The sequence below is a fragment of the Pseudophryne corroboree genome, chromosome 3, assembly GCF_028390025.1.
Source record: "Pseudophryne corroboree isolate aPseCor3 chromosome 3, aPseCor3.hap2, whole genome shotgun sequence".
In the NCBI taxonomy this organism is placed as follows: Eukaryota; Metazoa; Chordata; class Amphibia; order Anura; family Myobatrachidae; genus Pseudophryne; species Pseudophryne corroboree.
The window spans coordinates 459,794,124-459,866,212 of NC_086446.1; the positions used below are offsets into that span (position 1 = coordinate 459,794,124).

Below are 72,089 nucleotides of genomic sequence, written 5' to 3' on the forward strand. Positions count from 1 at the left end.
ATGACTCTCATTGACTAACGTTCTTCAAATTAATCCACAATGTTGTTATTTCATAGTACTAGATTACAGACTATGTTTTGCTCTGCATATTCAGGTATTTACTGTATGTGGTATTTTTTTTTATGTATGTGGAAGCTTTTATTGGTTCACCTATTATGTAAAGATGATCCCTATGCTAAAAGTGATTTAGCTTTTATGAAGGCTACATGCAGCCTGAAACCTGTATGATGCTATGACAGTCATTCTTTAAATATGTAATTGAAAAAAGAAGATACATTTTAATGTTGTCAACTAAGAACTTGAAATGCTGGATTTTTCTTATCCTTATGCAGTTGTATTTAGGGTGGCCAATCCCGGGATCAGGATTGGCGGGCTCCCAGGATTTAGGCCAAAAATTGTCCGGGATTCAATCCTGGGATTGGAAACTCTAATCTCGGGGATTTCGGGATCAGGTGGTAATTTGTGTGTTTTAATGCCGGGCAGCATTGAGTGTCCTCAGGAGGCTCAGACACTGCACGGCTCCCTCCTCCTGGGTCGCCCTGCGCAGCGTTGGGTGAAGTCAGAGGTCTTGCTGTGCAGCCAGCCGTCAGACAGTGGTCCACCACCCGCCGTACGGACCTCACAGAACTGGAGGAAGTGACCTACTCACCCTCCCAGGTACTGTGGTGGTCAGTTATGTGTGCGGGGTAGGGCAGGGACACAGGAAACAAATTAATCCCGGGAATCCCGGGATTGACCATTTTTCAATCGGGATTGAAAAAATGGCCCGGGATTGGCCTCCCTAGTTATATTTCTAAGCAGGGCTTTAATGTGTACAGGGGCAAATAAATGCTGGCAAGGGTTGATTGGGAGTGGGAAAAACTGGAACAAAAGTAGACCAACACAATAGTAGCTCTAGTTACCACACCATTGGCCCTAGACACAATGGTGATAGTTGAGTCTAATGCAAAATGCAAAGCAAGGCAGTATCCTAATGTGGGTACTCAGACCCTGAAACCTCACCAGATGCTGCTGATTTATTGACTGGCATGTCTTGGCTGCCCAGTCATCTCAGGAAGCTCCTATTGTTAAGGATAGTGTTCCTGCAGTCTGGCACTACATGGCTGCCCCATCTTGCCTGAGCTCAGTTGACTCTGTTGCAGCCATTCACAGAGGCTTTACTTTTCCATGATTCCAGTATCCAATCTTGGTCCAGAGCACATTATTTAAACCATTCACATGCACCTGCTCATTGCCAGTACACCGTGTCTTGAAAGAGCTCTTGGTTCTTCTGTTAGTAATTTGCTCTCTGAGTCACGTGTCTCCAAGGTGTGCATTTCGTTGTACACTATCCTGCCTGTACTCCCCGACTCAGCAGTGTGTTCGAGTTCTAGTTACTCACTGCTGTCTGCCGTGTACACAATCCATTGTGCACGTTTAGTGCAACCGACTCCTCTGGCTTCCAGCTTCGTGCATTCCTCACTGTGCTCAGAGCTTCCCTGCTACACCAGGTGCACAGCATTACAAACCTGTAGTATCATCTACAGCAGTCATTCCCAACCACGGTCCTCAAGGCACACCAACAGTGCAGGTTTTAGTGATATCCAGGCTTCAGCACAGATGGTTAAATCAAAATAAGTGAGCTACTAATTAAGTCACCTGTGCTGAAGCCTGGATAACACTAAAACCTGCACTGTTAGTGTGCCTTGAGGACCGTGGTTGGGAATGCCTGATCTACAGCCTACCCAGTGTACATTATTACCAGCCTGCAGTACTTGTTACTCCATTACAAGCAGTGTGCCCCTTCACTAAGTTATATACAAAAAACTATTATGATTCCCTGCGCAGCTGCACTTGAAAAAAAAGGGTGCTGCTTAATTCTCAGTGATTATCACCAATCGCTTAAATAGAAAACACAGATGCAGATTTTAGAATAAACGCTTCCAATTGGGATATAACAGACCCAAAAATCCATCTCAATGATTTTAAGAGAAAATACCAGGCGCTATGATTTAAACAAGTGCGTAAGCAGCTCTCTCAGGGGCAATTGGTATTTCGCCCCTAATAAGGAAACAGAAAAAACGAAAAAATGAGAAAGCGCTATTCACATTTGATGTGGATTTTATTTTTCCTTAATAATCAATTTATGCTAAAAGCACATTCAAATGCCGGCCGGCAATGCACAAACAATAATGATAAAAAATATATATATATTACAATCAACTAAGTAATAATCACACTGATTATGGATAAAATCTTTCACCTATATATTATAAGCACAATGATTCTAAATTCTAATCTGTTTTATATTAAGACAGAAATTTACATGCATACAATTAATCCACCTGTTTGTCTTCTCATGTAAATATCTTATTGCTGTTTGGTCTGACACTTTATAGACATGTGTCTCTATAGCAAAATTAGACCACACTTATGTCCATAGATCCCGGGTTAATAAAGTGCATATATTCCCAATGGATACGACCAATCCTATGGTGGACTGATTCGGAGATATTAAGTGTGGTTCATGGATAAAGTTAATGCATGTATGATGAATATGTCACTGTGTATATGATAATTGAAAATACCGTGAAATAGCCTCTGTTTAGGCACAAAGATGGTAATGCTCCTCCTGGCTGATGCTCCACAAAAGCCTTTTCGTTAGGGTTGAGCGGCTTTTATCCGCAGTGTGCTCCGTTCTCCTCCCGGCCGGTGAGCACTAACCTCGGCCTTATCCGGAGTCCATGAACGGGTGATGTTGAAGGATTTTTTCCCCCTTTCCAAAGGAACTGTGCTCCGTTTTCCTCCCGGCCGGTACGCACTCCCCTCGGCCTTGTCAGGAGTCCGTGAGCAGGTAAAGGTGAAAGGTTTCTCCTCTCCACAGAGACTGTGCTGAGCTGGCTGGCTGGTGGGCTCGGTCTACAATACAATGTGACCGGAGATGCTGACATACGCGTTTCTCCGCCTACTTGCAGGTATCGGCTGCTTCCTCAGTGTCATCTACTCACTGCTGTCTGCCGTGTACACAATCCATTGTGCACGTTTAGTGCAACCGACTCCTCTGGCTTCCAGCTTCGTGCATCCCTCACTGTGCTCAGAGCTTCCCTGCTACACCAGGTGCACAGCATTACAAACCTGTAGTATCATCTACAGCAGTCATTCCCAACCACGGTCCTCAAGGCACACCAACAGTGCAGGTTTTAGTGATATCCAGGCTTCAGCACAGATGGTTAAATCAAAATAAGTGAGCTACTAATTAAGTCACCTGTGCTGAAGCCTGGATAACACTAAAACCTGCACTGTTAGTGTGCCTTGAGGACCGTGGTTGGGAATGCCTGATCTACAGCCTACCCAGTGTACATTATTACCAGCCTGCAGTACTTGTTACTCCATTACAAGCAGTGTGCCCCTTCACTAAGTTATATACAAAAAACTATTATGATTCCCTGCGCAGCTGCACTTGAAAAAAAAGGGTGCTGCTTAATTCTCAGTGATTATCACCAATCGCTTAAATAGAAAACACAGATGCAGATTTTAGAATAAACGCTTCCAATTGGGATATAACAGACCCAAAAATCCATCTCAATGATTTTAAAATGTGTATATGAATGAGAAAGTCCAAGGAAATATTTTGTACTTCTTTTCTTAAGAGTTCTTCCCGCATAAATATTCAATATCTTAATTACCTCAAAAACAGAAAAAAACACTTCTCTTGGTGCAAATAAATAAATACAAAAACCCACAACAACAGGTGACTTTCCAATGGTAGAATATACTGCGTACTTTTTTATGGCCTAGTTCAGGCCAAATTCATTGCATAGGTGATGGAAATATATACGTTTCTTGTTACCTCCTTTCAGTCTATGGCCAGCATTTACTAAAAATCCGAGTTTGGCCGATTTGTGTTTTTTTTTCTAAGTCCCAATCCGGGAATTCACTAAGCACCAATCTCGGCAGTGTCTGGTCTATTCGTAATGGTTTGAATGACAACGTTCCGAAATACGAATGAATAGACCATCGGTCAAACGTGGCTGTTATTTCATAGAATACGGGAATTCACTATTCATTCGTATTTGGGTGTTAGTTTCTGAGTGCTCAAGTGCGGGTCTGTTTTTTTTCGATTCGTTAAAAAAAGCAGCAAAAAAATAGACTTGCTTTTTCCAGTCGAGTTTGGATAACCATGCACGGATCAGTGAGATCTGTGCATGGTTATCTATGGGAAAGGGTCTGTTTAGTGTAAAATCTAAAAAAAAAATTGCGTGGGGTCCCCCCTCCTAAGCATAACCAGCCTCGGGCTCTTTGAGCCGGTCCTGGTTGAAAAAATATGGGGGGGGAAATGACAGGGGTTCCCCCATATTTAATCAACCAGCACCGGGCTCTGCGCCTGGTCCTGGTTCCAAAAATACGGGGGACAAAAAGCGTAGGGGTCCCCCCTATTTTTGAAACCAGCACCGGGCTCCACTAGCTGGGGAGATAATGCCACAGCCGGGGGACACTTTGATATCGGTCCCTGTGGCCGTGCCATTAAAACCCCAACTAGTCACCCCTGGCCGGGGTACCCTGGAGGAGTGGGGACCCCTTCAATCAAGGGGTCCCCCCCTCCAGCCACCCAAGGGCCAGGGGTGAAGCCCGAGGCTGTCCCCCCCATCCGAGGGCGGCGGATGGGGGGCTGATAGCCTTGTTTACAAAATGTGAATATTGTTTTTAGTAGCAGTACTACAAGTCCCAGCAAGCCTCCCCCGCAAGCTGGTACTTGGAGAACCACAAGTACCAGCATGCGGTGGAAAACCGGGCCCGCTGGTACCTGTAGTACTACTACTAAAAAAATACCCCAATAAAAACAGGACACACACACCGTGAAAGTACAACTTTATTACATACATGCACACCAACATACACACATACTTACCTATGTTCCCAGGAGGCTCGGTCCTCTTCTCCATGTAGAATCCTAGGGGTACCTGTGTAAAAAATTATACTCACATAATCCAGGGTACCTTCTGTTCTTTGTATAATCCACGTACTTGCCAAAATAATAAAACGGAAACCCGACCATGCACTGAACGGGGCCCCATGTTTACACATGGGACCCCTTTCCCCGACTGCCAGGACCCCCACTGACTCGTGTCAAAGGGGGTCCCTTCAGCCAATCAGGGAGCGCCACGTCATGGCACTCTCCTGATTGGCTGTGTGCTCCTGTAGTGTCTGTCAGGCAGCACACGGCACAGATACAATGTAGCGCCTATGCGCTCCATTGTAGCCAATGGTGGGAACTTTGCGGTCAGCGGTGAGGTTACTTTCGGTCAACCGCTGACCGCAAAGTTCCCACCATTGGCTACAATGGAGCGCATAGGCACTACATTGTATCTGTGCCGTGTGCTGCCTGACAGACACTACAGGAGCACACAGCCAATCAGGAGAGTGCCACGACGTGGCGCTCCCTGATTGGCTGAAGGGCCCCCCTTTGACACGAGTCAGGGGGGGTCCTGGCAGTCGGGGAAAGGGGTCCAATGTGTAAACATGGGGCCCCTTTCAGTGCGTGGTCGGGTTTCCATTTTATTATTTTGGCAAGTACGTGGATTATACAAAGAAAAGAAGGTACCCTGGATTATGTGAGTTTAATTTTTTATACAGGTACCCCTAGGATTCTACATGGAGTAGAGGACCGAGCCTCATGGGAACATAGGTAAGTATGTGTGTATGTTGGTGTGCATGTATGTAATAAAGTTGTACTTTCACGGTGTGTGTGTCCTGTTTTTATTGGGGTATTTTTTTAGTAGTAGTACTACAGGTACCAGCGGGCCCGGTTTTCCACCGCATGCTGGTACTTGTGGTTCTCCAAGTACCAGCTTGCGGGGGAGGCTTGCTGGGACTTGTAGTACTGCTACTAAAAACAATATTCACATTTTGTAAACAAGGCTATCAGCCCCCCATCCGCTGCCCTTGGATGGGGGGGACAGCCTCGGGCTTCACCCCTGGCCCTTGGGTGGCTGGAGGGGGGGGACCCCTTGATTGAAGGGGTCCCCACTCCTCCAGGGTACCCCGGCCAGTGGTGACTAGTTGGGGTTTTAATGGCACGGCCGCAGGGACCGATATCAAAGTGTCCCCCGGCTGTGGCATTATCTCCCCAGCTAGTGGAGCCCGGTGCTGGTTTCAAAAATAGGGGGGACCCCTACGCTTTTTGTCCCCCGTATTTTTGGAACCAGGACCAGGCGCAGAGCCCGGTGCTGGTTGATTAAATATGGGGGAACCCCTGTCATTTTTCCCCCCATATTTTTTCAACCAGGACCGGCTCAAAGAGCCCGAGGCTGGTTATGCTTAGGAGGGGGGACCCCACGCAATTTTTTCTAACTTTTTTAAGACTTTAATGAACTTTTTAAGGTACACATTGAAGCCCTGCACGGATCTCACAGATCCGGCCGGATTCCTTGTGTTTTGTCAGGCAGTGTTTTACTCATCACTCCCGTAAAACACTGCCTGATATTACGAATCACATCGACATCAGAAAAAATTAATGTGCAAAACTCGGCAGCTTAGTGAATGACCGTATCAGGATTCAAAAAGTTGCAGTAGAATGCACCCAATACCATTCGAGATCAAACACCCTTCAAAACGGCAAAAACACGAATATTAGTAAATAAACCCCCATGTCAGAATTGGAGGTTCCCTCCAACACGTTTCAGCTACAGAGTCTTCCCCAGGGTGACACCCTGATGAAAACTCTTTAGTTGAAATGCGTTGGTCCCTTTTCATGTGTTCCCAACTGCTTCATGTCCCAGACATGAGCCATGTCCCACTTGCAGCTATCTGGATGGTTGCTAACGTCAGTTGTAGCATGCAGCTTATTTATCTCATCCCTTACTATGATACACATTTACTATGTGACAATCCTTTATTTATGCTCCCATAAATGCAGAGATGTAGCTAGGTGCCATCATGGTGCCTGGAGCAAGGGTATGTTTCATCGCCCCTACTTTACTGTACTGAATTGGGGGCCTGGCCAACAAGTAGAGGAATGTTAAATTTGAAAAGAAAATATTTAAAAATCCTGAAGTGATGACAGGGCCAGATCTAGACCTTGTGGAGCTCAGGGTGAAAGTTTCCTTTGGTTGCGGAGGATACAGGGGCGTGGCTTCATGTGGAAGGGGTGTGGCCTTAGTGTTAATACACATTATACTGCACAGTAGTGTCCGTTATTTACATTAAACCAAACAGTAGTACTCCTTATACATGTTACGCCACACAGTAGGGCCACTTAATCATGTTAACCACAGCAGAGCAAGTTATACGTTATGCCACAGTAAAGCAGCTTATATATGTTACGCCACGGTAGAGCCTTTTATACACGTTACACCATGGTAGAGCCCCTGACACACAAGAAGAAGAACTGCTATTGAAGTAGCTGTATTTAATTATTTACTTGTTCAATTAAAATAAATTAAAAACACTATATATGCCCCGACTGACCTGACCTCACAACCCCCCAATTCCGCACTGAAAATAATATCCCAAATGTGACCCCCCAAAGACCTTACAAACAGTGACACCTCACCCCTACAGACCTGAAAATCCCCCCAATCTCTCAATGAAAATAATGCACCAAAACTGACCTCCCCAGACTATAATATCACTTTGTCTCAATGAAAATAATGTCCCAGAATTGCCGTCAGACCTGATAGATAGATAGATAGATAGATAGATAGATAGATAGATAGATAGATAGATAGATAGATATAGATATATACACACATATATATGTGTGTGTGTGTGTGTGTGTGTGTGTGTGTGTGTATATATATATATATATATATATATACAGCAGCAGCTTAATAAAAGACTTGCCTCCCCAAGCAGCACACGGCGGACCTCCTGCCCTGCACTCCCGTCCCCACTGCAGCAACGGCCACAGCCGCCACACAGACAGGACTGCTGAGCTGAGCGACGGCTCAGCTGTCCAATAATGTATGCAGCCTGCCGCTCAGTCATTGGCTGGGCACGCAGGCTGCTTCATTCATATATTATTCGACAGCTGAGCCGTCGCTCAGCTCAGATGTCCTGTCTGTGCAGCCGCCGCTGCAGTGAGGACGGGAACCAGGGAGCACAGCACCGCAGATCGGATCAGAGGAGAGATCCGATCTGTGGTGTAACAGGGGGCCCTTTTGGAAAAGGGGGGCCCGGGGTACGTACCCCCCCCCCACACACACACACACACACCTTAATCCGGCTCTGTCCTGCGGCGCAGCAAATGGGGCCAGAGAGGGTGACGGTCATGTGCCCTTTAGCCCACTCGGCGCCTGGAGCTTGTTTTCCACTGGAGACCCGCCTTCCCTAAGTCCCTGCATATATAGGAGTCTGGGGCTAATTTATCAATGGGTGATGAAGCTTGTTGTAAATGATAAAACTTGTTATGTATGATAAATGGTGCTCCAACCAATCAACTTCTAACTGTCATGTGTTCAGCTCCTAAGTGTCATGTGTGTCAAGTTTTATCATTTCCCAACGAGTTTTATCACTCGTTGATAAATGTCTTTTAGGTAAATAGATAAATGCAGCAAATTAGTTTCTGGCATGCAGACTATGTTCTGACCGTAAGGCGGGGAAACGCGAACCACCCGTATAAGACCAGCCGGCTTTTATTGATTCCCCCACACTAAGGAGCAGAACGGGACGATTATACCTTGCACCTGTTATGGTGCTTGAAGTGGTAGCAGTGTTTGTGGCACAGACCGTGTGCAGCGTGCAACCTGATATGGAGAGCAGGAGAGTGCTCACCGTTCTACTCGTTCTACACCTGTGATGGTGTTTAAAGCAGGAGCAACACTTTTTCACACAGACCGCCAGTGAATAGCCCGAGACTGTGGAGAGGAGAGTGTCCTTTACTCTATATGCCTGCTGTGATGTGCTGAATAGTAGCGAAATGCTAATGAAAATCATCGGTGAGTCACTGCAATTTTAATACCAATTATAGCAAGGCATCCTTATTATTCCTCTGGATATGTCCGCATTCAAAGGATTAGCTACCAGCGGCCGGGAGGACTTTTTATATTTATAAGACTGTGCTCGGGCATTAAGGATTCCATCTAGGTGACACCAACCTTCTGCTTTTTGACACTCCAAGCTCTAAAAGTAACACCTATATTTTAGATTCATTGTGAATTCCCTAAATGTGCTTTTATAAGTGGGGTTAATTTTATTTACCGGCCAGTAATCTATTTTATTGCACTATAAAAATATTGATTGTTTTTAAATTCATGTATTATGCATTGTAATTATTAAAACCAATAGTATTTAAATACCAGCGCTCCTTTTTTCTTCACTTGTGGAGAATTTCTGTTTCTAGTTTTACGTTAAGTGGGAAGAGTATACCCACTAAAGAAGCAGCAGGTATTTAAATCATCAGCTGGCGCTGGGTAATTTATATATACATATATACAACTTCTAACTGTCATGTGTTCAGCTCCTAAGTGTCATGTGTGTCAAGTTTTATCATACCCAACGAGATAAATGTCTTTTAGGTAAATAGATATGTGATGCCTCACAGTAAATTACCCCAGGATGTTCAATAAATAGTGTTTATTTAATGTTCATTTATTATAATGGTACCCCCAGTGTTATAGATCCTGAACTGTATACTGCCGTGGTATAAGGGCAAGGTACAGCGGGCTGGCACGTGTGGGGGCTACTGCAGCAGCACCTTCCGCGTGCCCACTCTGAGTGGCTCGTGTCCCCGGCGGGAAAGATCCGGGGAACCAGGGGAGAGGAGTTAAAAGCAGGAGGCACGGGAGACGGCGGTTAGAACCGCTGAGGAGAAGGAAGCCGGAGCTAAAGTGCGCCAGAGAAGGGAGGATCAAGTACCTGGATTCCGCGATCGTCAACGGGTGATCTCCAACTCCCTTCTTCTACCCCTCGGAGGACGCTACGCCCGGCTGCTGTAGACAGGAAACAGCGGGGAAGCTGAGGCGGCGGTGCGCAAGATGGAGACACAGAAGTCCGGTGACGCGAGAGAGGCGGATACCGGGAGGCGGCCACAGGCGGAGTCTGGGAGGCGGCTGTCCTCAGGATCAACGCCCCGATACAGAGCCAGGTTAGAAGGGAGGAGAGGTGGCCTCTAAATGACTTCCAGATAAGCGGAGCAAATGAAAGAAGGAGATCAGTGAGACTGCAGGAGAGGTAGGAGTGCATTGTCACAGCACACACTGAGTCAGTCAGCAGCTTAACACCTTGCACTTAGTAAGAGACAGCACTTTGAATCGAATAACTTCTCAATCTCGCTCAGTTACTTAAATATAGTACACTGACTCAGCCACTCCCCCAACACCTCTCCATTATTAAGAGACAGTATATGTAGTCAAATAGCGTATTACTATCTCTCAGCTGTTCGAGTGTAACGTACTGATTAAACTAATTTAATAACCCCCTCAGCTATTAAGGGGGACACCCAACCGTGCTTGGTTGAAGAGAGAGAGAGACCCAGAACGTGGCGTCAGTTTAGTGAAGTGACCCTGATATTGAAAACCGCTAATTAGAATCAACTGACCTTGGCTGGTACTCGTTCCTGCCAGGCGTATCCCATCACGTAACTAAGTGAACCGGTTAACCATCGTCACACGAACCCTAAACGGAAAAGATAAAACAAATCGATTAGTGCATATAGTAGTGAACCCTGTCCGGACACGCAGGATAGACAGTCCTGACTGATAGTGATACTATCATATAGATCTAGCCTGAATAGTGGATTGTATGAGGAAGATAGTACACAGGTTAGCCTGAATTCTTCACTAAACCCGGAATACTACATGCATGTCTGTATAGTCAACTCCTGTTGGGATTTCCCATATTAATAACTTCCACCAAAACCACTAGAGTCTACGGTTATTTATATGACTTCCACCTAAGGTACCCAACGTGCACCAACGTTCATTTAATCAGCTGAACTTTGGGAAAGACAAATGGACCGGGGTGGTTGCGCTGGCGAAAAGGAAAAGTTATCTATTGCTGAGCAGTGGAGGGTATTTGAATGAGAGCAGAAGTAAAACAGCGCTTTGTTATAGTAATAAATTAATGAGTAGTATTAGTATGTATAGAGTATAATTAATGCTATAATTCCACAATTGTGAAAGAATTATTCATCTTGCCTGAGTAAAGGGAATAGTAAGACAGCAAGTTGTATTGTACTTATGCATTGTTATCAGTAAAGACACCCGACCGGCAACAACGATTCCAGTTTAATAAAACGAATCTTACGAGTAAACCAGGTGTCAATTCTTGACTTTAAAAAGCTATATTGGTCAATTGAGGAGTAGTGCCTTGAATACGGGAAGATTGTCAGACAGGACATTGGATCCCCTTCCGTCTGTGGATCCCTGCAGGAAGCGGTAAACGAAAGAAAGTAACGAAATTATCCTCCACAGATAAATGCAGCAAATTAGTTTCTGGCATGCAGACTAGTAATACAGAATATGCTCAAATAAGGTACTGACAGAGTAGCAATAGAATCCTTTCCTTAGCAACTGAGGGATAGCAACAGTAATATCTCTGGGGCCCGCTCATATTTTTATATATATATATATATATATATATATATATATATATATACACACACTGCTCAAAAAAATAAAGGGAACACTTAACACAATGTAACTCCAAGACAATCACACTTCTGTGAAATCAAACTGTCCACTTAGGAAGCAACACTGATTGACAATCAATTTCACATGCTGTTGTGCAAATGGAATAGACAACAGGTGGGAATTATAGGCAATTAGCAAGACACCCCCAATAAAGGAGTTGTTCTGCAGGTGGTGACCACAGATCACTTCTCAGCTCCTATGCTTTCTGGCTGATGTTTTGGTCACGTTTGAAAGCTGGCGGTGCTTTCACTCTAGTGGTAGCATGAGACGGAGTCTACAGCCCACACAAGTGGCTCAGGTAGTGCAGCTCATCCAGGATGGCACATCAATGCGAGATGTGGCAAGAAGGTTTGCTGTGTCTGTCAGCGTAGTGTCCAGAGTATGGAGGCGCTACCAGGAGACAGGCCAGTACATCAGGAGACGTGGAGGAGGCCGTAGGAGGGCAACAACCCAGCTGCAGAACCGCTACCTCCGCCTTTGTGCAAGGAGGAACAGGAGGAGCACTGCCAGAGCCCTGCAAAATGACCTCCAGCAAGCCACAAATGTGCATGTGTCTACTCAAACGATCAGAAACAGACTCCATAAGGGTGGTATGAGGGCCCGACGTCCACAGGTGGGGGTTGTGCTTACAGCCCAACGCCGTGCAGGACGTTTGGCATTTGCCAGAGAACACCAAGATTGGCAAATTCGCCACTGGCGCCCTGTTCTCTTCACAGATGAAAGCAGGTTCTCATTGAGCACATGTGACAGACGTGAGAGAGTCTGGAGATGCTAAGGAGAACGTTCTGCTGCCTGCAACATCCTCCAGCATGACCGGTTTACAAGTGGGTCAGTAATGGTGTGGGGTGGCATTTCTTTAGGGGGCCGCACAGCCCTCCATGTGCTCGCTAGAGGTAGTCTGACTGCCATTAGGTACCGAGATGAGATCCTCAGACCCCTTGTGAGACCATATGCTGGTGCGGTTGGCCCTGGGTTCCTCCTAATGCAAGACAATGCTAGACCTCATGTGGCTGGAGTGTGTCAGCAGTTCCTGCAAGACGAAGGCATTGATGCTATGGACTGGCCCGCCCGTTCCCCAGACCTGAATCCAATTGAGCACATCTGGGACATCATGTCTCGCTCCATACACCAACGCCACGTTGCACCACAGACTGTCCAGGAGTTGGCGGATGCTTTAGTCCAGGTCTGGGAGGAGATCCCTCAGGAGGCCATCCGCCACCTCATCAGAAGCATGCCCAGGCGTTGTAGGGAGGTCATACAGGCATGTGGAGGCCACACACACTACTGAGCCTCATTTTGACTTGTTTTAAGGACATTACATCAAAGTTGGATCAGCCTGTAGTGTGTTTTTCCACTTTAATTTTGAGTGTGACTCCAAATCCAGACCTCCATGGGTTATTAAATTTGATTTCCATTGATAATTTTTGTGTGATTTTGTTGTCAGCACATTCAACTATGTAAAGAACAAAGTATTTAATAAGAATATTTCATTCATTCAGATCTAGGATGTGTTACTTTAGTGTTTCCTTTATTTTTTTTGAGCAGTATATGTATATATATATATATATATATATATACATTTTTTTATATAAATATGAGTTCCAAAGGTGCGGCACTCGAGCTGAATAAAGAAACAGACTACGATCCCAAGGATTTCAACGTTTCAATTTTTTCATTTAAATTGTCATCAGGAAATAACAATAACGTACAACCACATACCTTCATATACACACAGCATAAGGAAGTCTGCAAGAAACCGGAGGGGAAAGATGCCCACGTCGCTAACATGTAACTCATGCTGACATCATTACCAATCGACCAAAGTTGATTAGAATGACGCAGCATGTGTACCATTACCATAGAAACTATAAACAATAATTAATGTGTTCGAACAACACCAATTGTATAACCATAAAAACATCACATACCCACATCTTAAAACATTACAAATGAAATACCCTCACGGTCCGGTCTGCATACATAAATTACAGAAAATACATATACTATTATCTATTCATAAATACATATTACCAAAGATGACAACTAAAGATCATCATAATAAAACAGCAGAGATAATAATATATATGCATCAACAAATACATTAAACCGAAGAATGTTACAATGTTGCAGCATATTAAATAATTCAGTAACTGGTTACAATATTGACTAACTGGCAGTTGTTCAACGCAAGCTGGAATAGGAATATTTTCATTTAACCCCTTAGGTGCAATTACATTTAACTGGTAAATCCAAGCTGCCTCACAATGTAATAATTGGAGTGATCTTTTACCACCATGTATATTGGGCAATACAGTATCAATCATACGATACCATAAACCACTAAGGGAATGGCGATGTACAAAGAAGTTACACGCTACGGGTTAGTCACTGACCCCGGTGTTAATAGCAGAGCGGGATAGCGCCCGATGATTACCCATGCGTTCCATGAATTTGGACTCAGTCTTGCCAATATAACTCCCACAAGGGCATACAATCTGATAAATTAGAAATTTGAATTACAAGTGAAGTGGTGATTAATTTAAAACGGTTTGCCATTATGGGGATGATGGAAGACGTCACCTGTCGAGAGAAATTGGCAAGTCACACAGGTACATTTAAAGCAACCATTTTTAATATGACCAAATATTTCAGGCCTAACTCCAGTACACGGTGTGCCTGTCTTGACAAGTATGTCCCTGAAACTGCGCCCACGCTTATAACATGGCATTAATCTATGGTCCTGCATACAAAGTGCAGGATCACTCTGTATAATTTGCCAGTGCTTATTGGCTATCCGTTTAATATTATTCGAAGAGGTAGTATATTTATTAACCCATGGTAAGCGTGCCACAGTTTTCTTACCAGCAGAGGAACCTTTTAATAAAGATGCTCTATCAATAGATAGTACTTTCTGTTTGTCCCTCAAGAGAGACATTTTGTTATAACCTCGGGCTACAAACCTATTAATTAGAAGATCAATCTTATGTTCAGGCAGCCACACTAGAAACATTATTAATTCGATGAATCCTAATCATTTGTGAATAAGGCAAGCTATTGATCATGGCACGAGGGTGACAACTCTGTGCTTTTAAAAATGTATTTCTATCTGTAGGTTTCACAAAAAGACTAGTGTATAGACACTGATCTCTTAAAGTTATCCTTACGTCCAAAAAATTCACAGATGACTGTGAGACATCATGTGTGAATTTTAGGACTGGAGGACAAATTATGTTTGTCAATGAGTGCCAAAAGAACAGAAATGTCACCATGCCATAGAAGAAATAAATCGCCTATAAATCGGGTAAATAAAGCAATATGAGAATAAATATTTTTATCAGAAAAAAACAACTAATTTTCAATGAAAAACATAACAATATTGGCGTACGCCGGCGCCATGGAACTGCCCATGGCGCAGCCTTTGATCTGTAAATAGAATTTGTTGTTATATAAAAAGAAATTGTTATGTAACATTGTTATGTGACTCTGAGGGTATTTCATGTGTAATGTTTTAAGATGTGGGTATGTGATGTTTTTATGGTTATACAATTGGTGTTGTTCAAACACATTATTGTTTATGGTTTCTATGGTAATGGTACACGTGCTGCGTCGTTCTAATCGACTTTGGTCGATTGGTAATGATGTCAGCATGAGTTACACGTTACTGGTGTGGGCGTCTTTGCCGTCCGGCTTCTTGCAGACTTCCTTATGTTGTGTGTACTGTATATAAAGGTGTGTGGTTGAACATTATTGTTATTTCCTGATGACAATTTGAATGAAAAAATTTAAATGTTGAAATCCATGGGATCGCAGTCTGTTTCTTTATTCAGCTTGAGTGCCGCACCTTTGGAACTTTTATTTGATTATTAATTGTGGGGGCACCAGCGCAGATTCTACAAGGCTTATTGGGACCTTGGTCGACAAATATATAAATATGTATATCTCTCCTTCCTCCCCCACAAACACCACAGTCTGTGGGGGTAATTCAGACCTGATCGCTAGGCTGCATTTTGTCACAGCCTGTGATCAGATCCAAACTGCGCATACGTATGCACCACAATGCGCCAGATGCATCAGACTTCGGTGCATAGCGAAGGGATGGTGCGAAAAAAGTGACCGCATGGGTGATCGCAAGGAGATTGACAGGAAGATGCCGCTTGTGGGTGGCAACTGACCGTTTTGTAGGAGTGTGCAGGAAAACGCAGGAGGGACCAGGCATTTGGAAGGAGGGTGTCTGATGTCAGCTCCAGCCCCAATCACCAGGAAACCATTGCAGCATGTGAGTAAGTCCTGGGCTCAGCAGAAACTGCACAAACTGATGTTTGTGTATTTCTGCTACAAAAATGCGATGGCACACTTTCACACAGCTAATACCCTCCCCCTGTAGGTGGTGACTACCTGATCGCAGGGATGCAAAAAACGCACCCTAGCAACCAGGTCGGAATTACCCCCAGTGTCTCCCACTCTCCTTCCTCCCACACACCCCACAGTCTGTCTCTATGGAATGATTCCATGCTGCGTTCCTAGCTTCCCAACCCCATCCCAAAGCCCTATATTCCCTTACCCTGGGTAGAGACTCACCTGAGCTGCACTCCCCAGTATCCAGACAAATACACCGCAGAGCAGGTACCATGCGATCCTCACACCCTATCAGAAGAGGCTGGTGCAGGGCATAGGAATCCTGGCCAGTGGAGCTGCTGCCATGTCCCATGACTGCCTGCAACAGAGTTGGACCCAAAAGAGCGGGCACACACTTGGGCCGCACAGTCACTGTGTGTGAGAGGTCCCTGTCACTCTGAGGCTGCTGCCACACAGCCTACAGCTCACTGCCCAATTTGGAAAAGATGACTCACATCCCTAACGGTCACTAAGTGGCATATACTTGGGGCCCCACTGATCCATGGGGACCGGTACAGGTGTCCCCTTTAACCCCCACTGTCACCAGTCTTGACTGTATGCTAGTACTGACCCTACTTTTAGCTAGGGATAAATAGAATCTCCTATTATTGTATTAAGGTATTTCTTACTGTTACATCATGTTTTAGACATGAAGCCCTGTTTCATGTATATGTATGTTCACGGCATCTTTAGTGCAAATAAATTAGTGGTTCCCAAACATACGTACAGGTGACATACAATCTGCCCCATAAGCCGCCGTTAGCATACAGCAAGATTCGATGAGCGCTTTGTAAAATTATCAAGTTAACATGTTGCTCTTCTTTTGAACTAAGCATTTTTATTAAGCATGGGAAAACAACTTCTTCAAACGCTGTGTGAAAGCAAACTAGCTGTGCGAGAGGGGTGAAACTTGCAAAACCATTTTGGGATAGTCCATGGTCAAGGTTCCCTCACCTCCTTTTTAGCTCACACAGTATGGTTTATATTTTACAAGTAATATCCCTACAGGAATCATCATCGTGCAGTTCCATTTTCAACCTGACAGTACTCCTGTGTACAGTTCAAGCAACAGTCTGCTAATATCATCGTGCAGTACCTATATCAGCCTGCAGGCTTCCAGTGTTCTATATCAAACATCATCTGCAGTGTGTGTATATCCCTAGCATACCTCCCAACATTTCAGATTATTAAATCAGGACTCCTGCGAAGCCACGTGCACCTGAAAAGGGGGCATAGCCTCTGCAAAAGAGGGCGTGGCTTCACGGGAATGCTGCTATCATGAGCCACACCTCCCATTTCATCACTGTGGAGGCATTGTCAGTGCTTTGTGAGCTGTTAGCATGCTCCTAGTCCCTCTGTCGACAATGCATAGATGCTGTGCGTATACCTCCCAACAGTGCCAACTGCCCCCACTACCACCACCACCGCAGGTGAAAATCTGGACAGTTGGGAGGTTTGCCCTAGTGTGTAGTGACTGTATTCCTCCACTATTGTGTTGCTGACACTTCATCATTTCAAGATATTTCAATCTTTGCATGATTTACCATCCACGTAAACTACAATTGGTAATAGTAACCTTATTGAGTGCAGCAGACCGAGGCACCTTGTCTGAAGCATGGCAGGAGAAAAGAGCTCATGAGGGTATACGTTTGCAATAATTTTAGTCATGTATGATGAAACATAGAATGATGTAGCACTGCGCTGACCATTCCCCAGTATTGATTACAAAACAAGGAGGTAGGACACCTGCAGGTAGAGCGGCACCAAAATCCCCCTCCTCCAATGAGTGAGCGCAGCCCTCCCCTCTACATTACAAAAAAAGTTGACCTTTTTTGCATCGACCATTTCAATGTCGACCTTTTGACCCTGTTTACCTCTTGGGCCTGTTGACCTTTTCTATTGTCTACCTTTTCAATGTTGACCTTTTGACCCTGTCGACCTAATGCATGTCGACCATATGGGGTCGACATGACTCTTTATTTAATTACTATAGATCTTCTATACCACGCCCAGTGTAACACAGGTGCAGGCTGGAGAGTGCCCAGCATGGTAACTGGCACTGAGACTCACATAGCAGTAACTGGAGCTCACTGGAACTGTGGAGTCAAACTCTGGAAAAACAACACTCTGTGGTAGCTAGAGAGCAGACTACAGTAAAACTTGTTCTGGCAAGGAGCAATGGTTCGGGAGAGGCTTAAATAGGGCACCCTGGCTGTTGATAGGCCACTGGAGTCATGTGCATGAATCGGCTTCAGGATTGATTGAGAAAGGATCAGCTTAATGAAGGCTGGCATCCATGTCCCTGTGGCGGCAGACTCCACGTGTGGAAACATAGCGTGGTCTTTACCATCACCTGACTTACCCTGTATGCCCCTCCCCTTAAAGTAATGATAGGAATAAGTAATAAAAGGTCATGACTATACACTCTCCACTGTTTGTTGTGGTGTCAGTTATGAGTGCCTGTTTTAGGTCATGTATGCTTTTTTAGGCGTAGCACTGGTTTCTTGTCTATGATATGATTCATTACAAAATCTTGGTTCTTCGTGGTCCTCAGCTTTTTTTATATTTTATTTTAATTACACTCTTGTCTTGTTCCTATTATGTCATATCTAAATGTCTCAGTTACAACAAAGATATAGCTACTGTATTGTATTCCCATATTAGGTCATATAAATTATACAAAATTTTAAGCATATTATGTAATAGTAATATCATGTAATATTACAAATATAGGGATCAGAATATTTTAAGAATAAAAACAAATTGCTGTTATGCAAATATGAACTGTAAGACGTAAGTTCCAGAATGTGGAAGATTGGTTTCTCAGAATCTATAGAGTCAATTGCCATTTTGAGTATCTACTACAAGAAAACCACTTACATTTCAGACTTGAATGATATCACTTAACAGGCAGGTTTCATTTTCAGGTTTTACACATTGAAGGAGGCAGAGATGAATGAAGAGCTTCAGTTTTAATACATAAAAGTACAGATGTCATTTTTGTATTAGAAAGCTTTATTGCAAAATGTCAGCCTCTGATAAGAGGATGCCATAGAAAATTAATTACTATGAACACATATAATTATACATGTTTCTCTACATACAAACAGTATGCAATTACACTACTACAATGTAGAAACTAACTATCATTCACATACATAAACGTATATTCAATTATGTATAACACACCTATCTACAGTACATACAGTCAGAAAACCACATGCCACACATACAGTACATGATAAATGGACCTTTTAGCAACAAACCAGGTAATGTCCAGGGGATGTAGTTATGTGACCGGTGGTCAGGAGACCGCCGGTCACATTACCTCCCCCTACATCCCGCCCCCTCATAATCCCAACGGTCAGCATGCCGACCAACAGGGACTATTATTCCCACTCGTGGGTGTCCACGACACCCATAGAGTGGGAATAGAGCCCTGCGGTAGCCACCGAGCCCGCAGCGTGGTGAGTGCAGCGAGCCCACAAGGGACTTGTTGTGCTCGTCACTCCCCACCCCCCTTCTCCCCCAACGCCAGAATTCCATTGCCGGGATGCCGCCGGTCACGCAATACATCCAATGTCCAGCAGGAGGCTGTCATGTAGGTAAGCACTTCATTGCACCTTCACAGCAGTGACATGCGGTGAGGTGAGGCAGAGCCTTTCCTGTCATACTAACGTTTGTGCCTGAGTTTTGACTGTATAAAGTATATGAAAAATACAAAAATATGTTTGAAATGTCTTCTTTGTATTATTCTATTCATTTTTATAGCCAAAACTCTGAAGTAAAAAGTCTATGGCAGGTGAGGCAGTGCCTCACCTGGCTAACTTTTCCGCACATCTTAGATCAAAACTCACCAAATTTCCAGGAGTTAATCCTGCTGCACCTGTGTATAATGCCCAGATACATGCTTTGGCTCATATATTGCATGTAAATCTGGCTCTCGTGCTAGCCAGTGCCTCCTGAGCTATTTAGCTCACTGCATGTCCGTGCTTCACAGTATATAGTCAATGCTGTACCAGATACATTCATAGATTAGAGTGCAATATGGACATACAGTATGGGCCCTAAAATAGAAGGTTGGATGCAAAAATTCTATGTACAGTGTGGAACAAAATAATTTTTTCAAGGCCCATACACACTAGGCGATTTTGTAAGTGATATTGCTAATTTTTACCTTCCTGAGCTATATCATTTATAATATAGTCCAGTGTGTACACTGATGATGACGGGCGGTGCACACTCCCGGAAGTCGTTAACGACCCCCTCTGTTGTCTGTACATCCAGCTTAATCTGATGATATCATCAGATGCTGCATGTTCGGGACGGCCGTGGCATGATGTCATTGTGGGATATTGCTAGTGATATCTCACAGTGTGTATGCACACTGCAGGAGGCCCAGGAGAAGAAACACTAAGCGATATTGGTGGTCATTACGTGTTGATCGCAGCCAGCAACTTTTTGCTGCTGATGCGATCAACTAGTCCACGCCTATGGGGGAGTGTATTTTAGCTTAGCAGGGCTGCGATCGCTTTTGCAGTCCTGCTAAGCTAAAAAAAAATGAAAGTAAAACTAGCCCTGTACCTACTTACCCTGTGCGACGATCTCAGCGATGCTGGGGCCGGCTTTGACATCAGACATCCGCCCTCCGTTCTTCTGGACACGCTTGCGTTTTCAAATCCACTCCCCAAACACGGCTGGAAAACGCTTCGGTGCCGCCCAGGACCGCCTTCTTCCTGTCAATCTTCTTGCGATCGGCTCTGCGACCGCTTTCTTCGTTCTTCTTGACGTAACCCGGCGACACCCGGCGCCGGGCAACATCGCGCATGTGCAGTGCGACCGATGCGCATGTGTATTCCGGACCCGTTCGCACCGCAGCGACAAACCGCTGCGTGCGAACGGGTCGGGATGACCCCCATTGATCCTGGAGCGAATCGTCTAGTGTGTACTGGCCTTTAGTTTTACTTTATTGTATATGTTGAAAACATGTACATAAGTTATTTCTATATAGCTATTTATCTGTACATCTCCATTTCTCTTTGATTGTACTTTGTCAAGTATGATTCATAAGCATCAAGAGAGCAATAGCACATCATAGCCAAACTATAAGAATATGTTATTATGTAGCAATCACTTTGAAATAAACATGTCTGACATGTATTTTTTTCTGAACTCATGGAGTCTCTAGAAAAACAAATCTTTTTTTAGGCCCTGTAATTATAGGTTTGTTCTAGCACTTGTCTGTCAGTGAGTTTTTTGGACTGGCACACCCATTTATTAGATGTAGACAAGAACTACCCTGCTGCCATGCAAATCACAATGGGAGTTGTTTACTAAATTCAAACGTGCAATAACTCATAGGGATGAATTAGCAATTAGCTCAAAGGCAAGTAGACAGTGAAAGTCAATGACTGGTTGGGTACTCTGATCTAAACAATGAAAGCCAAAGTCTGATTGGGTACTCTCGGTTACTGCGAATCTGAACTATTCAATAAATATCCACTGAAATCTGTAGAAATGTAGTGTTGGCACAATATAAAGATCACGTTCAGAGGACACAAATCAGGAGATTTCAGACACAAGCTAAAGGTGTTCTGATCTTGCAGCAAAACCACAACATACTAAATACATTCATGTTTCTATAAACAGTTTTAAGTGAAATTGTGTCTTTTTTTAACCCATCTGAATGGGGTACAGTGAGGTTCTGTCTTTCCCAGTCCCCCCAACAAGATTTCTATGATCTCCTCCATGTGTCATCTCCATTGTCCCAGTTCTGTATCTCACACATATCAACCTGTGTGTTCTCAGATCCAAACATCCTAGGACATTCTGAATACTTCAAGAACACTGGCAGCTCCATGCATGCGGTAGAAGATGCCAAAAGGAAGACAGATGTTGGTAATTATGGTCCATACAGTGGGTCCATAGAATTTCATCTCTAAATTATTCTTTAACTGTGGGCGAGCACCAAATGCCGGCATGAGCCAAAGCTGTGAATAGAGAAGTAAAAGAACTAAGAAAACCGCAATGGTCACAAACAGGGGATAAAAATAAAATATATCTATATGTTTATCTTTGTGTGATATATATATATATATATATATATATATATATACATATATCACACAAAGACTCTGTACTCACCATAATAAGTCACCATAATAAGCATTGGGGTTTACATATATTGATCCCCCGTCAAGGGACCCCATTTTTCTGCAAGTCCTACTGTATCAATCAGAATTATAAACATGGAAATTGCTAACACATTAGTGTTAAAGTTTGTGTATGCTAAAGAAGAGGGGTCCCTTAACGGTAGCTGCAAGCTTAAATGCATTGAACAATATATGAACTAAACACCATTATATATTATGGTGAATGCAGAGCCTTTGTGATTTTCATTCAAATAATGTGGTCACATACCATACTGCACCCCAAATCCGGGTATGGTGAGAGCATTACACTAATGCAATACATACATATACATATATAGATAGATAGATAGATAGATAGATAGATAGATAGATTAAGCAACTCAAAATATATTGGAGCATGGAGGGTAGTAGTGGCATGCAGTTCGGGCTTGTAATAAGAGTCATCAAACTCTATATGTTTGTAAACATGTGAAGCGCCTCTACTATCCTCCATGCATTTATATATATATATATATATATAATAGAACAAATGACCTGCGGCACTCAGAGACTTGATATATATATATATACATGAGTGCTGGCTTGTCTACTTTTTCTGCATCGCTGGAGAAGTGAGTGTTTTTATATATATATATATATATATATAATATGCACAAAGTCCGGCACTCACTGTTACTTGAAGTGCTGTCCCCGTTGCCTTCCGCAAATACAGCTGACACTGTTATATAGAGAGAGATTGAACGGCGGCACTCAGGAAATAAGACACAAACACAGCCACTTGTATAGGCCTATACAAGTGGCGGTGTTTGTGTCTTATTTCCTGAGTGCCGCCGTTCAATCTCTCTCTCTCTATATATATATATATATATATATATATATATATATATATATTGCAGCATTTTTCCCTGACGACGACGGGTTGCCCCATCCTCTTGGAGGGCTCCAGGGCAGGTTATCCCAATTATTCATGGGAGAGTGATGGATATTTGCTTCCATATTATATATACTATATGCTGAAGAGATGGTGTGTTCACTGTCTTTTATGTTCTATTAAAACTCTTTGGACTATTTATGGTTGTGTGCTGGCCCCTGCACCTTCTAGAGGATGTGGATTAGAGGATGGACTTCTATATTATATATATATATATATATATATATATATATACACATACACTGTATGTATATATATATATATATATATATATATACTGTATATATATATATATATATACCTACATACAGTCACAGGTAATGGCCTTACTCAGAGGAGAACTTTGCAAAAAATACATCTTGCAGCATGACACTTAATAGTCAACGTTTCTGAGGACCTTTTTAATCCTCTTTCGTCACGACAATAAAATGACGAAAGAGGATTAAAAAGGTCCTAAGAATCGTTGACCGATTAAGTGACATGCTGTGAGATTAATTTTTACAAAGTTCCGGCCATTACATGTGACTGAATACTTTACAAGGCAAGGACACCGGGAGTGGTTGAGCATGTCAATGTAGTGGTGTCATCTATATGTATTTGCAGAATTCAACACATACATATTAGCGTCTGAAGTGTGCACCTGAATTTTGTATACTTTGAAGCTAGTGACTGCTAGTGACTGCCTTCTTTTTGCTCTCCACCCATCTATCCATAGTTTTTGTTTTTTGTTTTTTTATCAGAGCATAGTTCCTACCAATATACTGTAACTTGTATTTCAGAGACCCAAAGTATGGTAAATCCCACATTAAAATTCTAAAACGTTATTGGGGTTTCACAATTGAAAGGTTACCTGGTAGATGGGCATCCACACATTGATCAAAATGTACACTAAGAACATCATGTGTATCCTAAATGTCAGCTTATGGAAACTATATTTTTGCCCAGTTCAACAGATACTTAAGGGCAGATGTACTAAGCCTTGGACAGTGATACAGTGGGGAGAGATAAAGTGCCAGCCAATAAGCTCCTGTCATTTCAAACACAGCATGTAACATGACAGTTAGGTGCTGATTGGCTTGTACTTTATCTCACCCCCACTTTATCACTCTCTAAGGATTAGTACATCTCCCCTTATTGTTTGAAATGTGCAAATGCATTTGTATTCTGTGTTCTATTCAGTCAAAGCAGCTGTGACTGCCCTGCAAGTCCCTATATACCATAGGTTCTCAAACTCGGTCCTCATGAGCTCACACAGTGCATGTTTTGCAGGTAACCCAGCAAGTGCACAGGTGTATTAATTACTCACTGACACATTTAAAAAGGTCCACAGGTGGAGCAAATTATTTCACTTGTGATTCTGTGAGGAGACCTGCAAGACATGCACTGTGTGGGGTCCTGAGGACCAAGTTTGAGAACCTCTGCTATATACTGTATAATTAGTAGAGATGTGCGGGTTCGGGTTTTACTTGGTTTTATTCAGATTTACTCGGTTCTCAAAACGGCATCTCATTGGCTATCCAAAACAAGAGACATCCGTGAGCCAATAAGATGCCGTTTTGAGAACCGAGTAAAACCGAGCCCACTCATCTCTAATAATTAGATAAACAAAGACAAATGAGACAGTGCTACATAGTCCAGGAAACAAATTAAAATATATAAAACACCAAAATATTAAGATGCAGTTTAAGTTTAATATATATTTTATTCTGGATAATTTAACACTGTCTTTTTGTCTTTGTGGATTTGTCATTGCCATACGGAATTGGACTACAAGAATGAGATCTTGGATGACCAATAGTAATGTCTGTATTATTATTTTAATGTAATGAATTGTATTTATCACAATACTTACTATGATATTACTCAGCAGTAGAAAAAGTGAAATCTCCTGAACAAGTCTTCTTTTTAAGTTCCAAGGAAGATCTTGTGTGTTTTGCATTTCATTAACCATTGCATTGGTGCCAGGTAATGTGGATTCTGGGGATGCTCCTTCTTGCAGAGGGGGAGCAACATCTTCATTTGTATAAACAAGTTCTTTATGAGGATCCGGAGGTGTATCACTGAATGGTTCTCTATGTAGCCCTTCAATGATAAAGGTATTCTGCAATGTAAGCTGTACAATCATGAGTAATGAGTAAACCAGATTTAAAGCATTAATCAGCTCCCCAGGAGTTGTGGCAACCATTGCTACTATGGAGTAATAAGAGATACAGTACTGTCCCAGTGCTGCTCCCAGAAGTAGGGTCACATCTAAAGTGCGAGTCGGGTTCTTATGTCCATCCATGTCTCTCTTGTCAAATCTGTAAATGATGGTGCCAGTGAGTGAGCCCATGGACATAAGGCTGAGGACCACAATGTTGAATGAATAGAACATAATGTGAGCCTGGTAGCTTTTATCTTGAATATTGACATGCACTTTGTATGTAACAAGAGCTGCAATTCCACCAAGAAGGACTATTCCTCCCAGAAAAAGGCCCACAAAGATACTATGAAAGCAGAAACAAGGGTTAAAAGGGCGGTGGGATGGCATGTTGTCATCCATTTTGCGGCCAACATTCTTCCACATGACATATGTCATAGCTGAAGCAAAGAGGCTATACTCTATGTTAAACGGGTAAAGGTAATAGTATCCTGTCTGGAAGACGTGGCACAAGTGATTGCTGCAGCGGCAGGTGTGTCCATGCGCTCCACCTGAATCTAGAAGAGAGTAATAAGTGAGTTAATAAATAAATAAAAGATGCCATGCCATATATTCTGCTACGACATTCATTTTTCATACCTCTGTGATCATGGTACCCAACTGTGCTGGTCAGGTCATTCAAGTCATCCTCCAGGTCTCGGGTCTGGTGGACAGACTCATCCGTCACTGCAGCCATCCAAATACTGAGATTTGTTATAAGTACCAACATAAGGCCGTATCTGAAAAGAATAATGATTTACAACTATATCAATATAGAAGGTATTCCGCAGCTGCATTCTTAATGGGAGGAAAATGTCCTTAGCTATTAGGTGGCAGAAGAACTACAGGCACTGCAATTGTCTCTTTGGTGAAAAAAAGACTATTGTTCTTTTAAATGGTATTACGTTACAAAGTTATCATTTCTGGGAAATAATTTATCCTATGGCTATCACGTTCATAAAAGGGAAATCAGTTTAATTTGGTTAAGGGCCCCATACACTAGAATGATAATGCCCGATCTCAGACAATTTCGGGCATTCGGGCTGATATTTCGGGTGAAATCGGGCATTTTGGAGGTTTTTCCAATCCAATGCGCGTTCCTGTGAGGGTCGGATCGGCTCCCCTAGATCGTTAGTGCTGCACTCGTGATATGTCGGTTCCCGCAGGCATGGCTGGGATCGCATACGATATATCGCATGCAAAATGTACCAAATCGTTTGGAATCATATGGAACCACTCCCGGGAAGCTCCCGGGAGAGTTCAAGGGAAATCGCCTCCGACTTCAGCCTCAGACATATCGTTGTAGTGTATGGGACCCTTTAGTTTTGGTGAGAGGGTTCTGTTGAACATGGGGATGTACAGTATACTGTGTTTTGTCTAATGAGGATGCACTCACCTGGAAATGTTGGTGTGAATCTGTACGCAGTGTTTGCTTGAGACCCATAGAAAATATGTCTGAAAAACATGAATGAAACATTAAAGCAATTCCTTTTTTGTGTGGATTGTTTTTTAGTTGCAAGCCAAAAAGTAGCACACAAGGGGGACATTTACCTGAAGGATGATGAAAGCACTCTGCACCATGGGGTGAATCAGCTTGATTGGTGACTCACAATCAATATAGCTTATGTAATATCCTATCTTAAATACATCAAGAACCAGACTGCAGATCCCAAAAAACACAAGACCACCTAAAAGAGGATGAACAAAGTAACCTTAATGACCTTAATTAAAAGCTACATAAATGATTTTAAATTATTTTATAACAATCTTATTACCTGCTAAATCAGTAAATAGTTGAAAAAAAACAAAAAACTGTATCGTGTTACCCGGGAATACGACCCTGGTAGCTATCAGGGTCGAAGTCGAGAAGGACCCTGTTAACAGTGCCATGTAAACGTACAATCCCGTTTATCCCACCCGGGTCATGCTAAAAGCATAGTGAGAGCCAGCTCTCTGGTGCTTGGAGATGATGTCCAGCTGCGGGGAGAATGGAGTTTCAAGCTGCTGTGACAGAGCTTGAAACTGTTTTCCAGTACCCTGGTCAGATCAGGGTTTTTGAGGAATTTTGGTGGAATTACACAGTAGAAGGCTGCCAGCTCATTATTTGGTAAATGGCGCATAACATTCACCAAACAGAGTAGTTGAAGAACTACTTACACACTGATTCGTTAATGGCTGGAACTATCCACCAACCAGAGGGCAGAATGCTGTCACATGGTTTGTACAGCTCAACTAGAGACTACAGGAGTAGGTAATTCACTTGTGTAACATCTAGGGTTAGATTTAGCAAAACTTCGAGAGAGATAAGGTGGAGAGATATACAGTACCAACTAATCAGTTTCTGTCATTCACAGGTTATGTTTTAAAATGACAGGAGCTATTTGGTACTTTGTGATCTATTTACTAAATCTTGGAGAATGATAAAGTGGAGAAAGATAAAGGGCCAGACAATCAGCTCTTATCTGTCATGTTACAGGCTATGTTTGAAAAATGACAGGAACTGATTGGTTGATACTTTGGGCCTAATTCATGTTTGTACACAGTGCCAATGCGTTCACATTGGGGGAGTTAACTGGGTATGATGACAAAAACGCTAGCATGTCATGGCTGTTTTTGAGACGCGTACAGTGGTGCTTAAAAGTTTGTGAAACCTTCAGAATTTTCTATATTTCTTGCAACAAGACAATGACCCAAAGCACACAAGTCAACGTCCTGACCTTAATGAAATCGAAACGTTGTGGAAGGACCTGAAGCGAGCAGGTCATTGGAGGAAACTCCCCAACATACCACAGTTGAAGCTGTTTTGTACGGAGGAATGGGGTAAGATTCCTCTAAGCCAAAGGTTCTCAAACTCGGTCCTCAGGACCCCACACAGTGCATGTTTTGCAGGTAACCCAACAGGATCACAGGTGTATTAATTACTCACTGAAACATTTTAAAAGGTCCACAGGTGGAGCAAATTATTTCACTTGTGATTCTGTGAGGAGACCTGCAAAACATGCACTGTGTGGGGTCCTGAGGACCGAGTTTGAGAACCTGTGCTCTAAGCCGATGTTCAGGACTAGTAAACAATTACCAGAAACGTTTACATGCAGTTATTGCTGCACAAGGGGGTCATACCAGATACTGAAAGCAAAGGTTCACATACTTTTGCCACTCACAGATATGTGATATTGGATCATTTTCCTCAAAAGAAAAAAGAGCACATCCTAATTTTTTGTCTCATTTGTTTGATTTTGTTCTTTATCTACTTTTAGGACTTGTGTGAAAATCTGAGGTATTTTCAGACCAAATTTCAGCAGAAATATAGAAAATTCTGAAGTGTTTACAAATTTTTGAACACCACTGTATCTGCCTTCAGTTATGATCATGTATGTAGAGAAACATGGCGGCAGCGTTGCTACTGCCATGGCCAGTCTGCACAGCCATAGGGCTACCCTAGCAATCAATATTCCTAATCTTTGTTATTGCATATAGGCTGCTTATGTGTAAACAGTTGTGAATGAGTCTGCTAGGGGCATCTATCTTCTCTCCTGTGTGGAAGCTACACTTGCGATTAGCAGCGTAGGCTGCATATAAACATGAATTAGGCCCTTTATTCCTCTCGAAGGCTTAGTAAATCGACTCTAATGTCTTTCTTCACTTTATCTCTCCTCCGGTTCTTGTCTTCTTCTCCAGTGACGCAGACCAGCTGGACACAAAAACAAAACAATTCCTGGCACTGTGATTACATAGATATGTAAGCTGCTCTCTCAGGGGCAATTGTTTTTTTACCCCTATAATGGAAACTAAAAAAACAGACAAACGAGAGAGCGCTAATCTATGACACTGAGGAAGCCGCCGATGCTTGTGAGTAGGCGGGGAAACGTGTCTGTCAATACCTCCGGTTACAGACCACAGACTACAGCGGACGGAAAGATATCAGCTGGTCGGCTGTATCACACCCTTGCAGGAGGGGAACGCTGGATCATTCATCTGCCCACGGACTCCAGATAAGGTCGAGAAAACGAGCACCGGCCGGGAAGGCAAAGCCTTTTTTCCGTGGCTAAAGCATATGGTTGAATCCACTCCATAAAAGGCTATCTGTGAGAAATTAGCCAGGAGGATTATCACCTGCACCGTGACTAAACAGAGGCGCATGTATGGTATACCTACATTTCTATTTACAAATTGCTGCAGCACAGTGACTATTATTTATAAATCAGCTTTGCATTAATCACTTTAATACCATTAACCAGCTGGGAGCAAGAATGCACTTTATCTAATATTACTAACACATGTTTCATCAATTAGACTAACGGACTTATGGACAGAAGTATTATAAAAGTTAACACTCATTCATATGTTCCAGTATGAGGCTGGGAAGCTGCTGAGCAGTGTATCTGAGTATAATTGATACATTGTTGGACACAAGTTATATACATAGTGTCCGGTTTACTGGAAATATATTTTAAGCCCTGGATACTTGAGGAATAAGGAAAACAATTCAAACAAAGTGGGGCAGTTATACCTACATGTGCACATGTATTAAATCATTTTGAGTTTAATTAGTGATTAATTGGTTTTTAGGATTTTATGGTTATATTGTAATTTTTTAATATGTGTTTATGTACTGCCGGCCGGCAATAAGTTCAGAATTATTGGAATTGGAAAAATAAAAATCCACCTTGGATGTGATTAGTGCTCTCTCGTTTGTCTGTTTTTTCAGCTGGACACAATACCGCCACTAAGCTCTCCCCCCCTCCCAGAGTTCTGGGGTCTGTTTTTTTTGTTTTTATCAATACAGGCAACAGCGGGATGGGAGTATGTATGATTATATCACCAGAGATCTGCAGTCTAATTATTAATTACTACAGGTTTTTTTGATTATTACAAGCTTGAGGGTGGAAGTGTATTTACAAAAATGACACCAGAAGTCTCCATGTCTTATATTATTGTTCAACATTGTGTGTGAACGTACCCTAGATAATTTCTTTTTGCGTAAGCTTTCCACACCATAAAGTGCTGAAATCTGCAAAACAGCAGAACCCATGTTCTTTCTAATGAACCTAGGCACTATGGGAGTCATTCCGAGTTGATCGCACGCTGCAACTTTTTGCAGGCCGTGCAATCAGATAGACGCCGCCTATGGGGGAGTGTATAGTAGCTTAGCAAGTGTGCGATCGCATGTGCAGGGGAGCGGGGCAAAAACGTTTTGTGCAGTTTCTGAGTAGCTCTGTACTTACTCAGCCGCTGCGACCTCTTCAGCCTGTCAGGTCCCGGAATTGACGTCAGACACCTGCCCTGCAAATGCCTGGACACGCCTGCGTTTCCCTCACCACTCCTAAAAAACGATCAGTTGACACCCAGATCCGCCTCCCTGCTGTCAATCTTCTTTCGGGCTCTGCTGCGATGGCTTCCCTCGCTGTTCTTGTCGCTGCCTGGCGATGGCCGTCGCCGGGCAACGACATGCCTGCGCATTGCCGCCCGCGCGCATACGCAGTTGTGACCCATTCACACGGCTGCGAAAAATTGCAGCATGCGAACGGGTCGGAATGACCCCCTATGTATCTAATGGTCAATCCGTATATCCCATGAATAATATCAGCTTTCTTCAACTGTACCAGAATGTATGTCTTCCATCAGACAAGTTTTATTAGCTGGATTAAAGTAAACAGATCATTTGGTTCTTTCTAGTATTGACTTAACTCAAAGGTGTTTTGTAATAAAAATGTCTCCCTAATGGAAATGAGGATTGCAACATAGCCTGGTTAAAACCATATGACACAATGCTCTGTGTTGTAAACTGGTCTCTGGAATGTTGTTTTGTATAGGTGTTACTAAAATGATCTTTATATTGAATGGTAGTGATCAGAATGCTCCATATATTGTATCTTGGAAACTAGAATGTTCACTGCATTTATACTAGTTAGTAGAATGTTCTCCAAACTGTACACATGACCTCTGCTTTGTCATATGATTCTAGTGGGTGCTGCATTTAAGTATTTCTCTTTGATATAATTTTTTATACCCTGTATTGGCTATATAAACACACCCACATTAAACAAACCATGCCTACTACAAGTTTTTGTCATACCAATATTTCTATACTTGAAAGCTGTTAGAAAAGTCAGGGCCATTTGCTTAAGCTTGCCCTCAAACTAAAATGGGCAATCTGCCCCTTGTCTGTGCTGTACACTCATATTCCTGTCAGAGTATGTGCAGCTCATGTCCATGTCTGTGTACCCCTGTGTCTGTCTGAGTGTAAACCTGGGCCGGACTGGTCATCTATCACTTCTGGCTAATGCCAGAAGGGCTGATTGCCTAATGGGCCGGTCAGGCCACCTTAAAGACTGGCCAAGCAGTTCCGTCTTCCTGTGCTTTACTTGTCTGGCATGCAGAGAGATGGGGCGTACTGCAAGGCCATGCCCTGTTACTAATGACATGCCCCCATTAACAGTGACCATGCCTTTTTCCGTGTGCACTTACAAGGCCAGGGCCGATTTGAGGCTCCAGTCCGTCACTGATGTAAACCTCATATGCATAAATGTCTGTGCTGTGCACCACCTGCCAGTCTGTATGTGTTACGTACACCATGTCTGTCTGTATTTATAGTGTGCCTTAATTATTTTTAGTTTCTGTTATTTGCAACTTTGGTGCCTAATTACCTCGGAGCCACACAGGTCCTGCGTGTGAGTCTTTGTACAGTACTGCATTTTTTCGGCATGAGAAATAGAATTGGAATATCATCCAGACAGTGGAGAGCAGCATGAGAATGACTAGTAACGCAAGGACATCTGTATCCTTCACAGTAACCTCTTCTAAGGAACCACTGCTCACAAGCACGCAGGCAATCAGACCAACATTAATGGCCAGTAATGCAGACAGCAAGCGACCTCCTTTCTTCCAGACATCAGAGCGAACTGTTGGGTTAGCATGCTCATGACTTAGTGTAGGCACATCCACCTGAACAACGGAAGTGGCCAAAACTGTGGCATCTGCTGAAGCAGGAGGCAGGGACACTGGCTCTTCATGAACTGTATTAGGTACATGTATATCTTGACTTTGGCCAATGTGAGGCACTTCCAATTCCTGTTGGGCTGTTTTCATGTTGCCCATCTTCCACAGACCAGTCCTAGAAAAAGAACAAAAAGCTTAGTCTAGATCCCTTTATCAAGTCAGGTGTTTGGGGGTTGGCCATTGACGTGGCATTTCATATCTCAGTTATTAATTGTGCAGTTATAAAGCGATTTATATCAGGTTAATTCCATCTTAATAGTGAGTTTCTCTTATTTCACCTCACAGCACCCTATAGGCGAAACCTTGGTTGCCACGTTCCAGAAAAAGGGAGACTGGAAAGGGTTAACACTGCGGGAATAGCTGTAGCAGTTTTAATTAACAGAGCCCAAGTCATCTCATTTAAATGCAAATATGTTCAATAAATCCCTTGCAGAATTCAGAAAGGTCGCAGGTCGGAACTCTCCGCTCTCTTTAGACGTAGAATGTCATAGCAGAATTTCCTGGTATACCATCAGTGGCATTTTCATGAATAGTAAAAGCTCAGGGACCTTTGGCTTATGATTGATTTTAACATTGTCATAAGGGGTTGGCAAGGGTCTTTTCCCTCCCATGTTATGTATCACTCAGACTATGCCAACTGACATAGAACATGCTTGATAACTTCAGACCAAATGATTCAGAGTGAAAAAAAATACTTCAGGTATACTTCAACAAAGAGGAATACTGTATCATTTTTATTGGCCCATAACTATGATCACATGACATCATACCATGGAAAGTGAAACACAACTTGTACCACTTTCAGCAGCCAACATCATGAGCAACCATATAGATGGGACAGTTTCTATTTATATCTGCATCTACATCATAATAATAATAATAATAATAATAATAATACAACCCACTATTGTTCTCTGGTTTTCTATTGTCCCTTCTTGATTTCTAACAGGAAAACCAATAGTAATCTGGTTACATCAGTAATCTAAATTCTAGATAAATGGAGCATTATTATCTAAACTGCTGATTCTGAGTCGCACACAAAGTGGCTGTAGTTGCGGCAACAGCTTGTGCTACTACTTCATGCTAATATTGTATAAGCATACGTTCAACCAATGTGGGGGTCAGTGAATGTGCAAGTGGAGAGTGAGACCCGGGCCGTCCCTTGAATTTATGCAACCATCATTATTAGTATTGACACTTGCATCAGCCCCAGACTAGGTGCAAGATATACAGTATACGTATGGAACAGGCTTCCCATCACCGTACACCCTACTGAAAATCGTATTGGACATTTGGTAAATGCTGGTAACAATCCCATAAGTCAGGGTGATTACGTGTGATCGCATTGTCACCTCCCAGTTCCTGTCCTCAATGGTCCTATTTCACAGAAAGACAAATTCGGCCAAGTTCTGAATAGGACTAATACATACACAAAGATGTATCAATTCATATCTGCGCAGAACTACAGTACATAATACCATCTCCAAATGGGGGGAAAACAGAACTCTACAGGGAAAATTGGGACATATACAGTATATTCACAGCTTACAAAACATGCTTTTTGTATTTCTACCTATGTTACACATTTGTACTGAAGTAGTGAAGATGTTTTATGATCTTAAGCTAGGTACACACTAGACAATATGTCACCCTATCCTGTGCATCGGAGTGACATATCGGGTACATCGTCTAGTCCAGTGTGTACCCATGATACACAATATATGCAGCCTGTCAGGATGCAGCATGTCACGTGGCTCCCTCCACAATTTCGGTCAAACTCGGCATCGGCAACTGTGTATGCACTTGTCACATGCCGGGTCCCAACGCCAGCGATGTCGTGCTGGGTACACATCGGTAAGTTAAGCAAGCTGATGTACTGGTCTTCCACCCACTGTGTAATTTATCATGTGCAACTGACACTTCGAAATAAGACAACAGAAGGATGGACTAAAAAGATATTCTAATCAGTTTCCATTTTTCTTCCCCATTTACCACAGTTACCACACCAAACACTGCCATAGGGGCTAGTAGCCATAGAAAGCGAATAAAAAAATAAAATATCAAAAATGCTTTATACTGTATATAAAATATAGATGATATGTATACATATACATATATATATATATATATATATATATATATATATATACATATATATATATATATATATATATATATATATGTAGAGATAGTAGATTCATCATAGAAAGTAAGAGATAACCCCCGACGAAAGTACTCTAGATAAAGTTATATATATATATATATATATATATATAAGGGATGATTTATCACATCTTGGAGATAGATATGCTGTGTTTGAAAAAATGGCATTTAGGAGTTAGTTAGTTGGTTGGTTGGTTGCTATGAGCAATTTCTTCCCTTTATCGCTCTCCAAAATTTGATACATTTCCTACCTGAGAGAAAGATCTGCAGGCTGAGTTACACCTAGGGAAGGATCAGTATGCACTGCAAGTTCTTGCCATATCAAAGTTGTTTTATGGTACTAACTGGATAGATAATGTAAGAGGGTTGGTAATTCTATGGTATTGAGGGGGAGGAGGAGGAGGAAGAGTAAGCTACTTTTACAGATTACACTTTTTATATAAATAGACTATTAAGAAATATATATTTGTGCCAATCAGGAAGTGATTATCAATGTTTTACTATTGTACTGGATAGATACTTTAACAGGGCTGGTAACTTTACAGTATATTTAAGTAGGGTGAGGAAGTAACTTTTAGAGATTACACATTACATTTAAATAGATAATTAAGAAATATATACTTGTGCCAGTAAGGAAGTGACTAGACTATCATAACAAGTCAGTGAAAGGATAATAATGTGTTTGTCTTGGGAGTGATCCAGCAGCATGTAATGCTATCATACCCAAGCTTACTGCTGCAGTAGTAGACGCCTCCTGCTGCTGTATTGCTCTGCGCTATGTCCTAGGATTCAGCATCAGATCACTGCGACACCATAGGGCGGCATGAGGCTGCCATGGGGTGCGCAAGCCGCCCATCGCAGAACCTTGTAAGAGGTCAGAAAATCTCCGTCCAATGACTGAAATCCTGGCCTCTTCCCTCCAACCAAATAGTGGTGACATGCCTCTGTTTTCACAAATGGAGGCCATCGCTGCCCCCTCGCCGCCCTCACACGGCATCAGACTGTCAATCACTAACAGTCTGATGCCGACCTGCGTTGCAGGATTTGTATGCGCATGTGCAGAATGAGTCCTACGCATGTGCAATGTACAGAACATTGGTACTTCGCAGGTATGGGACGCAGGACTGTCCGGACCTGAATGAGGCCATTGTGACAATCATTTTTTTAAATGTTGACCAATCAGAAGAAAACGTTTTTGTACAAATTTTGTTTATAAGCACCAGTTACATTCAATTTTGTCTTTCTATCACATCTGAGCCAGCAATGCTGATATCTGTATATATTGTATGTGTACTGCAAATACAAGTTAATGGGATTAAAGGTACATTATTTGCACTGTAGAAGGAAAAACACACACTTGCAGGTCTTGTTGATCTTGTCTTTCATGCAGTGCCCAGCAAAGAGATAAGTAACTTTTATCAGTGCAGATGGGTGTCTCCCGGCCTCTAGTATTACTGAGCTGCCCCAGTGATAAAATATGAATCAATTGTGGTTGTAAGTGACAATGAATAAAATATCTATCACAGATAAAATATGTTTTTAATATGTAGGTACCTGGGGCATTAACCACTTGCCTGGAAAGTGAAGCGAACGCAGCCAGAAGTGTGTTACCTGGCCAGGTCACATCACATATGTCCAGCAAGCCATATTGTGTCCCCTTCTGTTGTGGAGGAAACCGGGACTTCCTGCCGCAGCAGCCCCCTAGAAGTGATGCTGCTGCGCTATCGGCATAAAGGTTAGAGGGAGGAGTTATAATGTGTGCGGGGGGGAGGGGGGGCTGGAAATTGGGGGTGTCATGTGGCACTACGGGGGTTATGCTGCTCCATAACAAATATGTTTTAGGAAGGGGGGTTTATATAAAAAAAATATAGTGACTCACGGAGGGGGGGGGGGGGATACTTTCCTTGGGTCCATCGACAGCAGAGGAGAGGGTTGGGGTCTGCCAGGGTATCTGTTATGACCAAGGGGTGTGGGATTGATAATTCAGGCGGTCTTATGCCACTAGGGGTGATATATCTGATGGGGGTGGGGTGCAATACACCTCCTAGGTATATATTTTTCCAATAAAATATTGAAATATATCTTTAAAAATACTTTTGAAACTTTATTAAATTAAAAATATATATTTCTACGCAGTTTTGAGGGAAAAAAATGTAAGTTAAGTGGTTAAAAGTAATTTAAACTGTTTGTATTCAGTTATTTTGAAGTATGTGTTTCAAACAATGACAATACCTTGTTAAAATGTGCTAAGGGTCAATGACTAAAATAGGCGAATATGCAAAAACCCAATGCCACCAACCAAAGAGCTTGTTTCATTATTTTATTTACACTGGAGGAATTAACCCTCCACCCCTATGGACTATTATGGAACTATGAACACATTTTCTTGTCAACAATCCCAACGGTCCAACAGCATAACTTTTAGGAAGATTTTCTTTATCTAACCTTATAGTAAACCCTCTGCATTGCTAAAGCAAAATCTCGATGTGTGAAACATAAAACCATCATAATAGACCAGATCTGCAAAACCAAATAGACACATACACATCTACAGTATGTGTGTGTAGACTATATACATAAACAAAGACACATAGGGGGTCATTCCGACCTGATCGCACGCTAGCTATTTTTTGCAGCGCTGCGATCAGGTCAAAACTCGGCAAAACTGCACCGCAATGCGCAGGCGCGTCGTACGGGTACAAAGCGGATCAGTGCTGGGCGATGGATATAACGAAAAATCCATTCGCACAGCCGATCTCAAGAAGATTGACAGGAAGAGTGCGTTTATGGTTGTCAACTGACCGTTTTCAGGGAGTGGTTGGAAAAACGCAGGCGTGTCCAAGCGTTTGCAGGGCGGGTGTCTGACGTCAATTCCGGGACCGGACAGGCTGATGTGATTGAAAGGGCTGAGTAAGTTCAGAGCTACTCAGAAACTGCACAAGCGTTCGCACACTTGCAAAGCGAAAATACACTCCCCCATAGATGGCGACTATCCGTTTGCAGCACTGCAAAAACTAGCTAGCATGCAATCAGGTCGGAATGACCCCCATATATCATTATGCATGTATATATGTATTTAGTTATTTATTTATTACCAGTTATTTATATAGCGCACACATATTCCGCAGCGCTTTACAGAGAATATTTGCCCATTCACATCAGTCCCTCCCCAGTGGAGCTTACAATCTATATTCCCTATCACATGTACACATGTGTACACATGTATGGGATGCGATCGGGATCCCAGCAGTCACAATACCGACAGCAGGATCCCGACAGTCAGAATGCCGCCGCATCCGGAAGGTAAGTACTGGGGTTGGGGTGAGGCACTAGATTGAGGCATACAGTGTGTGTGTGTGTGTGTGTGTGTGTGTGTGTGTGTGTGTGTTACATTTTTCCTGCACTTTATATATTCTGTGAACCCTGTGACATTCAATGGTGAAGGTTACATTCCCCCAGAAACCCCTTCTGTCACAATGCACAATGTAGGCTTATCCTTGACAATTTCATTGATGTGACCTTTCATGTTGATCTATGGATTCTGTAGATAATAAAATCAGTACGTTCATTTCTGATGACTGCGCAAACTAGAGATCAAATGAAACATGTAGTGATCAGCATAGTATATAGAAACCCATGGGTTGTGTTGTGTCAGCCGTAATTGTAGAACACAAACATTGACCATCAATAGACTCCAGCTATAATAGTAGTAACATTTCTTTCTAAGATGCCAATGACCCTACAAGGTGTCTGAAGCTGGTATTATGCTTTGTAGTATACTGTATGTTCACCACAATAATCAGAAAGCTATGAATAAAGCATTGGCTGTGTAGGATTTCATCAGTGTTACTTAGATAACAAAAACCTTTGCTCTGTTTGTTGTGACTGAAAAACCATACTGTATGTGTGCTGTTGTATTGCCCAGTCACCCTTTGTATATGAGAGGACAGCATGGAACTGTGTTGGTAGCACTGAAACCAGGACAGGATGTCCAGGATGAAACCAGGACTGGACAGGATAGGCACAGCCACTATGTACCTAGAGGTGACAGAGGCTGACAACAGGCTCTTTACCTGCCCAGATAGTAAACCACACTTCTCTTTGTAATAAGACAGATTGATAGATGTAATTATAACAAAGGAGAGGATAGTGCTGTTATTTTGCAATCTGTGCTGTAACAATGGACCAGGGCTCAGGGCACATTTATCAAAGGACGAAAAAAAGCAACTTTTGCTGGCAAATGCTATCAATGCCAACCTCATCTTTTTAAACCTTTACATTTCCCATATGATCAGAACTGGCAGGGGCATACCAGAACTTTGTAGGTCTCATAGCAACATTTTTAAGGGCCCCCTCTCTTATGCTTCTAGAGAGACACCTCTCTCTGCAGTGGTTGTTTATTTTAAGCACACTGGGCCGGAATCAGATGCAGTTGTAATGCTGACACAGCAGCAACCTTTTTTAGTGATGGAACTGCGACGCAATGCAAGTGGCGCCAAGGCAATGGCACCCCTTGTACGCACTATAGCTATGTGTTTGAGAACAGGAATGTTATGGTTCAAGGGGTCGAACTAGTTAAGGTCGACAGTGTTTAGGTCAACCACTGTTGTTCGACATTAACATGGTCGACATGTGAAATGGTTGACACGTGAAATTTGTGATACTGGACAGGTCGACACATGAAAAGGTTGACATGGAATTTTTGACTGATTTTTGTGTCGTTTTTTCCGTAACATGACCAGAAACCCCAATTTCACCGCGTCCCCTTGCATAGCGAGCGAACTGCGGGCTTGCTGCAGGCAAGGTGCCTCGCTCCACTACTACTGCACTCGGCACAGGTTACTATTCCCAATCGTAGTCCATGTGGATGGTAAAGTATGAAAAAGTTAAAAATCACATTAAAAAAAGCCATGTCAACCTTTTTATGTATCGACCATTTTAACGTACCGACTTTTTTCCTATGTCGACCATGTCAATGTCAACCAATAGTGGTCGACCTATTGACTGTCGACCTAACTAGTGTCAACCTACCATCCGGATTCCATATCTAGTATAATGAAGACAGTGAGACCATTATATGGAGCTTCTGGGAAGTTACACTGGCTCCACATGTCATCAGGCTTTAGCAGTACTTAGAAATAAATGCATATGTTTATATGAAACTGCTTTTATGAATTTGCAATATTTAATGCTGACTTACAGTAGATTAAAAATGAGTACATAAATAGAACTATTGTCCCCAGGCAATTAGCTGAGATTTTAAAATATGATACAATTGTATTGTGATGGTGCCAAGTAAAGGCCACTTAGTGTTCTAGTTGGACATGGTGTAACTAAGCTTATTGTGCCAGCAGCAGCCTTTACCATGGCAGGTGCAGACCATTCCTTTCAAATGATAGATGAATAAGTGCCAATTGAGGTGTTTGGCATCAAATTAGTTTTCACTCAGTACTTTGTATCCCCAATTGTGCAGCACAGAGAAAATGTCTATTCAAACATCACGGTAATACTCTATGGAGAGAAGGCTCTGCTATATGTATGAAAGTGACAGTACTCCCTCCATCATGTGATGTTTTCTCTATTATATGCTAGCTATTATGCTGCCTTTTGAAGACATCTCACACAATGCATCTGATGACAGATGTCATCTAATTCCTCACAATTGCAGAAGAAAGGATAACTGATTTTGTTTTTCTTTCTTTGTGTTTGTTAAATAACATTAATACTGGACTTTACAAATCAGATTTGTTATCTCTGTTGGATACTGCCACAGCTTAGTACATTAAAGACTGCACACACCTACAATGACCTGAGCATCTCATGTTAGTTCCAGCATAGCTACTAAAACGAATACGTTACCTTACTGCAAATGTTTAGCAGAATACAGTTTAATAACTGAAATAGGATAAACCAATCCAAGAAACACATATATAGGAAGCAAAGTGTTTGTACAGGTACAGTACTGTATGGCATAATTTTTCCAAAAAGTAAAAAAAATAAAAAGCCTGCTACTGCATTGGAGTGTCAGTCACACAGACTTGAAATGGAATACATACCTATTACTAGTGAGCGGCATCCCAGCTGTCATTATCCCGTCAGTGGGATCCTGGCCACCAGTATGCTGGCAGTGGGGCGAGCTCTAGAAAACCCCTTGCGGGCACAGTGGCTAGCTGCGCTCGCCACGGGTTTTATTCTCCATCTATGGGTATCATGGATAACCATAGTGGGAGTCCCGCCTGTGGCGGCGGGATTCTGGCGGCGGGATTTCACCGCCTGTCTGGATTCTGGCGTCATCATTGTGACTGCCAGGATCCCGACAGGTGGTCTAGTGATTGCCTCCCCTTGAGATTACATTTACTAATATTTACATTGTCCTTACTCAAATCGAATTTCCATATTGCCACATATCGTAGCCACATGGAATGTATTCTGTTCCCAGTTTAACCACTTGCCTGGTAAAAATGTATGGGATATGAGTCAGGAGTGTGTCACCTGACCAGGTCGTATCCCAAACGTCCGGCACACCCCGGTGCTTCACCGTCTGTTATGGAGGAAATCCGCTCCTCACAAATACAGAATGGATTTCCTCCTTCAGCTATGGACGCCTGGGAGTGATGTCACGGTCTGTGACCGCCGACATCACTCCCAAAATCACACCCCAGCAAGCTGTGCATTTCTGCTCTATGCGCAGCCAGTGGGGATCCCTTTATCCACAAACGCCATATTTTTCTTATGTCACATATTAATATATACACCAAAAAAGCTCAATGATTGGGGCTACAAAGTGTTTTCACAGTATTCGCTGTTTTACTAGGTTTTTCAGGATGAATGGATTATTTTCTGTAAGTTGTCAAATCTCCGGACACATGAGTGTCTTTGCTACAGAGCAATAGGGACCGGAGAGTCATCGCTAGATCCCACCAGGTGTATTCACTATGCGCAGGCATTGATATTAGCTGCATGTAATACTGTAACCCTCCGTAGGCTGCCGGTAACTCAGAGAAAACCCTCAATGAGGAGTGGCGTGTTCATACCTAGGCATAGTAAACTGCAACAGTAGAACATTCTATAATGTTTGTTTCTGCAGGATTTTGTCAAATAGAACTTTTATGCTAGGTACACATTAGACGACTTGCAAACGTTGCGATGTCGTCAACGATTTTCCTTGAACTCCCAGACAAACGATATAGTGCATACATACTGTGCAATCTTACAAAAGTTATCGTCAGTGGCCACATCCAGGAGTCTGCTGTCGTTGACGATATCCTCAGATTGAGCTGCATGTACAAAACATCTGAAGATGCGACGAACTACGCTGTGGGAGCGCACATATTGTGTACACCCTGGATGATTTGACCGATTTGTCGTTCCGATCCATCGTAATCTGCCAACTCGTCTAGTGTGTACCCAGCTTTAGTTGGAGCTTATGACTTAATGCTGAACATACATTATACAGTTATCTGGCTGATCCACCGGTTATCATCAGATTGGCCAGAAAATTGTACAGTGTATTTGAGCGACTGTCTGTCGGATATGTAAAATCGACCAGCATATCCGATAGATCTGATAATTGGTCAGACGCAGGGCATATCTCCCAGTGTGTGGCCATAATATCTGCTGGGTGTCAGTCTGCCAGATAAAATGTCTGTCGTTCTGATGTCGGTCATACATTCAGCACTAGGGTGAATACATAGTGGGATTTTGATGGCAAATTACACTGGTTCAAACTTAACTGGATAAAACCAGCTATAACTTGCAGTGTGTGTAGATAAAATGACTACTAATCCAGGACATCTTATCAGTGAAAATGGTATCAGACGACTTTTATAGTGTGTGTTTAGCCATCATTATCTGTGTCACAGGAATCCGCATGTTCAACCCAAACATGAACAGTCAAAGTGTTATCTGTTATTTGGTAAAGATGAGAACTGAATGCTTTGATGACTGGTAACATTAAATAAAAACATGATGCTGGGAAAAACAGCACCAAATAGCAAATTGTACACAATCAAACAACGTCATACAACAGAAGACATACTTTTCTGTACTGGCCTGCCAAAATTAACCCTAGTTTAAGCGCTAGAGGAATGTAAGCTCCACTAGGAGAGGGACCAATGCAAATCATTAATTATCCTCTGTAAAAGGCTTCATAAATATGGTGGCACTAAATAAAGATAATTAATGCCATACTAAAGAGACTCAAAACAATATCAATAGTAGATATGGAGTCATTTTAACCATAAGTGAATATGGCATTTATTTGGTAAGTTGTTGATACAATTTTCAAGTACAGCTTCAGTTTCACCATTCCGTGGCATGTTCATGCCATACTGTATTTCATTTATATTAATCTTAAATAGAGTTGGTTAAACTGTATCACTCATTGACCTGCGGTGTGCTGGGGTGGATTGGTGGTGGTGAGAACTGTACGCATAATTTAAGGCCAATTCTGCTAGAGAAGCATGCATGTTTCCAAGCCAAATGAGGCAAATAATCTGGGAACAGTCTTGAACATTTCAATTGTCTCTAAATATTGGTACTTGGACAAATACAGCACCATTTAAAAAGTGAGCCATATATCAGCAGAATCACAATGAATGCCATTATAATACAAAAATGTACTGGCACTAAAGTAGAGAACTGAACAATGCAGCAATAAGTCAAAAGTTATCTAAATTATGGCCTCCAAGGAGAGATCCGATTAATGAAATACTAAGCCCTAATGACTAAACCAACATTCTAAAAATATATCTTTTAAATGGAATAGGAATGACTGCAGACATGTATAGTGCATTTACAACAGATGTTTATGTATTTGATTTGTAATCCAAAATTTGTGCACAGAGATGTTCATATGTTATTAACAATGACCTCAAATATTACAAGTCACGGGGTGACAGTGTGCAGGATACATGCTGGATATCTTTATAGTAAGAAAGCAGAACACAAAAAAAAAAGACAAGGCTTTACATCAGTAAATATGTAGATTGTACACTTAGGAGACAAAGACACCCATGTTAAACTAGTTTGTAATATGGTTGCTAAAAGCATGTTGTATTCTATTTAGCACGAATGGAGCAGGCCATGTTGTGAGGTCCTTACCTGTTGCAGTCTCAGATGAAGTGGATGGTATAAGTGCTGACCAGAGTAGTCCTCTGTGGAGTGCTGTGTATTCTATTGTAGAGGGAGACAGCACAGCATTCCTCCACAACTAACCTGTGCTGGAAGTTGTGGACCAACAGGTTCTATCTATATAAGTGCCACTCCCAGGAGAACTGTGACAGGAGGCAATGTGTGTGGTGTTAACAGCAGTGTGCACAGGCAAGTGTGTCACTAGTGGAACCAACACCTACAGGCTGCACGATTACTGTAATCTCTAATACTTGCCTAGCAGGGGTCCTTTGCCAGGCAAACTCAAAGCGCAAGGGAGGGTGGGGGATGCTTCAGCAGACAAGGGCTATGTACTTCATTGGAACTTATGTGGCATTCGGTTTATAAATGTAATTAACCATTCACTTTACCATTTGTATTTGTTTCCATTCTGGAAACTTTTAAGGAACATACATTTAACTTTTGACCACTTACTTAAAACAACTTTCCCTCTGACAAATGTACCGGTACATATATGATGAAATAGTAAATATGGTTACAATATGTACCAGTACTTGATGATACTACAAAATTTAAAAAAAGAATCCTCTGGTGCCCTGTAATTATGTTTCCTCTAAATCTTACAATAAATATGTCCAAGGCTTGTGGTATGATGATCCTTGTTTCATTTACTACAAAAGCTTTACATACAGTACTATTATGTTCAATGCAGCAGTTTAGCTTAGCGTAACAGGTATAGGCACGCAAACTTAGAAAATGTTCATTGAAGATGCCTTGATCACCCAAAACTCCATCAAGGTATAAAAAAAGCGACTGAACAGGTACAAGTTGATTCCTGGAAACTTCTTCAAGGTGCAAATGTATATTGTGTGAACATGTGCTTCCATCACCAACTCAAAAGCATGATTCATGCACCAGGTTTTCTAGCTGATCACATGACCTTTTCATGTTATTATGCTACTGAAAAGCAGTACTCTATTTTTATGAAGATTATATAGTACAGTATATCCTAATATGAAACAATCCCTGCTGTACCTTTCTGTTAGATCATGGGTTTCAGGCAACTGCATGTACAACTGATCATTTGCTGCAAGTAATTCAGTATTTCATATTAATACAGATAATATAGATCCAGGGCCGGACTGGCCTACAGGGGTACAGGTGAAACCCCCGGTAGGCCTCACTGTCTGGAGGCCCATCCCCTCCTCAAAGGATCAGGTTCCACAGATGTGCTCTTGAATTATATATTATACGTATGTTACCTTATACTGCACAGGACTATGGTGTATTTTCTACAGTACATTGCTGTAATTAATCTGGTACATCATCATGCATAGACTGGCAGTATTTACTATATAGATTTATCTAGGGGCCCAGACCATGCGCTCACTAATGTTTAGTCAAGCCTCTAAGCATGGGTCACTACCCGGTGGGCCCTTCATGCCCCCAGTCCGACACTATATAGATCACAGTGTAACAAAATAGAACATACTTCAGATATACTATGCACATTTTTAGGAAGACTCTGCTATACCATACCTCCCAACATGACCCCCTCCAGGAGGGACACAACGCTCTGCTCCTGGACTTTTCTCTTAACTTATGATTGCCAGCAGCTGTGTCGAACAGGTTAATGGATAAGAAAGATGTTTCACCACAGGTGATGGCAATCATACATTAACCCCTTGCCTGGCATGGTCACATCAGATGCGACCATGCCTGCAAGTGCTCTATCTGACCTGGTTGCACAGGATGCGGCCAGTCAGATAGAGAGTGTTAGCAGAGGCAGGGAAGATAAACTTCCCTCTGCTGCTGCTGTCAGTGAGACCAGAAGGTCCCTCTGCCTCCCTGCACTCTCCCCTTGTGTCTGCCGTGCTGGCGATTATTGCTCTTCGGCCAGCATGGCAGGATCTCGCCCCCCTCCTTCCCCTCCCCCTCCAGCGGCTGCAGACAATGGCAGCTGCTGGGGAGAGTAAATGAACCGTCCCAAGCCACCCCCAGACCCCCCCACCCCCACCCCCCTGTATACCTGGAGGCTGTCCGGCTTTCAAAATGAAAGCCGCGAAGGTCGCGATGTTCCCGATGTTCCGTTGGCCGCGATGTTCCCGACCAATGTTTTGATGTTTGAAAGAAGAAGAAAAAATTGAAAAAATATTTTTTTTTCATTTTTTTTAACTAAAATCATTTGGGATAGGGTTAAAGTCATGTTCTTCACCTAATTCACTCATTAAAAAAAAAACACAACAATTTTGTAGCGGTTTTCGTCGAAATAAATCGTCAGTTAAGTGGTTAAGAGGGAAGTCCAAGAGCAGAGCATTCTATCCCTCCTGGAGAGGGTCATGTTGGGAGGTATGCTATACCCTAGAAGTCTGCGTCCTTTTGAAGAGTAAAATGGCTGTTGCACAAAAATTGTGACTGTTGGTAGGTGGCTTCTCTTATTGAGCATGCAGAGTTTTTAAAGACTGCACTGTACACATGCTCCGCAAAATACATCACAGTTTATTTGCAAACATTGAATTAAGGGGCAAAGTTAGCATTAACTATAGCATCTATTCAAGTGTTTTATTGTTTAACTTCTACTAGGCAAAATCATATTGCTGATTCGTTGCTGTAGGTCTTTATAAATTTTGCACCTAGATGCATTGTCAGCCATTGAGATTTTCTGTTTGTATTTGTGAGTCAGTAATCATGGGAAGGCCCAGTGATGTCAAAGCCGCTTAACTGACTGCAGTCTCAACTTTTTGAACAGTATCAGATTCCACTGGAACATTGTCATAAATATGTGGGAGGTGCTTCAATTTCATGGTTCAAGGAGGTGGTATATTTGAATAGAGTTGTAGTGGTACTTAGACCAAGAGTTTGGACGAAAAGCAAAGCTGGGAGAATTTCTGGAGAGCTTTCTTCGGCTTGGGGTTGCTGTTGGGTCCAAGCCCCCAGAAATTTGTGGGTGGCTGGGCCGGGCTGTGCCCCACTCCACTGACTTCACTGGCATCTGACCACATCACCTTCCTCCACTGCTCAGTAGTTCATTCCCTATGTACTTTCCACCCTTTATAATATGCAACAATAAGAAATTATAGTATGGGGGGAAATTGTGAGGGATGATAAATTAGTCCATAGGGATCTGCAACATTATTACCAACTTCTCAGAATACATATGATGAAGTCACAATTATAAAGGGGTCTTGCAATTCACAGTGTCCAATTCTTCCTTCTTTTTTTATTAAAATCAAGTTAAATTGGAAAAATATGAATAAAAATGAATACATTTGTCTGCATGGTGTATATCTAAACAGGTGTGTAACTAGACACTCCTTTCTCTCTAATGTCCTCCATTTTTCCTGCTAGAACAGCCTTGAATGAACACTGCAGTTCCTGTCCCCTCTGAGCAGAATTTAAGTTTGTAACCCTAGAATTCCAGCTCGTGCACTGCATGCTGGGACTGAAAATGCTTTGGCTTTGAAGTGTTGGCGGTCAACTGGTGACAGTAGGTAGCTCAATAAATTGCAGAAACTGTGCTATTGCCCTCTGAGCACTGCAGATGGCAGAGGGGAGCATGGCACAGAGCAACACTGGGGCAGATGTATTAACCTGGAGAAGGCATAAGAAAGTGATATAAACCAGTGATAAGTGCAAGGTGAATCACCATACCAGCCAATCATCTCCTAACTGTTAATTTACATATTGAAGCTGATTGGCTGGTGCGTTTATCACCTTGCACTTATCACTGGTTTATCACTTCCTTATACCTTCTCCAGGTTAATACATCTGCCCCATTGTGATAAGGCCTAGTTATTCCCAGTTTGGATTCTACAGTTTTCAGTGCCCCATATGAATTTAAAACATTGATCTCAAAGGGGGACTTTTACTAAGCAGTGATAAGAGCGGAGTAGGGAGCCAGTGGAGAAGTGGCCCCATCAACCAATCAGTAGCTCTGTATCATTTTATAGAATGCAAATTGTAGATGTTTCTTCAGTGTTGATTGGTTGCCATGGACAACTTCTCCTCTGGCTCACTTCTCCGCTCTTATCACTGCTTAGTAAATGTCCTCCAGAGTTCTTTAATTCTTTAAGACATAAAATCACCTCTTGCTACAGAAACATGGGGCAGATGTATTAACCTGGAGAAGGCATAAGGAAGTGATAAACCATTGATAGATGCAAGATGATAAAGACACCAGCCAATCAGCTCCAATATGTAAATTAACAGTTAGGAGCTAATTGGCTGGTGCGTTTATCACCTTGCATTTATCACTGGTTTATCATTTCCTTATGCCTTCTCCAGGTTAATACATCTGCCCCATGTGTTTTATTAGGGATACAGTCCCTAGGTCAACATCACTTAGGTCGACAGTCATTAGGTTGACCACTATTGGTTGACATGGGCATTAGGTCGACATGGCAAAGGTTGACACATGAAAATATCGACATGAGTTTTCACAATTTTTTAATAATTTTTTTTATCTTTTTCATACTTTATGAACAACGTGGACTACGATTGGGAATAGTAACCTGTGCCGAGCACAGTGGTAGCGGAGTGAGGCGCCTTGCCCAAAGCGAGGGGACACGGTGCACTAATTGGGGTTCCTGGTCACTTTACGAAGGAAACAACACAAAATACAAACAAAAAAACCTCATGCCGACCTTTTTCCATGTCAAACTTTTCCATATCGACCTGATGACCATGTCCACTTTTTCCAGGTGTCGACCTAGTGCCTGTCGACCAATAGTGGTCGACTTACTGAGTGTTGACCTAAATAGGGTCATCCCAACAATCCCATTCCTTTTATTAAGCTAGATGGTCACTTCTCCCTGAAATGATCTCTGCTTTGTAACACTCTACACATTTGGTAGCAGATGAGTAGCAGATTCCCTTCCTTTCACCTAACTTTCCCCAAATCTAGGCTAAAGCTGCTGTAAAGGTGAATGTAAGAAACCATCAATCCTATTTAGTGTGAGTATTACAACTATTTACTGTAGCAAACTAGTTATTATCCTTAATTTTCCATATGAATGTTAAGGGCATTGCTAACACTGATGCTTGCTAGTAAGGTGGAATTATTTAAATTAACACAAAATAAATGTTTAAATATTATAATAAATGCTTCAATTATTAATTTAAGTTCTCTGAGCACTTATCTCAGAAAGGACTTTAAACTAGTATTCTGTCTTGGTTAGCCCAATAAGAACTGTCCGATGGGATTTGCTAGTTTTAACCAGAAGTAGGTGTTTATTACTAATTTGTAGCTATTATTTAATTCCTTTTTATAAAATGCCAAGCTTTAATCCAATTATATTTCTTGATTTTCAGTGAAGTGTTCTGCTTTTGGACTGCTACATTAGAAGGTGCTTGCCGTTTGGCAAAGCCGGCCCTAGGCATAGGCAGACTATGCAAATGCTCAGGGCATTTGATATGCCTAGGGGAACAAGTAGCTTCTGCTGATTAAAATGATATGCGGCATGCCTATATTCTGTGTGCGACTGTGTCTGTATCTGCATAGGAAATGTTACGTTACAGTGTATTCCTGGAAATCACTGTAACGTAGCAAATACAGCCGCAGTCGCAAGCAGAATATAGGCATGCCACATATAATTTTAATCAGCAGAAGCTGCTTGTGCATCCTAGCAACATAGTAATGGAAATTAAAAAAAAAATTTATAAAAAAAAAAAGGCTCCCGACGTTAGTAGAACTGCAAGCTGACTCACACCAGGCATCTCCTGCTGCATGGCAAGATTTATGAGTACACATCTGTATCCAAGCAGAGGCAGAGGTCACAGTATTAGCGGTCATGTGAGTGCTGTGTGCGGGTGGGTTGGTTGTGCAGTAGTGTTTGGCATATATGTAAGGGGCATTTTGTGTATAAGGGCATTAATAAAGGCTGGCATAATGTGTAAGGCACATTATGTTTATAAGGACATAAATAATGTGCATCATATGTGTAAGGGGCATTACTGTGTGGTATTATGTGTATAAATGCATTACTAATGTGTGGCATTATGTGTATAAGATGCTCTACTGTGTGGCGTAACGTATATAAAGGGCACTACTGTGTGGTCTAATGTGAATAAAGAGTAATATGGTATGGTGTAATGTGAATAAGGAGCAATTTAGTGTGATGTAATGTGAATGAGGGCACTACTGTGAAGAATAACATATATAAGGTTAAGTGGTACTACTGTGTGATGTAACGTGAATAAGGGACACTATCGCATGATAAAATGTGAATAAAGTTGCACTACTTTGTGGCGTAATTTGAATTGGGGGCTATTGTGTGGCCATGCCCCTTCCCAGCAAGAACATGTCTCTTTTTGAGCTGTGCGCCGAATGTACGCACTGCTCCTATTTAAAATATAGGGGGTAGGAGCACCAAAATGAGGACTGCTATGGGTGAGGGGTGATGGTGCTAGGAAAGGAGTGCAGGGTCAAAGGCGGAACTAGCGGCGGTGCAAGGGGGCACCAGCCAAAATCTTGCCTAAGGCATCATATTGGTTAGGGTCAGCTCTGCCGTTTGGAATACAGTTCTAGAATACAGTATATCTTTTGAGCTGCCAAGAAAAAGTACCTCATTCCAGATCACCCACTAGATGACCTAAGCACATATAACTGGGCAGCTATGCCACTATGTCAGGGCACTACAAATGAAATATTCTTCAAAAGTGAAATTTTTCTGCACAACAAGCTACGCTTGGCTTGTCTCTAAGGCTGGGTACACACATGATAGATATATTGGTGGACCCGCAGTCATGCCATCTAAGCGGCCAATCAAGGTAAGTGTACACACTTATCGATCATCCGCTTGATATGTTGGTCCCTGTCATGCAGCTGGGTGGGCATTTGAATTTGCCCACCCAGCTGTGATGTCAGCCCCTGCAGCAAGTGTAAGAACACTAAACACGATGTGCCATATCAGCCTTTGGCTGTGCTGAAGACATATTGCTGGTACTCTCCCACCAACACGCCCACTATACAGATGTGTTCACATACATGTTTTCTATATCCCGCCAGGTACGGCATGGTTTTCCATGCCATAGACTCAGATTTAGCCATGCCTTGTGATTTTTCTTAATTTGCTTCTTTAATATGTTACTTTATACATATTCTAATATGGCAAACAAAAATGTTAAATCCATCCACTCGCTACTTGTGAAAAACAGCTTAGCCGTGTTTTGCATGTTGTGCCAAATTGACACATCTGTATATCGGCCATTCAGTTGAAGGGCTGATATATACTGGCCAGTGTGTACGCAGCATCATGCCACATAGGGTTGTCTCTAACACTTAGCTGTGTGTCACCTAGTCTCTTTCCTGTCCTGACCCAAAGATCCCTGGCATTGTCGGTCCTTATCACCAATCTGCCCTCCCTGAATTATTGTGTGGTTGTCGGATGGAAGCTTCACAGTTCCACTGCCTGCCTTATGCCCTGCATCACAAAATCCAACATACCTGCAAAAAAGGGCACATGTAGCCCCCTGTGCCACTGGCTACCAGTGCCGTAACTAGCTATGGGCCAGCGGTGCCTTGCACACAGCGCAAGAGCACTGTGGGCGCAGGACCACTGGCAGAACCCGCAGGGCTGCGATGCTGATCACTGCTGATAGCGGCAGCTCCCCCACTCTGGCCACAGCGCTTCCACTAGCAACAGCAGCCTATCGGAAGCGCTGCACCCTGCACCCGCCGGCAGCCACTGACAGCTGTCATAGTATTATCAGCGCCTGAGTGCTGGGCTGCTGCCGCCGGCGGCAATCTAATGAAGATAGATTTAAAAGCCAGCGCCTCCGCAGCCGCAGTGACTGCACTGCAGGGAAGGAGCCGGGGAAGGCGCTGGGCAGGGTAACATGCGGACCGTGAGCACCTGACTGGCTGGCAGCCGCACTGAAATGCTAAGGGAGGCAGATACTGTACTCTGTGATGCCGCAATTAGCCCAGCCCCTCAGTCTCCACTGCATACCTCCTGTACGTGGCTGTGCTGCTTTCTCTCCTCTCCTACGTTCCTTAGTTCGTCCCGCGTCTCCTCCTCCCCTCAGGCATTCATCCAGTCTTCCTTTTCCTCCCCCCATTCTGTACTTTGCATCCAGATGTGCCGGGGGTGGAGCTTCCCGTCAGTATGTAAAATGGGGCATGCACCGCGGGGTTGTGGGTAGCCCGAGAGGGTGCCTAGCTCAGCAGAGCCTGTGTGTAATCACATTGCCTATCCTTTCCGGTAACAGCAGCGGTGGTTCCTTCTCCTTCTTCCTCCTGCAACGTGTAGTGTAAGTAGTGTATTGCCAGCTTGCGAGAGGCGAGATAACAAGGATTGAGAGGAGGGGAACAGGGGCTCAATAGATCAGTATGACTCTGAATTGCACAGTTTGTGTGGAGGAGGGGGTCCCGACTCCCATGGTCCCTGTATCTGAGTGTTATCCTGCTACCTGCTTGTGCTAATTTGTACTATTAGAGTCAGATCATGAGATCAGCTTCCAGCAAATTCCCACCCAGCCTTCCCACAATGTCAATGTTAGGGGTAACCTCATCTGCCCAAAGTATTGCTGGCAACAGTAATTATTACACTGCTGGTGCCCATGCTGCGCCCTAATGCTAGTGAGCCAGCACCCTGCATACCCCTTCCCCCCCAATGCCATTGGTCACCTCACCCTACATGAGCCAATGCCCATGTTACAAACCCTGATACTACAGAGGTCAGATACTAGCGTCCTCCTTCCCCTTCATACCCCTCTATGCTGGCAACTCTGCGTTATTTATCGTGTCAAGCAAATTACATAGCTCAGTGCATAAGTGGGAATGAATCAGTATCCATGAGTAGGAATGAATCCATGTTTGTATGTATCCATGTATGTGATATATAGGAACGAGGCTGATATAGGAACCCATTCAGCAAGGACTGATGTGAATACAGGGAATATTCTCTGTAAAGTGCTGCATTAATATGCATGCGCTATGTAAATAACTTAAGAAATAATAAATAGTAGTGTGGTGTATACAGGGGTCAGTGATATAGTGTAGGGTGTACAAGTGTCAGTGATAAAGTAGAAGGTATAGAGGGGTCAGGGATGTAGTATAGGGTAGACAGGGGTCAGGGATGTAGCATAGGGTATACAGGGGTCAGGGATGTAGTATAGGGTGTAGAGGAGTCAGTGATGTAGTGTAAGGTATAGAGTGGTCAGGGATGTAGTGTAGGGCATATAGGGGTCAGGGATGTAGTGTAGAGTATACAGGGATCAGGGATGTAGTGTAGGGCATATAGGGGTCAGGGATGTAGAGTATACAGGGATCAGGGATGTAGTGTAGGGCATATAGGGGTCAGGGATGTAGTGTAGGGCATATAGGGGTCAGGGATGTAGTGTAGAGTATACAGGGATCAGGGATGTAGTGTAGGGCATATATGGGTCAGGGATGTAGTGTAGAGTATACAGGGATCAGGGATGTAGTGTAGGGCATATAGGGGTCAGGGATGTAGTGTAGGGCATATAGGGGTCAGGGATGTAGTGTAGAGTATACAGGGATCAGGGATGTAGTGTGGGGCATATATGGGTCAGGGATGTAGTGTAGAGTATACAGGGATCAGGGATGTAGTGTAGAGTATACAGGGATCAGGGATGTAGTGTAGGGCATATAGGGGTCAGGGATGTAGTGTAGGGCATATAGGGGTCAGGGATGTAGTGTAGGGCATATAGGGGTCAGGGATGTAGTGTAGGGCATATAGGGGTCAGGGATGTAGTGTAGAGTATACAGGGATCAGGGATGTAGTGTAGGGCATATATGGGTCAGGGATGTAGTGTAGAGTATACAGGGATCAGGGATGTAGTGTAGGGCATATAGGGGTCAGGGATGTAGTGTAGGGCATATAGGGGTCAGGGATGTAGTGTAGGGTATAGTGGATCAGTAATGTAGTGTTAGGCATAGAGAATCAATACTGTAGCATATGGTATAGAGGGGTCAGTACTGTAGTATAGGATATAGAGGGGTCCGTGATGCAGTGTAGGGTATAGAGGGGTTAGTGATGTAGTGTGGGGTATAGAGGTGTCAGGGATAAGGGGCAATATGGTATGGTGTAATGTGAATAATGGACACTACTGTGTGATATAATATGAATAAGGGGTACTATCGTGTAATATAATGTGAATAAGGTTGCATTACAGTGTGGTTTAATTTGAATTGGAGGTACTATTGAGTGTCCCGTCCCGGCAAAAACATTCCCCTTTTTTGGGATGCGCTCCTTCAGCGCACACTGTAGCTATTTAAAATATGGAGGTGCCAATGCTCTTGCTGGCAGTGGAATCAAAATGAGGGTTGCTATGGGTGAGAGGTGATGGTTGTTGCTAGCTGCTGCTGTAACCTGTTCTGCTGTGTGATTTGTACTGTGCTGGGAGAGCAGTTCTGGGTCAGAGACGCAACTACCAATGGATCTAGGGGACACTAGGTAAAATCTTGCCTAGGGTATCAAAGTGGTTAGGGCCGGCTCTGGAGAGGAGAATGCAGCAGTCAGTGTCTGCAGCCATCTGGAATCTGAAAGACCAGATCTTACACGGAGAGTAAAAGTAAGACAGTAGTGAATTACCTACTGTATGAGACTTTAGTTAGGCACTCCTGCTGGTTGTTGAATGAATGCACTTGCTCATAAATCAATCCATATATCTCCATAATAAGGGCATGCCTCATCGTCAGTACCACACAAGCAATGAAATTGCAGATGCTCTGAAACATTGATGCTTTTTACATTTTGCATTTATGAAGTTCTGAGTGCCGTTATTAGCGCCGCTACTGCAGGGACAGCCCCTCCAGTTTTACAATCAGTAATTTAAAAACATGGCGGGGGGAGGGAGGGGGGGGGGGGGCGCCAATGCGGTTTCTTGCACATAGCACCAAAATGTCTAGTTACGGCACTGCTGGCTACCTCCATGTACCTGGAGGGTGGAGGAGTGGTACATTTTACAGGTAATTCTGACCTATTCAGACACGTAGTGCCTTCATCTGAGACGTTTTCTCTAATAAACAATGGTACAAACTGAGGGGGTTATTCAGACCCGATCACACGCTGCCTTTTTTCGCAGTCGTGCGATCGGGTCTGAACAGCACATGCATGTGGTCCACAATTCGCAGGCGCGTCGGCCACCGGCGACGGCTGTCGCCGGGCAGCAACAGATAGTACGAAGAAAGCGTTCACAGCAACGAATGCAAGAAGATTGACAGGAAGAGGCCACCTGGGGGTGTGAACTTACCGTTTTCAGGGAGTGTCCAGGAAAACGCAGGCATGGCTGGCCGTTTCCAGGGAGGGTTCCTGACGTCAGCTCCGTCCAGGATCATCGCAGCGGCTAAGTAAGTCCTGGGCTCTGCAGGAACAGCACAAACGTTAGTTTGTGCAGCTCACTGCACAGCCAATCGCTCCCCTGCACAGCGATTACCCCCTCCCCTGTTGGCGGCGATTAACTGGTCGCAGCACTGCAAAAGAACCGCCTGTGTGCAACCAGGTCTGAATTAGGCCCTTAGTGTAGACAATTTAACTAAACAATAGTGCTGTAAAAATGGCATTAAGGAAAGACATTCAATAATCACACTTAAGGCCCATACACACCGGGCGATTTTGAGCTGAATGCAGGTCACTTTTGGTGTGTTGAGCTGCTTTCAGCTCAAAACCGCTCAGTGTGTATGCACAAGTGATGAGCGGTGAGCGCTGATGCGCGCTCCCACTACATCGCCAGCGGCCGCCGTTCATCTACTGGTATTACCAGTAAATGAACGGCGGGGTGAGCGGCTTTCCATAGCGTCCTGCTATGGAAAGCCGTTCACCCCCGCTGCCATCGCTGGGCAGGGGGGAAAAGCGCTCAGTGTGTATGCACTGAGCGCTTTTCAGCCCAGCAATGTCAGCTATCATCGCTGTGCATACATGCTGGGCAAAAACACCCAGTGTGTACTGTGTATGCACCTTTAGTAATAGAATACAATAAAACTATCAGTGACAACACCACTGATGAAGTAGCAGATTTAAAAACAGCAGTACTCTCAATAACACAAATTAGTGGGAATAGTCTGAAGAGCTCTACAATAAAGCTGTCATCATAGCATCTTAAACCTCTTTCCATTTACGTGAATCATTTGACTTGGGTGTATGCTTAAAGCACTTACATATAAACTTACAGGCGCACATACTGATCTAGCCAGGTACAGATGACATGAATGAAATAGAAAAACTAGAAACTGAAGGCTGTGAACTTTGAGTATACACTCTGAGTTAGTAAAGGATGAAGTAACAGACTGGAGTGGCAGGATAGCGGACAGAAAGGCCGAGTACAGTAAGGATGTGTTTGTGTAATTGTGTACAGATGTACAGTAGGCTGGCACAGTAAGGATGTGTTTGTGTAATTGTGTACAGATGTACAGTAGGCTGGCACAGTAAGGATGTGTTTGTGTAATTGTGTACAGATGTACAGTAGTCTGGCACAGATGTGAGTAGACATATCGCTTGTGTTTGCAGTACTGATGCTCATAGGTACCGTCTCCATTTTCTCTTGCACATAATTGTGTTTGTGGGGTTTTGTTTTCGTATGCAAGATTTTACCTGCTGACTTCTAGTCATTGGCATTTCTATAATGGGTGCAGTGTGTGCGCTGCACATGGGCCCCTGGATCCAGGGGGGACCACACTGCACCCATGTTATTGTAATACTTACCTGTCCGGAGTCCTGTGATGGGCGCTGTGGGTAGGGCTAGGCTGTGTTTAGGGTAGGGCTATGGCAAAAATCCATTAAAAAGCTATGTCGACATGTCAGCGGTCGACATTCAACGTCAACATTGTGAATGTCGACAATTGATATGTCAGCATAATGTCCATGTTGACATTTTGTACCACTCCTACTCCTAGGACAGGAAGTTAGGCAATTCATTTGGGCCACTAATCTAATTAGGGGAAACTCTTAAATGTGGCAGCAAAACAAATTCTCACAGTTATTGGGCAATCAGCCACAGCTTCTAGACGGGTTTCAGCTAAAAAGTGGCACTGACATTAAGTGTAAAGCCCAACATATTGTACATTACACTTAATATTAGTGCCCAGGGTCAGATTGGGGGGCACACACAGAGGGGCTCCCACACAGGGACAGTGTTACCCTACAATTGCTGAAAACTGGTGTCCACTGGGGGCTGCCATGGCTCTATGTTCTGCATGCACAGTCAGTGCTGCATACAATGCAGAGCAGCTCCCGCGTCCCATCAGCATCACGTGACACATCACTTCCGTGTCACTGGTTGTGAGGTAGGGTGTCAATATTATTGCAGGGGGCCCCCTCAGCATAGTTGCCCGTGGCCCCCATAATTCTATCTTCTTGAACTTCACATTGGGAGTAATGGTATCATCCAATTTTCGACTATACCCACCCAATTATTGTTGAAATCAATTTTTGCGGGAACATAATGTGAGAAAAATGGCAATTTATGGGATATACTAAATAAACAATACTAGAATCTGATATGCTGCTGATTGGTTGCAATTGGCAATATATCCGCTTGTCCTGCTTTGTAACTTTGATATTTCTCACCCATAGTTCTACAGTATATAATAAAATAGAGATTACTAAGATACAGATATTCACATAAAAGCACAGAGGAAAATGTGTTATTAAGTGTATAGATAGTGGGACTATGGGGGTTATTCCGAGTTGTTCGCTCGCTAGCTGCTTTTAGCAGCATTGCACACGCTAGGCCGCCGCCCTCTGGGAGTGTATTTTAGCTTAGCAGAATTGCGAACGAAAGATTATCAGAATTGCGATTAAATAATTCTTAGCAGTTTCTGAGTAGCTCCAGACTTACTCCTACACTGTGATCAGCTCAGCCCGTTTCGTTCCTGGTTTGACGTCACAAACACGCCCTGCGTTTGGCCAGCCACTCCCCCATTTCTCCAGACACTCCCGCGTTTTATCTTGGCACGCCTGCGTTTTTCCGCACACTCCCAGAAAACGGGCAGTTTCCGCCCAGAAACACCCACTTCCTGTCAATCACACTCCGATCACTTCAACGATGGAAATTCTTCATTCGGACTTGAGTAAATCTACTAAGTTTTGTGCTAAAATACTTACCAGGCGCGCTGCGTACCATGCGCATGCGCATTTTTGCCTTAATCGCTCCGCTGCGAAAATCGGCAACGAGCGAACAACTCGGAATGACCCCCTATGTTATAAATTGGCTCTCTATTCATAGTAATCATATCCACCCAGACTAGTATTTATGTTGCTCCTCACCACCATAGGGATCTCCATCTTCCTATCACTCCACCTCTCTCCAAATCTTCCTATCATTCCACCTCTTTCCTCTCTCCATATTGGCTCCAAAAACCAACTTCTTTACTAAAGCTTTCCTCATCTCATCATAAACCACCGTTCTACGGGGGTCATTCCGACCCGTTTGCTCGCTGCAGTTTATTGCAGCGCAGCGATCGGGGCGGATCTGCGCATGCGTCAGCACCATAGTGCGCCGGCGCATGCCAGACGGCTGAAGGCCGTCGCTGCCTAGCGATCGCCTCTGAGGCAGAGGCGGTCACTGGGTGGGAGGGGGCTGGACGGTGGCATTAAGGCGTCGTTTAGGGGGCACGGTCCGGCCTATGCAGGCGTGGCCGGACCGTGGGGGGGGGAGCCACGGCGGCTGAGTGACATCACACGCAGCCACTGGAACCCGGGGCAGTGAAGAGGTTCTCCCGGCCAGCCACAGGAGCTGCGCTGGTCGGAAGTAACTCCTGAGATGCAAAAGCATCGCCGCTGTGAGAAGCTTTTGCATTTCTGCGGGGGAGGGGGGGGCACTGACATGCGGGGCGGACTAGACCTGTGCTGGGCGTCCCCCCGCATGTCTGAGTGCCTGATCGTAGCTGTGCTAAATTTTGGAGACTGGTGATTATGACAGTAGGGTAGATCTGTGCAGATTCAACAGACAGTTACGTCTGAAGGAGTTTTTTAACTCTAAGATCAATGTTAATGATAATTCTATTGTTTGTCCTTATAGGACTACATCATCTTTTGACCCGTATTCCACTAACCCAGCAATTAAAGCATTTACTAGAACAGTGTCTCAATGTATAGATGAGTGTGGTAAATTTAGCATCCCTCATGTTTCCAACATTACCAAGGCAGAACGTTCCGCCTTGCGTAATTTATCATCTTATACTGATATCACGGTGCGCCCTACCGACAAGGGGGGTGGCATCGTGATTCAGGATTTAATGGACTATGAAAACGAGGCATATCGTCAGCTTAATGATCAGTCTGTGTACACTAGATAAGCGGTGGACCCTACTTCTGAATACACCGGTGAACTAAATGCTTTATTACAACAAGCTGAATCCATGGGATTTATTTCTAATGTTACCAGAAAGGCTCTTGTAGTCATGGCACCTAATGTGCCAATCTTTTACACCATACCCAAGTTGCACAAAGATCCTGTGCGACCCCCTGGACGACCCATAATTGCAGCCAGGAATTCTTTATATTCCAAAGTTGTTTAATATATTGATTTCTTTTTGCAACCGGTTATTCAGAATGAGGCCACGTACTTAAAGGATACCACTACATTTCTAGCGAAACTAAGAGAAGTGAAGGTTGCCCCAGGTGAGTGCTGGTTGTGCACGGCAGATGTTGTTAGCCTATACACCAGCATCCCCCATGATCGGGGCATGCAAGCGGTTAGAACGCTAATAGATGGTAATCCGAAGTACACGGGTCCTGACACTGATTTCTTTGTCATTGCTTAATTTAACGTTATACAGAAATGATTTTCTTTTTAACAATGAATTTTTTAAGCAAGAAAGAGGCTGTGCTATGGGATCTTGCGCAGCACCAGCATATGCCAATTCATTTATGTTCGGTGTGGAGCAAGATCTCTTTTTTTCTGACATCTGATATAAGACCAATATCGCTTTGTACACTCGTTACATCGACAATGTTTTTATCCTATGGATGGGCTCCCGTGAGGATTTCATAGGAATGATGCAAATCGTTAACACGAAGGATAGTTCCATTAAGTTTACTTTTGATATTCAGTCAACTAGTATCCATTTCTTGGATGTAGAAATTAACTTGGTGGGAGGTCAATTTAATACTACCATTTACAGAAAACCTACTGATGTCAATAGTTTGCTGCTCTCCTCTAGTCACCATCCTAAGGCACTGAAAAAGGGTCTGCCCTATTCGCAGGTCCTGCGGGTGCACCCAGTGTCGGACTGGGGCATGAAGGGCCCACCGGGGGAATGCAGTGGTAGGGGCCCATACTTAGGGGAGTGGCCAGCCTACAAAGAGGGGGTGTGGCCAGCCTCCACAGAGGCTTGAAATACACAATAGTCTAGTGCAGTGTAATGCAACATATCTACCATGTATAATACAAGTGCACAATCTGGAACCTGATCCCTAGAGAAAGGAGTGAGCACTCAGGCATTGGGGCCTACCGGTGGTTTCCCTGGTACCCCTGTGGGCCAGTCCGACCCTGGGTGCACCGCATTTGCAGTGACACTTTGGATGAGAAAGAGCAGATGGATGCGATGACTAGTAAATTTAGAAAGAGGCTATAGTAACAAGCTTTTACAGACAGCTAGAACAAGGGCGATGTTGGAACCAAAGATTCCGAGAGATAGGATTAGGCACGAGAAGAGAGCCCATAATTCGGTTGTGTGTGTTACCAACTTCACCACTTCTAGCCAACGTCTAACCGATACTGCCAAGAGCATCTGGCCAATTATACAGTCGGATCCAGATTTGTCTAGCCTTAGGACCAGTAGATATTTACCATGTTATAGGAGGGGAAGCAATATTAGAGACAAGGTAGTACATAATGACATTTCTCCATTTTCCGTTCCCACTGCTGGGACTTTTCTCTCTAAGAAACCCGGTAACTACAAGTGCACAGGTTGCACCACTTGTCTCTATTTGGAGACTGGTGATTATATGTTACATCCGCATAATGGAAACATGATTAAGATAAAACAGGTTTAAATTGCACAAGTAAATTTGTAGTTTATTGCATCCGGTGTCCCTGTGGACTCCTTTACATAGGGAAGACTAGCTGTCAATTTAAGGAACGGATGTCACAGCACAGAAGTGCTATCAAGCAGATATTAGATGGCAAAAATATTGACCAACCGGTGGCCAAACATTTTAAAGAGTATCAGCATGGATTGGCCACTTTGCGTTACAAAATGTTAGAGCAGGTGCCATTCTCCAAACGGGGAGGTGACAGGCACAGAATCCTCTTACAGAAAGAAGCCCGTTGGATACACCGGCTAAATACGGTGTCTCCAAACGGGCTTAATGAGACCCTCTCACTTGCTTGTTTTCTTTAATTAGATGTAATAATGGCATAGATTATGTATGGATTAGTCAATGTTTTTGATGGTTGCACATCGTTATCCATATTATGCATTTGCACAGCCTGTTACGAGTATCATTTAGTTTATAGTACATTTTAAGCTGTTATCTCTATATACTTAATATCCGCTTTTTTAACAGTGAGGTTATCCAGAATTGAGAGCCCGTTCCTGTAATGTATGTTACCATGGTGATGGGATATGCGCACACCGGTATGCGACACCTGCAGGGCAAAGTTATCCATGGGGAATGACGCAACCGGAAGTAAGTCCTCGTGAGAGCCGGGGACGCTGCTCACATGGTGTTTGGTTTACAGTGTATAAAGGTAAGCTTATGTACAAGTGTTTTTTGTGACTTCTGAGGACGGTCGAATAAAGACCGAAACGTTAAGCTACACAGGATTGAGTGATTTCATTTCTTGTTGTTAATATAAGACCGTGAGTGCCGCCTATGTCCATTTTCCTGCATGACTTTGTTGTTTTGGATGGCACCCGGCATGTTGCTGTTTTGAACCTTTTGGAGTGCTGAATATCTCCTTTTATATATATATATATATATATATATATATATATATATATATACACTGCTCAAAAAAATAAAGGGAACACTTAAACAACACAATGTAACTCCAAGTCAATCACACTTCTGTGAAATCAAATTGTCCACTTAGGAAGCAACACTGATTGACAATCAATTTCACATGCTGTTGTGCAAATGGAATAGACAACAGGTGGAAATTATAGGCAATTAGCAAGACACCCCCAATAAAGGAGTTGTTCTGCAGGTGTGACCACAGACCACTTCTCAGCTCCTATGCTTTCTGGCTGATGTTTTGGTCACTTTTGAAAGCTGGCGGTGCTTTCACTTTAGTGGTAGCATGAGACGGAGTCTTCAACCCACACAAGTGGCTCAGGTAGTGCAGCTCATCCAGGATGGCACATCAATGCGAGCTGTGGCAAGAAGGTTTGCTGTGTCTGTCAGCGAAGTGTCCAGAGCATGGAGGCGCTACCAGGAGACAGGCCAGTACATCAGGAGACGTGGAGGAGGCCGTAGGAGGGCAACAACCCAGCAGCAGGACTGCTACCTCCGCCTTTGTGCAAGGAGGAACAGGAGGAGCACTGCCAGAGCCCTGCAAAATGACCTCCAGCAAGCCACAAATGTGCATGTGTCTACTCAAACGATCAGAAACAGACTCCATGAGGGTGGTATGAGGGCCCGACGCCCATTGGTGGGGGTTGTGCTTACAGCCCAACACCGTGCAGGACGTTTGGCATTTGTCAGAGAACACCAAGATTGGCAAATTCGCCACTGGCGCCCTGTGCTCTTCACAGATGAAAGCAGGTTCTCACTGAGCACATGTGACAGACGTGACAGAGTCTGGAGACGCCAAGGAGAACGTTCTGCTGCCTGCAACATCCTCCAGCATGACCGGTTTGGCAGTGGGTCAGTAATGGTGTGGGGTGGCATTTCTTTGGGGGGCCGCACAGCCCTCCATGTGCTCGCCAGAGGAAGCCTGACTGCCATTAGGTACCGAGATGAGATCCTCAGACCCCTTGTGAGACCATATGCTGGTGCGGTTGGCCCTGGGTTCCTCCTAATGCAAGACAATGCTATAAAATAAATACATTTGATTTCCATTGATAATTTTTGTGTGATTTTGTTGTCAGCACATTCAACTATGTAAAGAACAAAGTATTTAATAAGAATATTTCATTCAATAATGTTCAATACAAGTGATGATAAAAAAAACTTGTGGAATAATACTTCTGTTGCACAATATCAACAAAATTATGTGATTGCTCAAGAAACAGGGACTTGCCCAAAGTGCTCAATGTTTTTCTGGGGTGTGGAGTTCTCAAACAAGCCCCATTGCATTTTTTATGTGCCGGGAGCTAGGTCCAGAAGGGAAGACTTATTAGTGGGAGTAATTCAGACTTGATCGTAGCAGCAAATTTGTTAGCAGTTGGGCAAAACCAAGGTGGTCATTCCGAGTTGTTCGCTCGTTGCCAATTTTCGCTATGCTGCGATTTGTTGCTAAATGCGCATGGTATGCAGAGTGCATGCGCTAAGTTATTTAACACAAAACTTAGTAGATTTGCTGGTGTTCGTGCGACGCTTTTCAGTCGCACTGCTGATCGGTGAATGATTGACAGGAAAGGGGCGTTCTGGGTGGAAACTGAGCGTTTTCCAGGAGTGTACTAAAAAACGCAGGCATGTCAGGGAAAAACGCAGGAGTGTCTGTAGAAACGGGGGAGTGGTTGGCCGAACGCAGGGCGTGTTTGTGACGTCAAACTACGAACTAAACGGACTGAGCTGATCGCAATCTAGGAGTAGGTCTGGAGCTACTCAGAAACTGCAAAGAATTAATTAGTAGCAATTCTGCTAATCTTTCGTTCGCTATTCTTCTATGCTAAGATACACTCCCAGAGGGCGGCGGCCTAGCGTTTGCAATGCTGCTAAAAGCAGCTAGCGAGCGAACAACTCGGAATGAGGGCCCATATGCAGTGCAGGGTGGGCAGATGTAACATGTGCAGAGAGAGTTAGATTTGGGTGGGGTGTGTTCAAACTGAAATCTAAATTGCAGTGTAAAAATAAAGCAGCCAGTATTTACCCTGCACAGAAACAATATAACCCACACAAATCTAACTCTCTCTGCACTTGTTATATCTGCCCCCCCTGCAGTGCACATGGTTTTGCCCAACTGCTAACAAATTTGCTGCTACGATCAAGTCCGAATTACCCCCAGTGTTGTTCGCAGTTACTTTGATGAAGTGGACATCTCCCTCCTCATTATCGATAAATAAGTTAAAAAGATGCTTTAGGTAGACAATCAACCTTACCTGATGTACAGAAGAGGGTCGTTCGACGCTACTATAAATTAGTGATGTGCACCGGAAATTTTTCAGGTTTTGTGTTTTGGTTTTGGGTTCGGTTCCGCGGCCGTGTTTTGGATTCGGACGCGTTTTGGCAAAACCTTACCGAAATTTTTTTGGCAGATTCGGGTGTGTTTTGGATTCGGGTGTTTTTTTCAAAAAACCCTAAAAAACAGCTTAAATCATAGAATTTGGGGGTCATTTTGATCCCATAGTATTATTAACCTCAATAACCATAATTTCCACTTATTTTCAGTCTATTCTGAACACCTCACACCTCACAATATTATTTTTAGTCCTAAAATTTGCCCCGAGGTCGCTGGATGGCTAAGCTCAGCGACCCAAGAGGCTGACACAAACACCTGGCCCATCTAGGAGTGGCACTGCAGTGTCAATCAAGACAGGATGGCCCTTCCAAAAAATACTCCCCAAACAGCACATGATGCAAAGAAATAAAAGAGGCGCACCAAGGTCGCTGTGTGACTAAGCTAAGCGACCCTAGTGGCCGACACAAACACCTGGCCCATCTAGGAGTGGCACTGCAGTGTCAGACAGGATGGCACTTCAAAAAAATAGTCCCCAAACAGCACATGATGCAAAGAAAAAAAGAGGCGCAATGAGGTAGTTGTGTGACTAAGCTAAGCGACCCAAGTGGCCGACACAAACACCTGGCCCATCTAGGAGTGGCACTGCAGTGTCAATCAAGACAGGATGGCCCTTCCAAAAAATTGTCCCCAAACAGCACATGATGCCAAGAAAAATGAAAGAAAAAAGAGGTGCAAGATGGAATTGTCCTTGGGCCCTCCCACCCACCCTTATGTTGTATAAACAGGACATGCACACTTTAACGAACCCATCATTTCAGCGACAGGGTCTGCCACACGACTGTGACTGAAATGACTGGTTGGTTTGGGTCCCCACCAAAAAAGAAGCAATCAATCTCTCCTTGCACAAACTGGCTCTACAGAGGCAAGATGTCCACCTCATCATCATCCTCCGATTCCTCACCCCTTTCACTGTGTACATCCCCCTCCTCACAGATTATTAATTCGTCCCCACTGGAATCCACCATCTCAGGTCCCCGTGTACTTTCTGGAGGCAATTGCTGCTGGTGAATGTCTCCACGGAGGAATTGATTATAATTCATTTTAATGAACATCATCTTCTCCAGATTTTCTGGAAGTAACCTCGTACGCCGATTGCTGACAAGGTGAGCGGCTGCACTAAACACTCTTTCGGAGTACACACTGGAGGGAGGGCAACATAGGTAGACTAAAGCCAGTTTCTGCAAGGGCCTCCAAATTGCCTCTTTTTCCTGCCAGTATACGTACGGACTGTCTGACGTGCCTACTTGGATGCGGTCACTCATATAATCCTCCACCATTCTTTCAATGGTGAGAGAATCATATGCAGTGACAGTAGACGACATGTCAGTAATCGTTGGCAGGTCCTTCAGTCCGGACCAGATGTCAGCACTCGCTCCAGACTGCCCTGCATCACCGCCAGCGGGTGGGCTCGGAATTCTTAGCCTTTTCCTCGCACCCCCAGTTGCGGGAGAATGTGAAGGAGGAGATGGTGACGGGTCACGTTCCGCTTGACTTGACAATTTTCTGACCAGCAGGTCTTTGAACCTCTGCAGACTTGTGTCTGCTGGAAAGAGAGATACAACGTAGGTTTTGAATCTAGGATCGAGCACGGTGGCCAAAATGTAGTGCTCTGATTTCAACAGATTGACCACCCGTGAATCCTGGTTAAGCAAATTAAGGGCTCCATCCACAAGTCCCACATGCCTAGCGGAATCGCTCTGTTTGAGCTTCTCCTTCAATGTCTCCAGCTTCTTCTGCAAAAGCCTGATGAGGGGAATGACCTGACTCATGCTGGCAGTGTCTGAACTGACTTCACGTGTGGCAAGTTCAAAGGGTTGCAGAACCTTGCACAACGTTGAAATCATTCTCCACTGCGCTTGAGTCAGGTGCATTCCACCTCCTTTGCCTATATCGTGGCCAGATGTATAGGCTTGAATGGCCTTTTGCTGCTCCTCCATCCTCTGAAGCATATAGAGGGTTGAATTCCACCTCGTTACCACCACTTGCTTCAGATGATGGCAGGGCAGGTTCAGGAATGTTTGGTGGTGCTCCAGTCTTCGGTACGCGGTGCCTGAATGCAGAAAGTGGCCCGCAATTCTTCGGGCCACCGACAGCATCTCTTGCACGCCCCTGTCGTTTTTTAAATAATTCTGCACCACCAAATTCAAGGTATGTGCAAAACATGGGACGTGATGGAATTTGCCCAGATGTAATGCACGCACAATATTGCTGGCGTTGTCCGATGTCACAAATCCCCAGGAGAGTCCAATTGGGGTAAGCCATTCTGCGATGATCTTCCTCAGTTGCCGTAAGAGGTTTTCAGCTGTGTGGCTATTCTGGAAAGCGGTGATACAAAGCGTAGCCTGCCTAGGAACGAGTTGGCGTTTGCGAGATGCTGCTACTGGTGCCGCCGCTGCTGTTCTTGCTGCGGGAGGCAATACATCTACCCAGTGGGCTGTCACAGTCATATAGTCCTGAGTCTGCCCTGCTCCACTTGTCCACATGTCCGTGGTTAAGTGGACATTGGGTACAACTGCATTTTTTAGGACACTGGTGAGTCTTTTTCTGAGGTCTGTGTACATTTTCGGTATCGCCTGCCTATAGATTATGGAACCTAGATGGTATTTGGTACCGGGGATACAGTACCTCAATCAAGTCTCTAGTTGGCTCTGAATTAACGATGGATACCGGAACCACGTTTCTCACCGCCCAGGCTGCCAAGGCCTCAGTTATCCGCTTTGCAGCAGGATGACTGCTGTGATATTTCATCTTCCTCGCAAAGGACTGTTGGACAGTCAATTGCTTACTGGAAGTAGTACAAGTGGTCTTCCGACTTCCCCTCTGGGATGACGATCGACTCCCAGCAGCAACAACAGCAGCGCCAGCAGTAATAGGCGTTACACTCAAGGATGCATCGGAGGAATCCCAGGCAGGAGAGGACTCGTCAGACTTGCCAGTGACATGGCCTGCAGGACTATTGGCTTTCCTGGGTAAGGAGGAAATTGACACTGAGGGAGTTGGTAGTGTGGTTTGCAGGAGCTTGGTTACAAGAGGAAGGGATTTAGTGGTCAGTGGACTGCTTCCGCTGTAACCCAAAGTTTTTGAACTTGTCACTGACTTATGATGAATGCGCTGCAGGTGACGTATAAGGGAGGATGTTCCGAGGTGGTTAACGTCCTTACCCCTACTTATTACAGCTTGACAAAGGCAACACACGGCTTGACACCTGTTGTCCGCATTTGTGTTGAAATAATTCCACACCGAAGAGCTGATTTTTGTAGTATTTTGACCAGGCATGTCAATGGCCATATTCCTCCCAAGGACAACAGGTGTCTCCCCGGGTGCCTGACTTAAACAAACCACCTCACCATCAGAATCCTCCTTGTCAATTTCCTCCCCAGCGCCAGCAACACCCATATCCTCATCCTGGTGTACTTCAACAGTGACATCTTCAATTTGACTATCAGGAACTGGACTGCGGGTGCTCCTTCCAGCACTTGCAGGGGGCGTGCAAATGGTGGAAGGCGCAAGCTCTTCCCGTCCAGTGTTGGGAAGGTCAGGCATCGCAACCGACACAATTGGACTCTCCTTGGGGATTTGTGATTTTGAAGAACGCACAGTTCTTTGCTGTGCTTTTGCCAGCTTAAGTCTTTTCTTTTTTCTAGCGAGAGGATGAGTGCTTCCATCCTCATTTGAAGCTGAACCACTAGCCATGAACATAGGCCAGGGCCTCAGCCGTTCCTTGCCACTCCGTGTCGTAAATGGCATATTGGCAAGTTTACGCTTCTCCTCAGACGCTTTTAATTTTGATTTTTGGGTCATTTTACTGAACTTTTGTGTTTTGGATTTTACATGCTCTCTACTATGACATTGGGCATCGGCCTTGGCAGACGACGTTGATGGCATTTCATCGTCTCGGCCATGACTAGTGGCAGCAGCTTCAGCACGAGGTGGAAGTGGATCTTGATCTTTCCCTTTAACCTCCACATTTTTGTTCTCCATTTTTTAATGTGTGGAATTATATGCCAGTATCAATAGCAATGGCCTACTACTATATTTACTGCGCACAACTAAAAGGCACCACAGGTATACAATGTAGATGGATGGATACTAGTATACTTTATGGATGATGAGTGACGACACAGAGGTAGGTACACAGCAGTGGCCTACCGTACTCCTATATACAGTATACTGGACCTGGTGGACACTGTCAGCAAACTGCTAAACTAGTCTAAAAAAAAGGCACCACAGGTATACAATGTAGATAGATGGATACTAGTATACTTTATGGATGACGAGTGATGACACAGAGGTAGGTACACAGCAGTGGCCTACCGTACTGCTATATACAGTATACTGGACCTGGTGGACACTGTCAGCAAACTGCTAAACTAGTCTAGAAAAAAGGCACCACAGGTATACAATGTAGATGGATGGATACTAGTATACTTTATGGATGACGAGTGACGACACAGAGGTAGGTACACAGCAGTGGCCTACCGTACTGCTATATACAGTATACTGGACCAGGTGGACACTGTCAGCAAACTGCTAAACTATTCTAAAAAAAAGGCACCACAGGTATACAATGTAGATGGATGGATACTAGTATACTTTATGGATGACGAGTGACGACACAGAGGTAGGTACACAGCAGTGGCCTACCGTACTGCTATATACAGTATACTGGACCTGGTGGACACTGTCAGCAAACTGCTAAACTAGTCTAAAAAAAGGCACCACAGGTATACAATGTAGATGGATGGATACTAGTATACTTTATGGATGACGAGTGATGACACAGAGGTAGGTACACAGCAGTGGCCTACCGTACTGCTATATACAGTATACTGGACCTGGTGGACACTGTCAGCAAACTGCTAAACTAGTCTAGAAAAAAGGCACCACAGGTATACAATGTAGATGGATGGATACTAGTATACTTTATGGATGACGAGTGATGACACAGAGGTAGGTACACAGCAGTGGCCTACCGTACTGCTATATACAGTATACTGGACCTGGTGGACACTGTCAGCAAACTGCGAAACTAGTCTAAAAAAAAGGCACCACAGGTATACAATGTAGATGGATGGATACTAGTATACTTTATGGATGACGAGTGACAACACAGAGGTAGGTACACAGCAGTGGCCTACCGTACTGCTATATACAGTATACTGGACCTGGTGGACACTGTCAGCAAACTGCTAAACTAGTCTAAAAAAAAGGCACCACAGGTATACAATGTAGATGGATGGATACTAGTATACTTTATGGATGACGAGTGATGACACAGAGGTAGGTACACAGCAGTGGCCTACTGTACTGCTATATACAGTATACTGGACCTGGTGGACACTGTCAGCAAACTGCTAAACTAGTCTAAAAAAAAGGCGCCACAGGTATACAATGTAGATGGATGGATACTAGTATACTTTATGGATGACGAGTGACGACACAGAGGTAGGTACACAGCAGTGGCCTACCGTACTGCTATATACAGTATACTGGACCTGGTGGACACTGTCAGCAAACTGCTAAACTAGTCTAAAAAAAAGGCACCACAGGTATACAATGTAGATGGATGGATACTAGTATACTTTATGGATGACGAGTGACGACACAGAGATAGGTACACAGCAGTGGCCTACCGTACTGCTATATACAGTATACTGGACCTGGTGGACACTGTCAGCAAACTGCTAAACTAGTCTAAAAAAAAGGCACCACAGGTATACAATGTAGATGGATGGATACTAGTATACTTTATGGATGACGAGTGACGACACAGAGGTAGGTACAGCAGTGGCCTACCGTACTGCTATATATAGTATACTGGACCTGGTGGACACTGTCAGCAAACTGCTAAACTAAAATGCACCACAGGTATAGGAATGTAGATGGATAGTATACTTAATGGATGACGACACAGAGGTAGGTACAGCAGTGCACTCTACACTGTACTCCTCCTATATATAATATTAATTATACTGGTGGTCCCCAGTCCCCACAATAAAGCAGCACACTGTGAGCACAGATATGGAGTGTTTTTCAGGCAGACAAACGTATACTGGTGGTCACTGTCAGCAAAACTCTGCACTGTACTCCTGCTATAGCTGCTCCCCAGTCCCCACAATTAAGCATTGTGAGCACTCAGCACAGATATATCATGCAGCACACTGAGCACAGATATGGTATGGAGCGTTTTTTTCAGGCAGAGAACGGATAAAAACTAAACTCTGCACTGTACTCCTCCTAACAGCTGCTCCCCAATCCTCCCCACAATTATAGTAATAAACAAGCACAAGCAATCAAATAAAATCAACTGTCTTCTGACTTCTACTAAACGGAGAGGACGCCAGCCACGTCCTCTCCCTATCATCTCCAATGCACGTGTGAAAATGGCGGCGACGCGCGGCTGCTTATAGAATCCGAATCTCGCGAGAATCCGACAGCGGGATGATGACGTTCGGGCGCGCTCGGGTTAACCGAGCAAGGCGGGAGGATCCGAGTCTGCTCGGACCCGTGTAAAAAAGGTAAAGCTCGGGGGGGTTCGGTTTCTCGGAAACCGAACCTGCTCATCACTACTATAAATGGGGCTTAGGTATAGATAAACTAAATGTTGATACAAACACAAATGTTCATAATCTTCAAATCTATTGACTGTTTCTTGCATAGGAAAATCTTAATCTAAATCAATATAACTGGTGAATGTTGACTACTTTAGATAGTTTTTCTGATATTGATGTAATAAGTTATATACTGTTGTTCATATCTTTTATATACATTTAACTTTACCCTCTTTCCTCCCCTTTTACCTGTTGTGTTTTCCCTGTGTTTTTCTATTTGCAGATATAGGACCAAATGTAATAGAGTGAGAGTTTCAGACAGTGAGAGATTTGGTAAGGTTTTTAATTTTTTTTAAAGTAGCAATCATTTACACTGCAAAACCAGGTTGATCTTGCTGTGTAAATGATTGCCACTTTAAAAAAAAACTGCAAAACCTTACCAAATCTCTCACTTTCTGAAACTCTCACTCTATTACAGTGTTTTTCAACCACTGTACCGTGGCACACTAGTGTGCCGTGAGCAGTCTCCAGGTGTGCCGCCATAGAAGCACAGCCAGGCCTTTCAGTGTTTTGCCGCTACTGAGGTCCTGGAACTATCAATACTGGTGGGTTTAGTGGTTGCAGAGCCAGTTCTAATTTTGGGCCCGTGCAGTGTTGGCTCTTCTGGCTTTCTCAGATGTGGCTCAGGTGTTACCTATGGAGAAGCTGCGACATGACATCCTAGGACACGCAACTGTACCATGCATCACCATTATATTTGAGTGTGCCTTGGCAATATTTAAATCTTGTTCAGTGTGCCGCGAGTTGTAAAAGGTTGAAAATCTCTGATCTATTACATTTGGCCCATAGACTTTGTAGTGTTTTCTCTTTTCTGTCATACAGAATTTTGTTTTCTCTCTGCCGAGTCATAATATATAATGTAATAGTTGTGTGACTGGACAAGATAGGTGAAGCATAATGCTGGGTTACTATAAAAGAAATAGACACTGCAATGTTTTATATAAACCAATGTTTTATTAATATAGTCAAAATACTTGCATGGATATGTAGTTCAAGGGGGTATCCAAAAGAAACAGGAATCATGTTCCAGAGGGCGGGCACTTGTAGAACGTGCTTCCGCCACTGGGTGAATGTTTGCGTAATCCTTCTAAGCCAGCATCCCCGCTGACATTGCCGGGGAAGGTAGCATTTGACTGCAGTGATTTTTTTCCCCCAAGAAGTTATTCACTTTTACGTCTATTTTCAGTGGTGAAATGTGAAATCATTGCTCATTTGTTTCTTTGATGTGAGAGGGATTGTGCACTCAGAATTTGTACCCCAGGGGCAAACTGTCAATCAAAGTTTCTAATTGGAAGTTTGCGTAACTATTTGAGGAAAAAATGTCCCAATTTGTGGCAAATATGTGACTGGTTCTTCCTTCAAGCCCACACAGTTAAGCAATATTTAACGAAAAATGACATGGCACCTTTGCCTCACCCACCATATTCACCCGATCTCGATCCGCGCAACTTTTATTTCCTCGGATGAAAAGAGACCTTAAAGGAAGATGCTTTGCTGATACTGAAAGGTGAAACAAAAAACGGCAAAAGTACTAAAAGGCATCAACAAAGATGAGTTTAAAAAACATTTTTGAACAGTGAAAAAAACATTAATTCCTGTTTCTTTTGGGTACTCACTCGTATATGT

At 43.5% G+C, this 72,089-nt stretch overlaps 1 protein-coding gene across 1 annotated transcript; it reads right to left on the reverse strand.

The window, feature by feature from the left end:
- Nucleotides 1–20,924: 20,924 nt before the first annotated feature.
- On the reverse strand, nucleotides 20,925–32,364 carry LOC135057902 (proton channel OTOP2-like). Its single transcript, XM_063963619.1, has 6 exons — nucleotides 31,914–32,364; nucleotides 26,818–26,954; nucleotides 26,663–26,721; nucleotides 25,867–26,006; nucleotides 24,940–25,784; nucleotides 20,925–21,994 (listed from the first exon to the last, which is right to left on the reverse strand). Exons 1-6 carry the CDS (start codon nucleotides 32,362–32,364, stop codon nucleotides 21,824–21,826), a joined length of 1,803 nt encoding a protein of 600 aa, XP_063819689.1. The 3' UTR covers nucleotides 20,925–21,823.
- Between the last annotated feature and the right edge of the window lie 39,725 nt (nucleotides 32,365–72,089).

Coding starts and splice junctions, on each gene's coding strand:
- LOC135057902 (XM_063963619.1), bottom strand. CDS start 32,364: ATGGGCAACATGAAAACAGCCCAACAGGAATTGGAAGTGCCTCACATT. Junction 26,722..26,817: donor GTGCTTTCATCATCCTTCAG/GTAAATGTCCCC, acceptor CATGTTTTTCAG/ACATATTTTCTATGGGTCTC. Junction 26,007..26,662: donor ATTCACACCAACATTTCCAG/GTGAGTGCATCC, acceptor TATTCTTTTCAG/ATACGGCCTTATGTTGGTAC.